This window comes from Argiope bruennichi, chromosome 6 (assembly GCF_947563725.1).
Source record: "Argiope bruennichi chromosome 6, qqArgBrue1.1, whole genome shotgun sequence".
Taxonomy (NCBI): domain Eukaryota; kingdom Metazoa; phylum Arthropoda; class Arachnida; order Araneae; family Araneidae; genus Argiope; species Argiope bruennichi.
The window spans coordinates 56,874,245-56,946,333 of NC_079156.1; the positions used below are offsets into that span (position 1 = coordinate 56,874,245).

The 72,089-nt window shown below is 28.6% G+C and overlaps 2 protein-coding genes across 2 annotated transcripts; one reads left to right on the plus strand and one right to left on the minus strand.

The window, feature by feature from the left end:
• Positions 1-12,494: 12,494 nt before the first annotated feature.
• On the plus strand, positions 12,495-19,199 carry LOC129972980 (endocuticle structural glycoprotein SgAbd-2-like). Its single transcript, XM_056087314.1, has 2 exons — positions 12,495-12,603; positions 15,549-19,199. Exons 1-2 carry the CDS (start codon positions 12,592-12,594, stop codon positions 16,188-16,190), a joined length of 654 nt encoding a protein of 217 aa, XP_055943289.1. The 5' UTR covers positions 12,495-12,591; the 3' UTR covers positions 16,191-19,199.
• A 29,989-nt stretch (positions 19,200-49,188) lies between these two features.
• On the minus strand, positions 49,189-53,227 carry LOC129971047 (adult-specific rigid cuticular protein 11.9-like). The gene is made up of 2 exons (XM_056084513.1): positions 53,125-53,227; positions 49,189-50,801 (listed from the first exon to the last, which is right to left on the minus strand). Exons 1-2 carry the CDS (start codon positions 53,134-53,136, stop codon positions 50,226-50,228), a joined length of 588 nt encoding a protein of 195 aa, XP_055940488.1. The 5' UTR covers positions 53,137-53,227; the 3' UTR covers positions 49,189-50,225.
• Between the last annotated feature and the right edge of the window lie 18,862 nt (positions 53,228-72,089).

The window sequence follows — 72,089 nt, forward strand, 5'->3', positions numbered from 1 at the left end:
GCACGTGACTTGAATGGCCAATCAAAAATTTTGCGTCCAGTTCTAACGTAACACAGTTGTTTAATGCATTTTGTAGCCGATATTTTGAACGAAAATGCATTTAGGTGAATTATTCGTGTGTTTTTTCCGTACAAGCATATTTTCTAACATAAAAAAAATATTTATTTACATAATTTGATAAAAATATCTGTCTTCTTTGAATTCAGAAGGCTGCATTTTACGCATTTTTTTTTCTAAATACAGTTTTATTATCTTTAAATACAATAATATTGATTTATTTATCACATTTTAAAGCTGAATTGGTTCATTGAAATACAATAATTTAAATAGATTCTTTTATTAATACGAATTGCTAAAATATTAAGATTTTCTATCTTTATTTGTGTAGTTTATAATGCAACATTTGCATTTTATACTATTTCATTATCATCACCTAATTAATTTTCAAATTTTGAATGAATATAGAAAACAAATTGTTGAAGTTTTTGTCTGAAATGGAGGCAAATAGTGAGATGCATTATTTTCAGTTACACAAACATTTAAATGCCTTTAAGTAAAAAAATATTATTCAAAAATGGTAAAAAAATTATTTAACTATTTAAAAAATTGGACGAAGGAATGTGTTTTAATACGATAATGCTTAGAGGTTAATAAACTGTAAACATCATAAAAATAGACTGTTTAAAATATTCTAAAGGACAGATCTTCAGATTTAGAACTCATAAATCAGGCACTCTATTACTTCATTTATAATTAGTACCCAGTAAGAAAGGGCTTTAGAAAATTTTGATCATATTTTTATTTGAAAGTTAATCAAAATTATGACATTTTTAACAGTTTCAATATTTTAAATGTTGAAATTCCATAATTAATATATATTAATTATGGAATTATAATTAATGTATATTAACAATGTTAGTTCCATTATTAATATACATTAATTATAGAATAATAATTTGTATATTGCATTTTCCTTTTCCATTTTATCGAAATGAACTCATCCAAATTTTATTTCTATAAAACGTTTACTTCAATTTGAAAAAAAAAAATCAAAATATTGTTAAATATATTTTACAGCAACATTGTACATTGCTTTAATTGTTGAATTTATTCTAACACGCATTGAGACACCAATAAATATTCTTTTTTCTGTGCATATTAAAACTATTACATAAGTAATAACACGTTTTTAAAACAAAATAAAAGTAGACGAATAAGGTTCAAAACATTATTATGTTAAGATGTTTCACATAAAAAATTTTGAAGTCTTTAAATTTTTTAAAAAAATATCATACTGCTTAAGATTTTGATAAAATTTTTACTCTAAATGACTTGTGCAAAAAGTAAAAAATAAATAAATAAACGAGACACTAAACCTACGGGGAAGGGGTAGTGAAAGCAGGTTTATAATAAAAAACAAAAATATTACATCGGTAATTGGGCTATGTACGAAAGAATTTAGAGGCATGAAGAAGGAATCAGAAAACATTAAATATGCTTCATCAAAAAGAATTTGATTTTGAGGATAAAGGTAATCGTAGTGACACGGAAAGTGTTATGTTTTTAACAATGGTGATCTCTAATCTGATGAATTAAATATATTTCGCGGTTGTCGCTTTAAGTACCAGATAAACACATAGACAGAGCAGTTCAGTTCCCTGCACAAAATATTTTATTAGTATTCTCTTCTCGCGAAAGTATGTAGTTTTCATGAAGTGTGTAGGACGATTTAATGACGAGCTTGCGGTTATCTTAGCTTCAAGATCAAAAGACCAAGGGTTTATTAAATATATTTTCATCATATTAACTTTATACCAATGAAAGTTTAACATACACCTATTGGCGAGGCCTGGAAGTTTGCTGAAGAGTATGCTGGCTTAAGTCTTGCTGTTGTCCATTTACATCAGTTCAAAATGACGAGATCAAACAAAAAATAGTTCTCCCCGCTTGAATGGTAATCAAACTAAAATAATCAATTATTGCCTGGGAAAGTGGAGGTGTTATTCAAAATGCTTCATGAAAAATTTCTAAATACTTTTATCATTAGTTTAGCAATTAAAAGATATTTTGCAGTGGATATTTGGTACGATAAAGCATATAATTTTGTATCGCATGGCAATAATATAATTAAATCTTGTTTTTGCATTTTACACAACTCGAAACTATAGGTGAAAACAATTGATTTGAAAATATATAAAAAATATCCATTTTGATTCGAATGCTAAATAATTTCCTTTTTCTATCTCTAAAAAATAATGCAACATTTTTGTATTTAGATGACATACCTGTACCAAGATTGCGACATGATCAACTAGCTGGTTTTATCAAGAAATCATATCGCTGCATAATTTTTATGGATGGAAATCTGCGCTATTAATGGTCATTTAACGTAGAAAACTCATGCTCCAGTAGTCATCATTTGGACGATTAATCACGAAGAAAATTTGAAATAAACGTCGGAAGCTTTAATTGCTCTTATTTGTCGTTGTCTCATCATTAATTTCATACCATAATCTTGTTTTATAATCTGGTTGAGAGAAAAATTATATATCTGGAAAAAATAATATTAAATACAGGAAACTGCAGAGATTTGAAAGAAGAAAAAAAATTGCGAGATTTTTTTTTGTCACCTGATTTTTTTCCAAAGATGTTACAAAGTTTAATATGATAATGTTTACAGATTCATATATTATCTACAAGTTGCATTCTGCATGAAGAACACATTCATTAAAAATGTTCTACAAGGCAGATGGGTATACTGCCGAATTTAGCACGTAGTTACTTCTTTGATGGAGAATGCTTAATAAGTAAGAACGTTTTAAAATTTTTATAAGATTTTTAACTACAAATTAATCAAAATTTTATTTAATAAGTTTGGAGTTCATTACACTTTTACGCCAAATTAAAATTTAAAAGTAATTTTTTCAGAGACAACAAATTTTTTTTCCATGCACATTTTTGATAGATTTTTAAAAAAGGTTTTAAAATAATCTTTATATTTCTATTACTTTATTAATTGTTTATACCCACTAGTTTTGTGACAATATTTGATATACTTTTTAAATGCGAGTTATTGCTTCTATCTAATTAAAGGTAAATTTTAACAATAAAATAATAATTGAGGAATCAAACCAAAAAGAATATCATGCTACGATGTTTAGGACTACAGAACTGAATCCCCATTAAATATTTTAAAGAATTAGCTACAACATAACCATTTATTTCCTGACTATATATTAGTTTTCACATAGATGCGAATCTATAATTAAATTCCTCTCAATATTTGAAGATTAAAAGATAAGGAATTGATAAGATAAAATTTTATAGACCTTATAATGAAGAACAAAGATTACTCTTTTCAAATTAAATTATAGATAGGGCAAGGTTAAAACAGAAATAAAAACCTGTATTTAAGGAGAGAAAGTAAAACATTCAAGGAGAATTGGTTTTCAATCGAGAGTAGGAGAAACATTTAATCTAATAACTTATAGTTATTATATTCATTGGCTAAATTGAAGTTTTAATGCTAGATAGATTAAAATTTTATTCAATTAAATTAGTTATAATAATGATTAATTTAATGGATGAAGCTAACATTTTAAAGTTATTTAATTTTTTTGCGTGGACGTAGAAGGTTCAGCAGGCAGATAAACGAAACCATTAAAAATGTCGATTTATTTTCAGATGATATATATCAAATGCGTTGTATTAATTTAATTTTGAGATCTAACGAGCATCTTGATAGTGAAAAAAGGAAATGCCTGTGGTGTTATGTCACAGAGCAAATCAAAATGAAATCAATATTCTAGACTTGCCATGTTACATTCTTCAGGTGATTTCAGCATTATGTGAGTTGATTTCATCTAAGGAGCTATGAGAATTATAAAAAATTATATTGTTCAGATAAGCATTTTTATTTGTTAAATAAAAATTCTTCACAAATTCTAGAAAACATCATATTACAAATAAAAAAAATCAACAAATAACTAATCAAACAAGTTTTATATCAAAATAAATATAATATCTATGATTATTACAGAATGAAGAACATTGTTTTTCCAGTCGATTGCCTAAATGACTCTTTATTGGTTAGTATATTATTTACTATTGCAAAAGTTGAACTTTCATTGTTCGTTTACAGAAAAAATATTAACATGATTCTACTGTTTTTTTAAATATTGTTTCATAACTAAAAAGATGTTTTATTCAAAATAAAAAGCTCCACTTCATTCGCATAAGGCAAATGTTTTGAGATATAGCTATCTTCAATTTTTATATTATTTTGTGTTTCAAAGCAGGAAAATGTTTTCTCGCATTCTTTAACTTCAGTAAGTTGTTTTTAAATAATTATACATACACAAAATAATTTACTTAATAATAATACTGAATAGTTAGAATAACACTATTAATATTCACAGCACTAAACGAAAATTATAGAAAAAGAGTGAAAGAAAATGTAATCAGATTATTAAACTAAAACTAATTCAATAATTCGCGTAATAGTAATGATAAATATTCATTTCGAATTTTTAGTTGTGTATTATCGAAATCGATGCTATTCATTGATATTAACAATCAAATGTAAAGTTTTTTTTAATGCACATATAACAAAGCAAATAGTTCGAAAGTAAAACTAAAAAGCTACCATTCATGTCAGGCATTTCTTCTCTTTCTAATATTTTTTATCATTTTTGAGTCATTCGTTTCTCCTTGTTTTGAAAGGTAAACTATCGAAGATATATCTTTTCTCTCAGTGCATATAAAAATTTGGATCTACAGTGCTTCAATCAGATATGTTAAAATTCTAAATATTCTGATATCGAAAAATCTGAATATTGGAATCCTGAGTAACCAAAACTCAAAATTAAATAATTATCAAAAATTATTCTCTGTGTAATCCTTCCTAAATTTACCATCGAAACTTTAAATATGTCTATTTTAATTCCTTCCATTCCGTACATTGAAAATCTGTTAATTAGAAATTTAAATAGACAAAATTTTTAATTGAATTCTTTAATTTTGCAATGAAAATTTAACATCAGTACAAATTTTAATTGATTTAACGGTTTTCTGATTTTATATTTAATGTTCATTGGTTTAACACAAGTCCAGCGTTTGCATGCCTTTGAAATCATATAAAAGAAGTTAAAGTTTGTTGATATCTTCAAGTATATATTACAGTTATTTTTTGTCGTTGAAGAACTTCTAAAATTTATATTAACACCTTGTCTATTGAAACTTGGGTTTGAAAACAATTTTTGACTAATTTTTTTCAGTCAAATTAACCATTAATGCACCCTTTGTGGAAAACAAACTTCAATATTTCCTATCTGAAAACTGAAAAAAATAAATAAATAACTACTTAAAATTCATCCAATCAGTGCTCAAAATAGAATACTTATTTTGAAATAATAATACTTTTACATATATCTTTTTGATGCACATTCCAGCCGTCCCGCTGTTTAATTTTAATGAAAGAAAATCGAGGTGATCAATCTAATTTGATCGATAATGTCACTCTAACATATAATGATACACTGGACGATTTGTCACCTACAAAATTATCACAGACGGTATGGGAGTGTCCATATTTAAAAGACTAATTAATCTATGAAATCTTTTTTGATACTCACTGAGTTATTTCTATTGCAGACATGACGTCTGACGCTGTTTCACTGCATTAACATACGCACCTATATAATCAACTGCGTCAGTTATTTATGTGGATGATAATGTTGAAGCTATATAAAATCTCACAAAAGAGGTGTTTAAGTTTGTAAGGAGTGTCGAGATCTATAAATATTTTAAAGTTTACTTGCTGTACGTTCTGTAAGTTAACAACTATGTACGCGGTAGTTATAATTACAGACATAAAATGCAACTAATGATTATGGACATTTTCCTTACTGGATTATAAAGACTCAAGTATAACAAATAAATATATTGTATCAGTTTAATGTTTATCGGAAAATAAAGAGTTAGCACATTTTTATTTATTTATTATTGTTACTTTTGTTACTTGGGTATAAATATATTTGAATATATTCTTTATTAGGACAAACGATAATTTTAATTTATGCTTTTTCTTTTTACATGTCCAACTATTTCCTCAACAAATAAAATGAAAAAATTATTTTTTTTTTACTTCCAGTAACCTTCTGTCCGTTTTATTTTTCGGATTACAACAAAAATATTTTTATCTAAGTGTCTGCTATCTTTAATAAAATACATAAAATCTGCCTCATTTATCGAATGCACTTTCCCCATAATAAGATTCTCAATACTTTTTGACATGCGATTTGTCTGGTGATAAATTTTGAGGAGAAAATATATATTTTATTTATATGCACTTTTCTTTTTATAGTAACGCTAACTGCTGAAAAAAGTGATTTTTAATTTTTTAATAGTAATCGGCGTTTACATACAAAACTGGTTAAATTTTCTGAAAAAACAAATTGTTTAAAAACCATGCTTGAATCATGATCATTGACAAATCCCATTAAAATGCTCAACATTTTATTGTATTTTTTTACTTTCAATGTTGCGACCATATTTTTCTGTTCCAAAGTACAAGAATATGATAATGAAATGAAGAAGAAAAAATCGATTAACTGAGATAAGTAACTAAATATTTATAAAATATACTTCGTGTTGTATACGTGTACACCTTATCATAAATTCAAGCTTAGTGTAGAATTTATTACGAAAACAATTATAAAGAAATCTGAAACTGACAAACGAGATTTTTAAAAAATGAGATTCATAATTTCAATTTAAATAAGCATTTAAATAAGTGTACATCAAATTTTAATAAACAGGACAATGCCATGACTGTAATCTCATTGGAAATTAATATAACTTTTATATTGAAAGCATACAAAATGACAGCAAATTAATTGAAGACTTTATATGAAAGAAAGTGTTTATTTCTAAAATATATACTTCAAAAAATAGTAAATTTAAAATTTAACTAATTTTTCCTTTAAGAAAAATTAGTTAAATATCTAGAATGAAATTTTATTTTCGAACAAAATTACTGCTATAAGAATATAATCTTTTTAACAGAAATTCACATTCGTTCGTCAGTAATATAAGTATATCTTCTAAACACTGATGGTTTTCAATTTGTAATTGTTTAAGTAAAATTTCGGGTTTCTGTTACCAAAATTTAGTTTCTAATTCAAAAATAGGAAATTAAGCTTTATGTACCTCAAATGCCTTAAAACACATACTTCAACAAGCAATTTAGACAAGAATCCTAGATAATATCTAAAATTTTGTCATATTTGTTTAATAGTATAATATTTATTCAAATGCGAAACAATTTTAAATCAAATTATTAAATTTCTTTTGTAAGAATATAGAATCTTTTAAGCCGGAATAATATAAAATGACATCATGTTATCCTTTTAAAAAGCATTATTAATTTATCGTAAATTCCTAAAATTGTATTAAAAAAATCGAGATACTTTCACTAACTTTGAAACAAATATGTAGTAACAGTAGTAAGAAAAAAAATAGTAAGAATTTTTTTGAATAAAGAATTACTCTGTGTGAACAGAATTAGCAATTTAACAGATTTCTATTTCAACAGCAGGTGAATAGTAAAATTCAAAATCTTTTGCATAAATTGCTACATTATTGAAAATTTTGAAAAATTTATTAAAATTTAATTTAAAAAAAAAGGGAAAAAATTACCGTAAAAAACTAGTTTTTTGAATTTTAAGATAGCATAAAAAGGTTTTTATGCAATAATATGTTCCAATGTTATTAAAGAAAAATTGTAATAAAAATATTAATATCCTCCCTTAGCGAGCACATATTAACCAAGATGCAGGTACTGATCTTCTTTAGTAATTGTAAATTTGTTCATTAGACAGTTTCGAACGATTTTTCATGAGGCAGCACACAATTTACAGATATTATGCCAACCTATAAACATTATTTATTATTGTTAATGAACCTTTGAGACACATAATCCAATCCCCCTAAGCAGATACAAAGTTTGATGTATTAATATTACTTCATTTCTGTTACAAATAGCTAAAATTAGACGCAATCAACACTTGAGTGTCGCCAAATGGATATTTTAATTGGAGAGCACTTCTTGAATTTAATTCAAGCCCACATAACAGATGCATTCTGAATAAAATAACAACAAGTAGGGAAGAATTTTTGCATCAGCGCGTGTGTTAAATCATTAATCAATCCCGCATTCATTAATCAGAAAAGTTAATGATGTATCGGCAGTTTTCAATTATTTCATACCAAAAATGAAAGCGTGGAATAACTTCGGGGGGGGGAGAATAATCCGTAGTTGACCACAAATAGACTTTGTGAATACTAATCATCCGATTATGCGACGAGAAAGATTAGCAAGCATTTTAAGATTTTTTTAAAGATATTATCAACTTTGCACTTTTTTAAGATTCCCAAGTTTGAACAAAGAGACTTGTATTTGCATCTTGAAAATCTTACGCAATATTACAAAAATTATTAGAATTCCAAGACATTTCAATATATGCATGAGTTATTATGTTAACGAGATAAATATGATTAAAAACTCTTTACAAACCAATTTCTTGGTTTGTAAAGAGCTGAATCTGGCTTTGTTTGCTGAATCTGGCATGTGGTATTTCTTGCATAATAAAAGCTCATTAAAAAGAGATTTTCAAAATCCTAATTACTTTTTTAATTAATCAAATATTTAACCCCTTAATAGTGAATTCGCCTAGCTTTGCTCGTGCTTCGCATTATTGTAATTTTATACTTATAATCTAAACTTAAATCATTCACAGATGTTTCATTATTATTTTTTGTATAATTCGATAAAAAATTACTAGAATGCCGTTAACATTTTTAGTGTTCCACGGGCGGTCAAAGTTACAACACATTTCAAGATCAGAAAATCTCATCTAATTAGAAAGTTGCAAAAATAGTGCCGGTAAGGAGTTGAATTATATCTTCAACAACTTCAGAACATACTATTGCACAAAAACTTTTTTACATCATTTTAAAATTTTAAAAAATTAACTTTTTCAATCATATTAATTTTATTTCCGTTATAAGTTTTTCTCTAAATTTAATAATTTTTTAAATATATTTTGAAATAAATTTTACAAACATGCTTTACATGGTTTTACACATTCAAGTACACCGCGGTAATATCAACTACACTTTTTTGCTGCTATCATTATTATAAATGTAAGAGAAAATGTTGAAAATTAATAAAAATGAACGAGTCAAACCAAAAACAGATGTTTCGATTAGCAGTACGAACTTCAGTTAATTTTTTTGAATAGCATAATTGCATTAAGGTAGCTAGCTATATTTCAACTGAATAAATTTCAAAATTAATTTATTCCATATTTTATAACAAAAGAGTTAGTTGACATATTAGTTCAATAAGAAGATGAAAATGTTTTTGAATCTGTATATTATTATATAATATTGTATATTATTTTTATTACTACAAGATGCGTCAGGAAATCCAAATTTGCAATACTTTCTTCATTCTTTGTTAATTGCATTGTTGAAATATTCTTAGTAAAAATATTTTTTTCATTTTATTACGTGAATGAATATGAAGTGTAAGTTGTTACTTTCATCAAAATTTTATATAAATTTCCAAGATATTCTTCTAGATATTTATAGATTTTGAACTTATTCGATATAAAGTCATAAAATTCTACACAAAAAATTCCAATATAACGGGTTAGCTGCAAATCGTTATGTTACCATTGTTATTACTTACAATGACTTAAAATAGTTTATTTTAATGAAATTAAGTAAAGAACTTTAAAGATTGTATTCTACAATTTTTATTGGTAAAGACGCTGTTAATTTGGAACCAATATAACGGTACCAATACCAATACTAACAAATCAAAACTTTCCTAATGAAAGCTAAAAGAAGGGTGCAATCCTACAACAATTTAGCCCGAAAGTTCAAAATATTGGATATTAGTCCATTGGATATTAGTCCAATACCAATACTAACAAATCAAAACTTTCCTAATGAAAGCTAAAAGAAGGGTGCAATCCTACAACAATTTAGCCCGAAAGTTCAAAATATTGGATATTAGTCCATTTTCTGCGAATCCTGTGATTTCTGCAAGCAAAAGTTGGTTTCATTATATTTCTGTCAACAAAGATAACCGTCTTCCCCAAGTATTTAAAATCGTATATGTTATCTTTCCTATGGTCACTTAGATGCATCTTAATTAATTTCTTTTACTAACAATGTCTGCTATAGAATTAATAATATATGGAATTAATGCTTTTTTTAACTTATGAATATGATACTGCTGCAATAAACTTATAAAAATGATTACTTATAAAAAGGAAATTATTAACTAGAAACGAGAATATATATATATATATATATATATAATTATATTTCTAATTTTGTACATTAATTTCAAATTAGAATGTTTATTTTTTTTTCTTCAAAAAGATGCTACAATTTCTAAGACAAAAGAAAATTTGAGAACTTTTTTCTTTAAGTAATTCTTTTTATTTTAAATAGAATATTATAACTAGTACAAAAATTCTTTTTTTTTCTTAACTAACACGTAAAATAAACATTTATGCCCCAAATTAATTAAGAATCATTTCTTTTAATGAATTTTAGGAAAACTTGCATGCCTAAGTAAATAATTATATGTTTGATCTATTACATTCATTCTTAATGATTTAATGATCAATGTATGCTTTTCATAGCTTAATTTCTTTTTATCATTGATTTCAAATGTCAGTCATAGATGGATTTTCCAGGCAGTAAGGGACACATATACGTAACTGTTTATTACGTAAAATTTTAGTAAGTCTATTATCTAACTTAAATGCGATAATGTTTTTTTTTAATTTCAAAATACTATGGAATGTTTTCATCATACATAAGCAATGCATTATTCTTTTCTTTATCTAAATCGCACTCCATTTTATATGATAAATATATTTAATATTTTATTAAGAGTACATTCAATAAGTGTTTATAAGTGTTTTATTTTACACCATGATACAGAAAATTTTAACGTATTTCAACGAATAAATAAATTTCAATTAAAATCACTGCAAGAGAAATCAGTCATTACTTTGTCCCGCTTTTTTCTAAAAAATCGAAACAGTTTAAAAGCATCAAGGGTTTATTTTTAAAACATATATATAAAAAATAATCTTTAAAACGTATTCTAATATTCTTCGTTGGAATAATTTTTTTTGATAAGCAGGTCAATGGAATGAAAAATAGAAACCTAAAAATTATGCGAATAAGCTTCAGTAAATTAATTTTCTTTTTGTTAAAAAAACAAAAGCTTACATTTTATAAAAGTCTTAAAATCTTTACAAACATTTTTGTTATAAGTGATAATTTAAGTAGTATTAAAAATCTTATTTGTTTCAGGTTTACAGCTTAAAAAAATGTTACAGTTTCTGTTATATAAAAAGTACCTGTTTGTATTTTATGAACTCTGATCTTTTCGATTATAAATTATTTAATTCTTCTTCCCAGGTATGAAACATAAAAATCTTAAACAGTGATTATTTCTCCTATATTTCATGAATTGTTTAAAATGTCGTTAAAAAAAATAAAAAATGCAGAAAGTAAAAATTTTATTTCTTGTATTAAAACAACATAGTAGGCATTGTATAAGAAAACGTAGATAAATGTTCATATATACCGTATTAACTTTATCTATTACCATATTAATTTTATTTTTTATTTGCTGTCATATTAATTTTTTCGCTTATAATTATTTTAATTTCTCTTGATAGCAAATAAAATCTCAGTAGTCCTAGTTGCTATCATCTCCATTGTGTAAAATTCACTTTCAAAGTGTTTCTATAATCTCAAACATCTCTACGTGAATCAATTCACTTACATAAAAAAAAAGAAGAAAAATATAGAACGTTTGCCTGGATGAACATTTGCTCCACCTTTTTCTCTCAAATCCTAACAAAGAAAATACCTCCACAGGTTATCAAATAACAAAAAAAGGTCACTTTTTTTTTGTCTCCACAAGGCTACGCATGACGGAAAGGTTAAAATTTATAACCCCCAAAAAAATCAAAACTGAAAAGTTAGGAAATCAATGAGAATACCGCATCTTCAAGTAAATAAACACAATGCTCTAGATACAACAGGCAACGTCCTGCATATGTTAATAATGTAGGAAGAAGTTGAGCTTTTGAAGGTCGAATCAGAACATGGAAGTGAATGTGGTAAACATAGCTTCCACCAGCTTGGGGGCATTGAGGCAAAGAAAAGGCTCAATGAAAAAGCTCCACCCCATTCTTTTTTGTGGAATGATCTCGCTTTCTACCTCCGATAATTCCTATTGGAAGAGGAGAAAGTGAGCAACCTTGGTCAGATTTAGGTTAATGACAAAAGAAAGATAATTATCAGAAATCCCTTGTTGGACATCAGGACGCGATGGTGACGTCACGGAATCGGAATTTTTACGAACGAAAAGACGGGATGACCCATGAGTATAAATAAGGAGAGTGGACCAACAGTTGTCACATTCGAAATTTCCTGCTTCCTCTTCAATACCCTTTCTGAGGCACCAGTTGAGGTTTTCAAAGTTCAACAATGATCAGCCAGGTAAGCAGGTGTTCGCTTTTTCTTATCATCTTTTATTTAGAAAACGATTTTCCAACCATCCTACTATTGTATACGGACGATAACGGGTTACATTTCGGCTATTGCCCAGAGAAAGTGAAAACGAGTCTTACTTTCTTAACTCTGATGTTAAAATTCTAAGTTAGGAATTATGAACATGATTCTTTGGTCAAATAATCTTTAAAATGTGTAAGAATAATTAGACTCTACATATGGATTAAATATTTATTAGAATTATCAGTTTCAACTAGAAATAGTCTTTTCTTTTTCAATCGAATAGTTTTTTAACTTGTAATAATAAATATACTAAGGAATTAATAAAAAGCATTTTTAAATAGTTTTGAAAAAAATTTCTTTTACAATTCATTTGTTTCCTATATTCAAAAAATTATACTATTTAGTTTCATTTTTTACACTCCTTTCATTAAGCAAGATTACATTTGTTGAGGCCATTATTTGAACTTCGCACAACAGGATGTTTGAAAGGTCTATTAAGAGATTCGTTTTATTTTCCAATATTCTTTGAAAACTATATTATGGGGTTTATTTTATGTGAATGAATTAGTTTTCCATCGCTTACATATATTTTATAAATTTCTTCTGTTTCGGAAATCAACCGAATCTCTTAAAATTTTCAATTACAAACAACTGTATTGTTATAAAATTTTATTTCAATTTAACATGAAATAATACTCAGTTTATGATAAACTTAATAGATCAATGAATAATATTAATAGTTTTATTAAAATTATTTTTAAATAAAAATATTAATACTTTCTGTCGGTAAACATAAATTTATAAGCAAAATATTTGCCAAACCAAATTCATATATGCTTCAAAATTTGTACCTTTAAAAATTAAGTCATAATTTTATGATAAATTTCACAAAGATATATTCTTTTTTTGTAAGGCATTTTTCTGAAAAATTGCTATGCTGTCGAATTATTTGAATATTAATTCTATAATGAACAATATGCTTTCCATTTTATTAGAAATGAATTGAAATTTCAATGCTTCATATCACGAATTTAAAAAAAATCGACCATTTATTACTTCAAATTTAATTTAAAGTAATAGTATTTGATAAATTGGAGTTTTATTGTAGCTTCTTCTTTAACTTGAATGTAGTCATAATTGATTAGATTCAAAAAGTGCATAGTAGCCGACTAATCAAAAAGTTCCGTGATGTAGTGATGCTTTCTCATTGTGTCTAGAAACCTTAAAAAGAATATTTTTATTGAAGGGATTTAAATTATAGGCGTGAAATCATTTATTTTTACAATTTATTATAAATTTGAAGACAGAAATTTTTTTTGTTTCCATTGCTATCTTACGACCAACTATTTCTCGAATGAAAACACAGAATTGGGGCAACTGCAGAATTTCCCCAAGAATAATGAAGCTCTCAAAATAATTGGATCTATTAGCGTCTACAAACAACACGATGAAACTTTTTCCTCTGTGGGCGAATATTAAAAACACACCAGAGGAAAAATAATAATAAAAAAGCAAATTGCGCTAAGTTTCCAATTCTGCCACCGCCCGCGGATTAAACCGAATTACCAATTTCTAGCCCCCTCAGCAGGCTAAAAAGCGAGGAGGCGACCTCCTTCGCTTCGAAAATACACACAAGGATGATAAATAACTATTTTTCCGAACATGTCTCTGTTCCCGAAAGGCAATTAAGAAGATCCCGAGCAGCCATAAATAATAATTGCGTAATTGCAGTTGCTTAATTGAAAATAATTGTGTGCGTCAAAAGGTCACTTTAAGGGCCCCTGGCTTCCTCCGTCAATTATTAATGATAAGCGGGATCAAAGTAAATATTAATTTTTCACCGTCTCCCTTCCAGGGACGGTGGCACCACACTTTTTAGAGTTTTCTTTAGAGTTTCCCAGCAGAGTTTCCATAATGAATATCTACAACACACTTCGGGGAAATTTAGGGATATAGAGGCATAGGATGGAGTTCTTACTACCCTTTATTTTGGGAATTAATTAGGGTATGCGCAATTCAAGGGTTGTTACTTTACTGGAACAGTATGGTTTTGTGTTAGTAAAGAACAGATGGAAGTAGATATGTTTTATATAAAAAAGCATAACTTGTAACCGATGTTTACTTTCCATTAAACTTGTTTCCAAACTCCTTTGGGGATTGCGGTATTTTGAAAGAATTACAGACGTTAGCTGATGCTCCTGGTATCCTTTATTTTGGATGTACAACATAATAATAGTTTATTGTAAGGGTCTAGTTTTGAAAAAATGATTCCAGTAAAAATAGCTAATTCATGACATTTTTATATAAAAATGCATAACTTGTAGCGAATGTTTACTTTCTGTTAAACTTGTTTCCAAACTTCTCTGAGGATTGTCGAATTTTGAGGGAATTTGGGACTTATAGATGTTAGCTGACGCTTATTCACTCCTTACTTTGGATGGTAAACGCAGTGATAGTTAATTTATAGTACCGCTCAGGTTTTGAAAAAAAATAGAGTGAAAATAGTTAACGCGCTGCTTGCAGTCTTTGTTTACTTTGTATTAAGCTATGTTTCAAAACACTCAGGATATTCGAATGTGATTTGGAAATTTCTTAGGAATTATCATTAAAATATGTAATCATAATCATAGCAAATAATGATCACAGTGAAATGAAATGGTATTTGCGAGGGTAAAAACTTCAGAGGAAAGCTTTTAAGGTTTATGTAAAGGCATTTCATTTCCTTTCCTTTCAACTTTCTTTTGCGTATAAAAGAGAATGCATAAATATATTCCAGTGTGAATTTTCTGTATAAAAAGTTTTTATACGTAGTCTATGAAACATAAATTTAAGGATAAGAATAATGCATATTTTCTATTAGAGCGAATAAATGTTTTCTATAATAATGTCTCATAAATTGCATCGAATTTTAATGAAATTTTATTTTCCAGGTACTTTTCCTTTGCCTTGTCGCCGGTTGTCTGGCCCAGTATCCTTACAACCAGAACCAGTACGCTCCCCAAAATTACCAACATCAACCTCAAAACAACCATGGTAATAACCAACCTGCTCCAGTCCACTACGTGAACATTGGCCAACAACTTGCAGGCGACTACAAATTCGGATACAACACTGGAAAAGACGGAGTCTTCAGAGAAGAAACCCGAAACCCTGACGGATCTGTATCAGGTGCATACGGCTACATCGATGCTTCTGGCAAACAGAAGGTTATCCGATACACAGCCGGCAAGGATGGATTCAAGGCCGAAGGTGATGACATCCCAAAGGCACCTCCAGCACCTCAACCTGCTGCTCCCCAGCCTGCTCCCTATCAGCCTCAGCCTGCTCCTTACCAGCCACAGCCTCAGTACCAACCACCAGCACCTCAATACCAACCCCAGCCTCAGCCCGCTTACAACAACTACGTCCAGCCCCAGCCAACCCAAAACTACAACCAGTATTCTCAGCCTCAGCAAAATGGAGCCTACAACCCTTTTGCATACCACACACCTACTCCAGGACAACCCAGCGCTCCAGTGAACCTCTTGTCCTATAACATCGGAGGTGCACCAAACCAGCATTACCAAGGTTGAGAATAAGAGAAATTCTCGATGTAAGGTCATTATCCTAGAACATTTCAATCACAATAAGTTCAAAAATGAGCATGAAAAATACATGCATTTATTGAACGTTGTTATTTATATTTACTTCAACAAAAAAAAAATCTATGCTGCTTTGGTCAAATGGATTTATATAGGTTGTTATATACATATACATAATGCAATAGCCTCTGCAGTATTAAGCCGCCAAATCTGCCTGCGTTAATCATAGTTTTGGGTAGGTGCCGCTGGACGCACTGTCAATGCCCTGGTAATAAATAGATTCTGCTATTCAGTTTACGCTGCGGTTTGCTTATATTTTATATGGCTCAGGTTAGGAAAATAATTGCCAAATATTGTGCCAAATCACGATATATAGCTTAATTTGCTATCTGTATTTTCTTACCAATTTCTGGTATCGCCCGCTGTTTATAAAAAAAAAATTCTTTCCGAGAATATATGTTTCCTTTTTTTTCATTATCAAAAACGTCTCAAATGATTTCTGATAATACAAATTCATACTGATCTCAGAAGGGATATTCTTTTCCCAATTCCACGTATGAACATTAATATCCAAATATTATTTTTCAGTTTAAATATAAATTTTTAATAGGCACTTACCGGTGAATCTGCTATTTTCTTATTTAGTATTCATCAGAATATAAGTATTTAAATAAGATATTACCTTCCGAAATTTTATATGCTATATATCATATGCACATGAAATATATTTATTGTTATTATTGAGAATAATTCTACGTTTAGTGAGCAGTATATTATTATTTTTTAATTCAAGGAAATGACGAATGTCTATACAAATGCATTGTATTAACTATGCAATCGTTAGTACAATGCTTTTGGCCTTGCATTTGTATATTGTTTAAAATTGATTTCTAAAACGCTTTAGCCCATCCTCGCATACTTGTGTTTTTGTCGCTCTTTCCCCCCTTTTATGATTTCAGTACAATTCGCAATGATTTATTTTATGTTCTTTATCTGTAGTGTCTGCATTATATCACATAAATGAGCTTTTAAGTATAAATACATTATTGTAAATTTAATGCTTATTCGATAAAAATTATTCCCGCAAAATATTCAAACAAATTTTTTTTTCTTCTCTCTTAATAAAGATAGATAAAATATTTCCCTAGCTAAATATATTCTAAAAACCTGAAATAGGTAGAAATAAAATCCATTTATAATTACTTAAAAAATACATTAGCTAATTCAAACACTTATTCAATATTTAGTTACGGTAATCATATTTTTTTCATTATTTCTCTTCAAAACGCAAATAAATGTTTAAGCAGAATGTTAAAAATAAATTTTTTTCCGAGGAAAATCATTCCAACGTAAGATATAAATCTTCTTGAAATGTATTTAATGTCACAAAAACTTGAATCATTTTATGTATTTACCGTTCTCTTCTCTTTCGCAAACATTCCATGTGCGGCTAAGCCTAATTTAATTCTATATTCTTCCGTTTTTCATCATAGATTATGCAGTTTCTTTGTATTTGCACGTTTTTCAATTTGCATGTTATTTGCTCAGTATAATTTTCCGCTCTGCTGAATGTATTTCTTTTTCAGTATGTTTGTTCTTTTTCTTTTCTTTTCTTTTTCTTATCATCTTACTAATTTAATTCTTGTGTTTTGAAATATAATGATCTCAAAACTTCACCTTTTCGTGAAAACTTCGCCATTTTCCGAACTTTTGCACTGCTTTTTCTTTATTATTATTTTTTCTTTGTTATTATTCTTCGTATTTGCTTTCCTTTTTAATGTTTGACTATTTTCTACAGCTTCCGGTAATTTAATATAGTTTCAACTCAGTTCTTTTTCCCTCTAGAGTTTCTTCTAGGGAAAATGAGGAGGGAATTTATAATTCGCAACCATTCCTAATACTTGTACACTACATTCAGAAATTTAATTTTGTGTGTTCAGTTTTTTTTTTTCTTTCCTATCTTCGACTTCATTCATTTAGATAGAGAATATTTTATCTATCTCTAGCAGAAATTCTGTTTAGTAAACAATTTTTTGCCTCCATTTAAAATTCTTTTCAATCTGCTTTTCAAATAGTGATGCTGATTATTTTTAAAAGAAAGATTCGCCTTCAGAAATCTTAATGCTTGTTTAAGCATATTTTCAATTAGAAAGTCCAATTAAGTAGGGACTGCGCCTTTAAAATCCTATTAGCATCTCAATATGCAGGGGAAATGCTTTAATTCAGCTTAGTAGTGGATATCTTATTTCTATACCACCCACATTTCAATGAAATTAACTTTAGATACATATATAAATATAATTTTATTATGTTTGTGCATCTAAATTAAAATGCTCGCTTTCTCTGTATTCGATCGTAAAATTTAATTCAAGGTTGTTGAAGTTTCATCGCTTAGTCGATGAAAATGAAATACTAAATGCTGCTTTTAAATTATCTTTATTGGTTGAAATAAGACGAGTAAAATTTTATTATGAATATTTATAATCATATAAAGAATGCATTATTTTCATTTTAGAAAAAATTAGTCATTTTATTTCTGCAAATTGCCGTATGTCTTTATATACTTCTAGACTTCTGCAGTCTTATTAAGCTTAAGTATCTTTTTTTTTCTTAAATAAAGCCTTCATATAAATACCCAATTTATTTAATTTTTAATATAGATGCATTTGTATTGCGAAATTTTAATTATTCTGAATTTTCTGAGAGAATAAATTTATTTTTCTTTATAAAGGAATCGAACTTTCATTTAAATTTTTTGGAACAAGATTATTTTTTATAGTATTTATTTTTACACAATCCTTCGATTAACCGTTATTTACAAAAATAATAAAATAATTTAAGGGAAAAAATGTAATATAAAAAAGAAGGAATTTTTAGAAAAAAATTGTAATGATTTCAGTGAAATAAGTTATAATGATTTTACAAAAATTCTTTTATAACATTTTAATCCTTTAAATGTGTTTTTTTTTTATTTTCTCAATATTAAATAATGATTGGGAATGTTAAATCAGCTCAGCTTAAAATATTTTATGTATTGCATGTCGTTTTGCTCCTATTTTGCTTTAAATATTTGTATTTTTCTGTCTTTATTGGTTACTTTAATTGCTATATAATTGATAAAATATTAACATGTATGTTTAAGCTCTTTTTGTTTGTTTAAACATTATTTCAAAAAAATCCCGGTTTAAAGTTCCTTTCGATTACGTAAAAGAATATTTTGCAAAGATAATGTTTTGCTAAAAATTTATTAAATGGCGTTATCTTATTATATCAGTAAAAAATGAAAATGTTTATTTTGCAGCTTTTAGCTACGATATTTTTTTTTCAAATTTGATTCTTTAGTTTTATTGAAAACTATTGATTCAAAAAATTGTTATTATATTGTTTATTTTGTTATGCGGAAAATTTGTATGTGTATGCTTGTTATTTTTATCCCAAAAACGAAATAAAATCAATGTTTGAAAACCAATTTTTTTTGAATTTATTTACTTTTCATTTCTTGCATATAAGTTGATTTATTTTATTCTTCCTTTGATACTGACTGCAACATGACTAAGTTAAGAGACTCTTAAGATGCTGATTGCTGTCAATTGTGGTTATATGATTATAAATTGAAAATATTATATTATTATAACTACAATTGACTCATTGTCCAATTTAGATCAATTTAAAATTATTTGAAACATTAAGATGAAATTTTAACTTAAATTGAATTGTTTTTTTTGACAATTATAAACAAATCGAATTATTACATCTTTGTTTTACTGTTAACGAAATTAGAAAAGATGTCAGAAAAGAAATCAGAAGCAATTCTAATGGTTTAAAATCGTCTTTCGTCTACTTATCATACGGAAGTTTTGCTATGAATTTCTCTGAATGCACTAGTGGTAATAACTAATCTACTGAATGTTTTGCAATAACGGCAAAAAGTCGCATTAAACAATCACCAAGAACTACAATACATAACTTAATGACATAAATGAATTACTACAATACACTTAATACTTAATTACATTGCTACAATGCACTTAATACTTAATTATATTACTACAAAACACTTAATACTTAATTACATTGCTACAATACACTTAATACTTAATTTCATTGCTACAATACACTTAATATTTAATTATATTACTACAATACACTTGATACTTAATTACATTGCTACAATAAACTTAATACTTAATTACATCACTACAATGCACTTAATACTTAATTACATTACTGCAATACATAACTAATTAACTTTTTAATTCTTATTCTGATTTTAAACAAAACATTTTAGTTTAACGAGAATTCTAGTATTGCTTTAGTTTGAAACGTTAATAGCACTCAGTTATTCTCAATGGACAAAACGATGTGCAAAAGAAACATGCATAACTTTATCTATCTACCAAACAATAATGTTTAAACGTAGTTAAACACATTAACTAACAATATCATGTGTTGTTTTATTAAACAAGACAAGTTTGGAAAAAAAAAGGAATTTTATGCAAAATTCATTTAACGAGTAATTTAAAGTAATGGCTCATTGTCTTTGTCTGTATTGTTATTTTTCTACTTTGTCTCGAAATTCCAGCTTTTACTTCTGATGCACATGCACAACCTCTCTTACTATTGGATAAGAACTCTTTTCTTAAAATATTCATCGCGCTTTGGCAGAACACATACGATTATAACTTAAAGCATGCTATGAAATTACCGGTCAGTGGTATATTTATCTATTTGTTTTTGTGAGAATTATATTAGAAAAAAAATTCAGAAATCGCATGTTGCAAGGTCTGCAATTTATGAAATGTTGGTAGATTTATTTATATAACAGATCCCTCCTATATAGTAGATGTGGTGTTTATGCATTGATACTATTAATTCGAAAGATTTGATTCGTCAAATTTTGCTATTTATACTATCGCACAGAATACATTATTCACCGACTTTAGTTTGTGTTGAAAAATTATTTAATAAGATGAATCTTCCCACTTACAAAGCTGGTTACTGTTATTTCGGAATAGGATATGTAGAATGTGCTGTAAGAGTGTAGATTGTTAGTGCTGAAAATTTTGTAATAAAGGTCAAAGCACAATCATTTCATTAAATGAAACCAATGGAAATAAATACTATCAATCGCTGAGCAATAATTTATTCTGATTTTCTAATGTAAATCAAAATTTAAAGCAGAATTACTGTTTTAAAAATCTACAAAAAACCATATCAGTTAATAAAGAAATTCTCGGGAAAATTTAACAAACTTCAAATTCAAAGTGTACTAACAGTAGATGATTTGTTTAGTAACATTCTTTACAAGTCTTTTACAAAAGAGGCAAAAAACTAAAGCAGAGTAAGTAAAAGAAATTTCAGTTAAAGATAGAAGTAACAGATTAATCTAGGACAAGTTTTACTGAACAATGAAAATAAATAATATTCTCCCGATAAAGAATTTTTTTAATCACAGACTAATTTTTGAACTCTTTTAAAGTTTCGCTTTTCTTAAAAATATTAGTTTTTCATACAAAATATGAAATTTTACACTTGCTTTATCAAGTTTGTTATTTTGTTAGAGACATTTTCACCGATTTCACATTGTGTATTTAATTTTACTATTTATGTTATATTGCTTTTTTAAAAGTATCTGCTAAGCAATCGCTTTACGGTTTTATAACTTGATTTATCAAACGAAGTTGGGCTTGCTCACATGCTTTGCAATTTTTAACCATAGATATGGCCCAGCATAGTGAAATTAAGCACTTATACTATTAATAATATAATTATAAAACAAACCTTTAAAATTTTTTCTAATAATTAATTAATTAATTTTTGCATTATAAATATTTAAAAAAATTATTAATATTTTTCAGACCTAATCTTTTTATTGCAGAATTTTATAATGGAAATAATTTTTTGAAACAGAAAAAAAATAACTATTTATTTTAAATATTTCCAATTTAGGATTTTTAATTTAAAGAAACATTTAATGCAAATTAGACTTAATCTCAAAATAGAACTTTAAATTCTGATCTGACGTTTTTATTTTATTGCACTTCACTGGATTATATTCTATGTATTTATTATATAGGCAGCAATTTAGGGAAAATAGAAATAAATTAAATAAAAAAACTATTTTTAAAGAATTTTATCAGTAACTAAAAATAATTTATTTTAATATTATTATTTTCTTCATGAAATCACTTTTTAAATTCAATAATAGATGGCACTACTAGTGTGGAATAAAAAATTAATTAATATATTATTATTTAATGATGTTTTGAAAATATTAAAATATTACATTAGTGTGGAGGTCGTAAAGTCCGCAAAATTTGAGAGTACAGCATATTGTGAAGCGAGCGAAAGGACGATAACAAAATTATTTATTTACAAACATGAAACAGATCAAGTTAAATAAAAAACGAGTAAAATATATCTTATTCTTCTAAGTTTTTAACCGGGATTTAACATTTTCCTTAGAATAATTTTAATTTAAATGAACTCTAAATACGCTCATATGACAGTTACCTTGGAAGATAAAAAAATAAACATCACAATTTTATTTTTCTACCCCAAAATTGAAAAATATGAGCTTCCAGACATCATCAAGATAGAGCAAAATCACGATGGCTTCCATAATTCACGGTTGAAGTCACTCTTAAAAATATCTTCACTCTTCCGCTTTTAATGATCAAAACGTCAAGGAAACGAATCTGCATTCTTTATAAATTAATTCCACAGATAGCAGGCCAAAAAAAAAAGACCCCCCTCTTCCTGTGACACTTCCATCCAGTGCCTCGGAAAAATTCAATGATCCGTTGTCCTTTATCCTTCTCCTTAAATCTCCTCCTCCAGGAAAGAATGTCCCTGGCATTTAATTTGGGCAGAAGGGGACACACGAGCAGAGATGATGCAACAAGATAATTGCATTCTATTTGAAACTTTAAACTCAATTATGGTTCTGGAGATTACGTGAATTGCTTGACGTTGATTTATTGGGACGCCAAGATGTTGCGCCAAGATAGCGTCAAGATAGTGGCGTCCAACGGAACGGCGGAGGTTTCCTTTTTAAAAGTGGACGGAAGAGTAACTTCGAAGGAGGCATCTTTTGTTTGCGTACTTAATTTTGGAGGAAGTCGACCCCCCCCCCTTCTCCATCTTCTTACTTCACCCCTCACCCTACCCACGGCGTCTTATCGAATCGATTTTTCTTCGTAGTGCATTAAACTTTCGCATGAAGACGCTTCGTTGTTATTCCAGTACTTTTGGTAAATTGAAGAAAGAATGAATAGTTAGTTGCATGTAGTGTAGAGTAAAGCTTCTTTTTTTCCTTCTTGCAGTTAGAGCTAAACGCAAGGAAATTGTTTGCTGAATTTCTTAAAGCAGTGTAGTAAGGAAATGATTTATTTGAAATTTTATAGTATGCATTATTTGAGATCCATCAGCAACATTGCATCATTGTCGAATTTCTGGATTAAATACATAAATATGGTACATTATTGCGGCAAAAATTTACTATGCATTTTGGATACACTCCCTTACACTTGTCTGAACTACAGTGTCTGTATCACATACCAAATTTCACTCATCTATCCCATTTTTGTCATATTCACAATTGTATGAAAAAAATGCAAGTATTCTGCTCTTTGGTGGATCTAGTAAAAAAAAGGGTATTTTATCTGAAATTTCAATTAAAGATCATTTGCAAGAATTAAATCATCTAGTTTAATGATTCTTTAAATTATTGCATTCTCGTATATTTGAATAAAAAGACCGATAGACAGCCCACTATTTTGAAGAATCCTCGGGGGGGGGGGCACCTCGTAATTGAGGATGAGAAGCTTCCGGCAGGGTGTTGGTTTTCTCCACCCCTGTGAGTACACGAAAAGGTGGGGACCTGGCTCCTCTCATCTATGACGGGACGTACATCCTTATGGAAGGGCTGTATCGGGGCCGGTGATGGACCATAGAATTCAATCACAATTCCTGTTGTACAGTTGTGTTGCTGTTACAGCGGTCCAGTCATTCATGTTTTTATCAGTGTGCCTTCAGGCAGGTCGGAGAGTCAGTCTATGATTTTTAATGAATCTGAATCAAAATTTGATAAAACTGCCAAATCTTGATGATAAAGGACATGCACTAAATTTCATTCATCAATTCGTTATGTCTTGAAATTATTGCATTCAAATCTACATGGACGGATATACAGACCAAATATTTGCTTACTTTTGGGCAATTGTGACCAAAATGTTAACGATTTTGCCTTTAATATCAGATATCGATTTTATTGTCACCTATCTCGAATGAATATGCAATTTTCATATACACAGACGAATATAATTTGAAAAATTGCTTTTTCTGACTATGAGAAATTCAGAATAAGAGTTTTAGCGAATTCATCAGTCCATTTTTTTTATGATTAAAATACTTATTTTTTGTAAACGACAATATTAAAAAAAATTTCATCGCGAATGGATCTCTAAAATTAGAAAGTAAATCACTATCAAAAGTTCATCATAATCCTGTTTGTTACATAATAGCTTCAGAACACCGATAATTCCAGCACTTACATAATAGCAATGTTATCAATAATCCTGAATCAATGTTTGCTCCTCAAAAACGCTGTGTGCTCAACAGAAGATGGCAGAAATTAATAACTAGTAATTAGAATGTTATACTGAAAGTCGTTAAAACCGCTTCTTACCTTGGCTTAGTTTCCAAAGATTAATCGTGCCTACAAAAAGATTTGAGATAAGATAATGATAATATCCATGGCAAATTATTTCCATCGCCCTTTTTCGATTAATGCTTGGAAAGACTGTTATCACATAACAGTTTACCATGTGATGAATTTCAATGGGAAGTTACAATTAATTATATGCATCAAGTAAGATTTATATCCAGTTTAACGCGATTAATTGTGTCTACTGTTTCCCGTGGACAGGGATGTTTTGTCTATTCGACAATGAGTCGGTTTGTTCTTTTATATGAAATAGTTTCAGGGCGTTTTCTGTAAGAAAACTTCATTAGTTCCGGGTATAAAGAAATATAAGCTCGAAGAAAATGTGTTTGAATGTGATTATAGATGATAAAAATCTCCAATTTCGTTTATGTAATTAAACAAGATTATTATAAAAATAATAATGCAGAAGAATACAAAAGTTAGACTGGATTCTGAAAGAAAATAAAAATACATATGAAATTAAAACACATTTTTAAATAGAATGCTTTCAATGCTCAGAAAATAGAATTCAACACCAACTAATTCCATTTTGAATCGATTGGATGCTGAAATATGACTAACTCTTTTGAAATGAATATCGACAATAACTCAAATTCCATACAAAGGAATCAGGAACACATATATTTCAAAAATTCTGACAGAACTCTTCATTTATTCGTTTGGAACATCTATTTAAAAGATAATTTAACTTTATTAGAAACTAGCCACCTTTGATGACCAACTTGTTCGTCCACATTAATGACTTTTTTAGGCTGCAAGGCCATGGATAAAATAATAGAGAAACACTAGGGCTATTTTGGGACGGACCTCGTGATTTTGAACTGCGGTCAGATAACGAGGACGACACCGGAGCTGGCACCCGCCTCTCCACACCACGCCACACCAGCGAGAGGACGTTTGGCCCGGAAGGTTTTAACGTGTACTAGACCCGCTACAAGACGGTTCTTCGGTGGAATCGGGTCACGAATCTACGGTTCCGAGACCTTACCACCAGACCACCGCGGCCCTTACTATTTACTGTAAGTGTAAATTTTAAAAAAAAATGTATATGCTACAGAATAAAGGCGGAATAAAAATCCTACATGTCTAGAAAAGCAATTTTTAAATTTTAATTTTAACATTGGAAAAAGCACGCTGCTGAATGCTATGATGAAAAAATTTGAATTTCATCGTGACATTGGAGTCATAGTTACAGATACTCTTGGGCGCCATTTTTTATATTTCGTTTAAATAGAGCAATATTAAAAGAAAAAAGTCACAAGATGGGTTTCCTACTTTGCTTAAAGGCAAACCCATGTTTTGCAAGCAGCATAAATCAGTAAATTTTTTCATGTTATTAAAAAGTTAAGTTTTTTTAATTTAAAATCATTTTTGAGAAATTATAGTTTTGGGAATTCATCATTTTCCATATCATATCCTAACAATTACTCGCTCAACGACGCCTAATCCTATTTTCGCGTTGGATTAAACTTCAAGTTTGATGCTTATTTCTTGATTTCTTTTACATCTTCTTTCTTCTGACTGAACAGCTCTGGTGATCCTCCAGAGCACTGATAATTATATTCCATTAATTACCAAAGTGTTATAAAACGTTCAATAAAACAGTCTAAATTATTTGTATATCGATTCTTATTTTTTTTTTCACTGTTGCCATTTGACAGTAAGTGATTTTTGTGTATGTACGTTAACGTTTTATACAAATCAATATAAGAATATTTATATTTGTATCGGTATACGAATACTCCATTCAGTCAGAGGAAAGAAGATATAAAAAAAATCAAGAAATAAACATCAAACCGAAGCTTTAATCCAGCGCAAAAATAGGCTTAACCGTCACTGAATGGGTAACCGCTATGATTTGGTATGGAAATTGATGACCACATTTCTCAAAACTATTATTTTCCAAAAATGATTGTAATCTAAACAAAAAAATTTTGATAATTTGAAGTTGAATTTTACTGACTTATGTTGCTTGCAAAACAAGGCATTGGCAGTATTCCTTTAAACAAAGTAGGATATATTATCCTGAAATTTTCTGGAAGTATACTGTTTCAATGTTTTATTGAGAAAAAAAATCTGCAGCAGAAAGAAATCATTTACTTTTAGACATTTAACCTAATACCCCTTCTAATACAATTTGTAAAGATTTTTTTTAATCAAAATTTCGATTAAAAAATGTGACACAATTGTATGAAAAACCACCAAAATCTGTCCAGATAAAGAATTTTAAGACTTAAAGTAGCACAATCAAAATCAAATTTTGAAAAAAAGAAATTGAACGAATACGCTCAGGATATACTGAAAGACTATAGAAATAGTCATATTTTTAGATATGACAATGACCATCCACATATTGCAAGAACAATCAAGAAAACTCTTCTAAAAGAACCTTGTTGGGTCAAAAGACCAAATTCATTATTCCAATTTTTCTAAACATTCAATTTTTTTGGAGAGATATTCAATTCTTCAGAGGATTTCAAATAAGGCTTAAAGATTAAATTATTAAAAAAATATTCATCTTTGTGGTTTGATTTTTAACTCGATAGTTTCAGAAAAATCAACTAACTAACAATGTATTAAACAAACAACAACAAAATTAAAAACGCAACAGGAAACTAATTTTGATAAAACAGGAAACTAATTTTGATTGAAAATGGAACCAAAAATTCATTGAATGGGAACTTATTTTACGAATAACAATTATATGCACAAGTTTCTGTTTTTATAGGCATTCACAATTAGATGCCATTTGCTTTTATCATCATTGACGAAATTATAATCAATAGTCATCTGTTTCTATAAGTATTGAAAAATTACAATTAAATTCTATTACATCTATTTTTATCTGTATTTATAAAATTATGATCGCAAACTTAGCCAATGTATTAGTACAAACTGCTCCTGTCCTTGATATTTTTTTGGTGACACATTAGTTCTCTAGCACTTAAGACTCAACTAAATATCAAACAAAGAGTAAAATTATGATTAAATTCCATTTACTTTGACCAGTATTATCAAATTTAATGTTATCTGCGCCATCTGCTGACTGAAATTTAACAACTTCCTTCACGAAATCTCTGTTGTACGAAAGACAAAAAAAAAATCTTGAAAAATGCACTGAAAAATACATTTTTATTTTGAGATCAAACAGATATCATATATAGTCAAAATTAATTGAATCATATTAAAATACACAGAATTTTAATAAGTAATTATTAATAATAACTGATTAAAATTTCGCAATTTTATTTTAGACAATTTAGAAAATTATTTTGAAAACCATTACGCGAATTGCACAAGATTAGCTCTTAGCTGAACTTAATCGTTTAGAAACAAATGGATAGAAGTCATTAATGATATCAAATTAGCACAATATTTGAAATTGTTATGAATGAATTCAAAAGTTATTAAATTTAGTTAAAAATATATGTACATTAACAATATAATTATGTTATCATTAACCGATGGCTGTTTATGAGTTGCTCACTTATTAGCTTGAATTATTTCCTTGTATCATTCAATATATTGTACATTTTTATTTTATAGAAAATCACTGTATTTAAAATTAATGAAGATAAATCTTTAAAAAGTTATGCTCTTTGAATTGATTCCAGTACTGCAGTTTCAGTACGCAGAATCCCATTTCTAAACTATTATCATTTTGTTACGATGTCTATTTCTGATTAATATGATTATATATCACTTAAAATTATAACATTTATTTAAAAATTAAATTAGATATTAAATTGTGATTTTGAGTATGCGACTTAATATTGAATCTATGAAGATACCTTTCACAAGCGAAATTGAGTAATCATTTTTTTATTTGTTTCTGAATGTTTGTAGTACAGATTTTTCCGGAATTCTTGATTAAGAAACATTGAAGAAATATTCTGTTATATATGTGATAAAATGAATAATTATTTACAAGAAAAATTCTGATAGAGGAGGCTGTCAAGTTATTAGCCAAAGTAATTAGTTTTTAGTAAGTAGTCAAGTTGAAGCAAGTAATAACTTCAATGTTCAAGTTTCAATATATAAGCTGTGGCTTCATATAATTTTGAGCTAAATTTTAAAAAAATATTTAGTGAAAAATTTTGGTTGCAGATCTTTAATTGTAGTGTGATTTCCTGAAAATCAAAACTGGACAATCTAAAACAACGACTTTTATGTCCATTATTTTTCTTTTGAACACGATATAGATCAATATATCTATTTCAAACTAGGAATAATCTATTTTTGTGTACAACATTCTTCGCCTTTAAAGAATTCATAATTTTCTATATTAAAACTAGCTCTTCCTATTCAAAGATACCCTAAGAATATAATTACAATTTTTTTTCCTCCAAAGTTTCCCTCTCCCATATCTAAATGAAGTATCTTTACAACAGAATAAAAGGAAGGATTTCACACCTTTTTCATTAAACCGGCTGCGTCCATCGGGCAGTACACGTCCCTGCGACACACCCTCAGGATCCACCGGTTGTACCTCGTAATTACCAGTTGGGGCTCGCACGAGGCGTCACCTTTTTCGAATCGACCTCAAGGAGATGCTACGTTGTCACACACAGAAGCGACGGCAATTAATTTGGGGCATTTGCTTTATCTTCTGCGGGTCTTCGTCTTTAACGGCCGAAAGCTGTGGTTAAGTTTGGGCGGGTGGGACTCTGGTGTATTCATTGAAGAAACGTTCTGTGCCTTATTTAGTGGGGAAAGTTACTTTCTGGTGTGGTGGAGGTGTTCAAAATTGTCTATTGTGTATTTGAAAATGTCATTCGAAAAAAATCCCTCTTATGATATTGCTTACAACTGCTATTCCTTTAAATCATAAAAACCAATTCATTTTGCTTATAATTTCTTATAACATATTATTTTGATAATGCAATTCATAAATAGCGGCAAATTTTCTTTAATAGGATATTCTAATAAACATTTCCACCTTAACATGATGAAAAAAAGAATTTTGGAAATAATAAAGTTTTTAAGCAGCATCTTATACAATTAAAGAATTCTAACATTGAGGCCACAACTGAACAATTAAAATTGCATAATCGATAATGGAAAAAATTCTTGTAATATGATTTCTTTACAAAATTATAGATAATTATTTAATTCTATGGCGATTCCATACAAAAAAAAGCAGAAATAGAACGACAATTTACTGCAGAATGGTGTTATACAAAACAGAATGGGGTAAGTGTTTTCCATTAAAGAAGAGGCTTTTAATTCCGGTGAATTTTAAGGGCTTAAAGAAAGCCTAAATAAGAGAAGGAACAATTAATTTGAATCAATAAAATGCGTCACTTTCAAAAGTCATAGAAAAACTTATTCATGCAAATAATATAAACTTATTCATACATTTTCAAATATTGTATTTTGTTCATTAAAAATATACAAAAATAAAGAAGTTCATGAAAATACAGATCGTATTTTTTTGGCATGACCTTCTAAATATAATGTCTGTTTTTTAAAATTTTCTACAAAATTATATTGATTGCTGAGCAGTAATATATCCCTTCAGTAATGACTTACTGGATCAAATGTATGAACAAAGAATTATTTAATCATGTTTATTTATTAAATTTTGAGTAATCTTAACATGCACAAATATTTTGAATTCTAACCTTTGAAACTAGTATTGTCATATTCTGAAGAGATTTAACCGTTACCCCGTGGCCTAACGGATACACCTTTGGAGACAAATCGACCGCTCATCGGCTCTATCCATAACCGAAGGCATATGGTTGTTTGCATTATATATCTCTTATTTCCAATGTTGAAGATTAGATTATGTGAATTATTGTAACATGAATATTTCGGTCTTAAGCTGTATATAAGGAATCGCTTTCATACTATTAGCAGTCCAGTTAGATGAACTTACGTATACCGCTCGTATCTGATAAATAAAAGCTCCATCTGTTTAGCTTGACAAGGCATAATTGTGCGTGAGAGTCGTTTTATCATATTTTTCTATTAGTAATCATACTTCAATACTAAATTCATATTTTATTTTGAAATAATTAAAAAAATATTTTCTATATAGAATAATTTTATTGTAATTTTTCGTTTATTTGCTTATTTTTTAAATAAAATAAGTACATGATGAAATAATTTTGATAGTTACTATCTGAAGGAAATTAAAAAAAAAAATTATGTCTAAAAAATAGGCAGATGTTAAAAATAATTTCTAAATATTACACTTTAAAACAATTTTCAAATAAACCCTTCATAGTAAACAACTAATAGACAAGATATTTCCTGTGAACATAAAAAAAATAACGTACTATATATTTTGTGAAAGAGAAAAACTTTAAAAGAGCGTTTAAAGCATTTAGCATTTTTACAATATAAAGAAAAAAATGTTATTAAAACATTTGAAAAGAGAGAGAACATTTTTCAAGATATAAATAGTACAAAGTAAAAAATAAAATTAAACAAATAAATTCCATATTTTCCAAAACATTTTATTCCTTTACAAAAACCAAAATAACGAATTAAGTTTTTAAATTTCAAAAAAAAAAATGTAGTTTAATTTGTAATAAAATATTTCAAAACTATTCTTTATTTTACTTAAGCAATTTGAAATCATTTTTATGAATTGAAAGAATGAAAATGATAAAAAAAGTAATATTTTCTTTTTAATTAAATTTTATTCTTATCATAAAATTTTAATTAAACAGAATCTTTTATATTGCATCATTCTTCATTTGACTCGAAAATCTATTTTATTAAACAGTTGATCATTAACCAATGGAAATTCTAAATACCTTTTTAGTATAAATAATGTTTCAAACTAATTAAAAGTTCCAATGGAGAAAGAATCATCACTTTTTCAGACTCTAATAGTAAAAAATTTTAATCTTTAGTTTAACAAAATCATTTGAAACATTCTAATCAGAACTCTTTCATATTTCTACTGGAAAAACATTTAATGCACACTATAACTTAATATATGCAATTAATTTAATTTTCTTTTTTTATAGTAGATTTGAAATGTTTTGTTAAGTATTAAATACATTTTTATATTACTTAACATTAAATATTGAAATAAGCAAACAATAATGGTAATTGCGAAAGCAATATTGAAAGTCATACTTATCTTACATTTTCCAAATTACGCTGATTTGAAACAACAATGTTTATATATTTCTCACCACGAGAATCAAATAAATCAGCAAAAATGAATCAACTCACATAAAACTTTTCACTTGAATGAAAAACAAATTGGTATATAACACATTACATTCATAACAGCTAATTCCAAATTCACAACAGTAAAATAAAAAAAAGAATAATAACTCACTGTTGCCAAATCTAAGCTATTAAAACAATTCAATTGGAAAGAATTAAAAATAAAACTTAGAGCGTATTACAACAAAGGAAAAACAATAAATACAAAATAATCGTTTTCAATAAAAATCGTTTGCAATAACTTGTATTACATGATTCTCTAGAAATAGCATAATATTTTTCATTTGACATGCATAATAGAAGGCTCTTGAAATTAGCTAAAAGTATAAATAAAAATTAACTATTTAAATAACTACGTATATAATTATATATTTATTTGTAAATTAGTAAGTGAATTTTAAAACATTTCATTCTTTACATAATAGGCAAATTTAGCTAATATTTCATATTAGGAAACGTGATCTTTTAATGACATTATGATTATACATTGTAAGGAATTCTATCATCCAGACTTATACAGAAATTATTTTGAAGCAGATATATTAAGACTGTATATAATACGAAATTCTTAAAATTATGTTAATTACACAATTTACTTTGTATCATTCATTTTTAAGTCATTACTTCTGAAACGATATTAAATAAATATTCTAGAAATTTCATTTACCTCCATTTAATTCTATTTACCATTTGCTTATTTCAATTAATATTGGAAGATTGATATCTCGGGAATATTTTCAAGACACATAATGTATTTTATTCTTTTTACTGCATTCATTAATTGCCATTTCAAAGTTAATAAAAATGAACAATTAGACAAATAAATGAAAATTTCATTATCTACAACCTCAAATATTCTGTTTTAATGAATCAAGGGTTTCTGAGTATTTCATATTCATCACATGATTAAATTAAAATTAATATTTTTTAAATTCCTTTTGCACATAAAATAAGGATTTTAGCATTTATATAAAATGCCAAAATCTTCAATAAAGAGGTAATTTTGCTGATTAACATTGATTTGATATGCTCTTATATCAAAAATAAATAATAGAATGATCAATCGCGTCTAGGTGATAAAGTCACGACTTCGGAGACCAGATTTCCCTGTAGAACCACAATGTGTACCCAAAACCCGATTTCAACATTGTCTCGTGCACATTAAATGTATCAATGTCAAAAATCCTTTCGTTGGTGTGGAATGGAAATTTGGAGAAGGAATTGTTGTGTCCGCTGTTCAAGATTATGAGATTTACTTCAAAATTATGAGGACCGTTACCTAGTGCTACTTCAAATCGGGGAGTAAATATAACTTTACAAAATTAAGAAATCAATGAAATCGTGAATTTTAAATTAGAAAATTACTACAAAGGAGCTATGCCCCCTCTCAACATGCCCTAAATATCCAGGATGAATTGAAAAATCAGGCCATGTGCGTGTGTGTGTGTGTGTAAGCATTATTTTGTTTGAAGCAGAATGCAGTTTTGAAGACAGAACGACTCATTGAAGTTTTAAAGTTCGCTTTATTTTTTCTCTATCCATCCCGGGAAGCCATAATTATTTTCAAGAAGGCGCGGATAAGGCACGTCCGCTCACAAAAACAGATTAGTCAAGAAGTGGTGTAAAAAGAGGGAGAAACAAATTATCCCTGCCTTATATGCTGTGATATTTTAATAGGGATTTCCATGGCATGTCAATCAAAAAGCAAGGGAAACACAGGGATCCTTTAGAAGAATTTGTAAAGTCAGCGGTATTTTGCCCCTTCACCCAGAGCGTGTGAAAGTGTCGGCGTTTAGCCTATTTAGCAATTTTATAAAGCTTCCCTTGAATTAATTAAGTAGAGAAAGTGGAATTGGATCAGGAAATAAGGGAATGAATTTACTATCTAAATTAACATAAAGTTTTGGGAATTAATTTGGATTAAATTAAGATTTTAAAATTATATATATATATATATATATATATATATATATATATATATATATATATATATATATATATATATATATATAGAGAGAGAGAGAGAGAGAGAGAGAGAGAGAGAGAGGTATTGCAATTTTATCCATTTGTATCTTTAAGCGTCATTCTACTTCACACCATGTAAGATTTTAGAATTTTGAAATTATTTCTTATATTTTTAAAAATAAAATAAAAAGAATTGCTTTTCATTTCTTAAGAGCTGTAAAACAATAACTTAAATAACTCAATGCAAGCTATCTCAAAGCATTATTAAAGAGAAAAAAAGTGCTAAAGGAATACTTATAAATATTAAACGACGACACCCATCCCAAATTTGCATTGAATGGCATTATCAATTTTTTAAGCAACTGACAGCATTATGCATTTAATCAGTTGTTGATATTTAGCTGTGACAACCTGGCCATTTCCATGTTTCATAAATTAGCGGTTGGCAATATGTAATCATTCCATAATATTTTACACATTTCAGACCATAATTACACATTTTACAAGTTATGATATATCTCATTCAATAACAAACAAAACTTCATTTTATTAATATGAAGCCTAATGAAAGAAAATCAAGACAAGAATTTGAATGACGTGTGGTTAAGTACACATTTGTAAAAGAAATCCATTAATCGCAAAGATGAATATTTTTATTCACATGGAAACTATATTTCACAATGTAACTCCTAATTAGATATTTGATTAATTTTTCGGCTGAAACTTATTCATTTAATATTTTCAATGCATTTCAGTTAAGAATATCACAATTTAAAATATGCTTTTAATCTTAATTATGGCTTTTAATTTGACAAACAATTACTTATCAACTAATCAACATAATCAATTATTTTCTAAACTTCGAATTGACTTAGGCACCGCATGAAATATGTGCTATAAGTATATGTTTCAAAACTTTAAATCCCACACACTTTGAAACACAACAAGCCCTACGCCGAGAGCTTCAATACAGTTAGCTCTAATGTGGCATTTCGCATTCCGATTGTGGCCAACGATTGATACCAGATGGCTATCGCAGTTTATTCAGACATTGCACTTTCCAGAGATAAGATCTGCACGTTCTCGTGTACATGGAGAATGCTGATAAATTATGGAGTGATCATAGCAGGGTGCCGACATTGCACAAGATATCACCCAAGCCGTATACTCGTCATTAATACTAATGCGCAGAACCCTTGCCTAATTTGCAGCTGACTTCGGCAACTGCTAACAACCATAAATATGGCGCTAACTCGTTTTACATGATTTTGTACGTTTATGTAAGTGTTTACATGTCTGTCAGAACATAATTTTTAAAAGAATTGCTAGAGTCGTCTAATAAGGGTAAATTTGTTGGGTGGAGAGCCTTCCAAATGCAGTAATGTATATTTGATGATGGAATGATCTAATTTAGAGCTATAAAAACTCCCATCATAAAAAGAGATAATGATTTAACAAAACAGCGTAATTTATAATAGAAAGGATGATGGTCTAAGTAATTAATAATACTTTAGATATGTCATTATTCTTTTTCTTGGCCATAATTTATTTTTTTACATGGTAAAGTTATTTATGCATTATTTATGCTAATTTAAATTATTTACTAGGAATGCAAATTCATGTTTTGTTCATGTAAATAGTCATAAAACTGATGTATAGTTTCTTAGTCAAAGATTCAATTTCAATACGCATAATTTTACGTATTGGTTTCTGGTGTTTTTATTTAAGAGCTTACACACTTGAAACTTCGAAAATCGTTCAAAATATCGAATATTTTTTTATTGCTTAATAATGTTCTCTGATCCTTTAGCTTTCAAACGATACCAAGATGTTGTCAATATTCGAAAAATTTCTCGAGTTATAATTATTTTTCTTGAGGTGTTTTCATTAAAAACTCTAGTTACGGTTTTTTAAAACTCCTTTTATGAAGAATGATATTTTTCCACTATGTTGCTTCATTCAAACAATCATAACTCAATAAGAAATTAACCAAATACAATTATTTATATATCAAAATAATCAGTATGAAATAGCGGATGTTTTGGGCCTCAATCAAAGTTTTATTTATGGAAATACATTTTTAATAGCTATTTAAAAGTTAAAATTACTGAAAAAATCTTTTTTTTCTATTTATCGTTGATGAAAAAATTGTTTTAAAAAAAACTATATATTTTTATAACTTGATTGAGGCAGACAACATGTAAGATAACATGTTTCAAAAAATAGGCTAATTAACTCATTAAATATTATTTAATTAATTGATAATTAGTGTAATATGGTTTTTTCTCACAGAAATGAATTTAAACATATATTAATGACCTACTGTATAAAAACTGGATTTTTAAAGTTAAAATTTTAAAAAAATCTTCTAGTGTGTACGTACACCTTACAGTGTTTAGATGTAGTTGGCAGCTTAAGAAAAAAAATGCCTCAGTGTATCCATAAGTCTCATAACCAGAAGTTATATTCTTATATGATTAAGTTATCTGTGCATTGCTTAAGCTAATGTTCAGATAATTGTTTATTTTAAATTTGTTGTTAATTAAATATATACAATTGTTAAATTAAATTGTTTTAAATAAGTTGCTTATGCTAAATTTAAATTGTTTATACTTATTGCTTAAACTAATGCACAAATAATTTACACTTTATTGTTATTATCATTTCACATTGCAGGCATTATTTCCATACATATCACATCATTACAAACTATTTACACATTATTACAATCACTGCAAAGTATTTATACCCATTTATATGCATTACACATCATAGCAAACTGTTAAACACTGTTTACATTATTTCAAATTATTTACATACATTATATACTCACTATTTTCATTTTATGAATTATTATTAATTATATATTGGGTATAAACAGACGAATTCATGCAAACTCATCTTTATAATCTTTGCATGATTGAAATTCTATGCAAACATATCTTTCATCTGATATAAAATGAATTTAACGCTTCTATGACAGACTCCAATGTTCGTTTGAGTTTATCTGCTTTGAAGTTTTGGCATGTTGCCATTATTTAGATCTTCAAACATGTTTGGAAGTAATTAGTATCCCCGCCCATTTTGAATGGTCCAAATGTATTCGTAACATGTACAGATATCATAACCATAATTTATATTCTTATAAGATAAAAAGTATTTATGTATACATTTTGTTAATGAAAATTATTTGTTGGCGATAATACTATATGCTTTATGCACATATATTGTTATCAATCAGATATTTAAAATTGAATCGAACAAAGTCTGCTTGTTCGATTCAATTTTAAGTACTCATTTGAAATGTTGAAATTAGTTGTTCTTACGTACATTCTTGAAAGGTGTTTTGAAGTAATTAGTATCTCCTTTTATAAGGACCTTTTGGATTTTGAAGGTTTTATGTATGAAACCTAGATCAAGAGAACCATCAAGTTGTCATGGAACATAAGTTGTTATAATAGAACATAAGTACCATTTCTAATAGACTTGAAATAAAATTCAACCCAAAAATTCAATGAAACTTTTATTCAACAATAAAATTAAATGGAGAATAAATTAATTAGAAGATACAACTAATCATCTTATGGACATATATAGTTATAAATTTGACACTTGATTAATATTTCAAATTGAATCATTCGACTCAAATTTAAAGACACCCAATGAAATCCTTAATTCTTTAATTTATACCAGAGGCAGAAATACATGATGTAGTAAAGGACATTAAAAGCTTAAAACTGAAACATATTTGAATTTATTTTGTATTAATATGAATTTTGAAAGACATATATGAAGACATATTTTGAAATATATTCAATATATGCTTCATATATATCTAAATATATCAGTCTTCACATATATCCAAAATGTATATGAAAATATATTTTGGATATGAAGTTGGTAATTACACTGATAATATCCATCAATAATTTTAAAAAATTGCCAGGAAATGGAATCTATGATTATTTGATGGTCATCAAAATCAAATTCGTCTATGTAGATTAATAATTGCAAAATATAATTTAATATTCGAGCATAGAAATGAATCAGTAATGAAGAACAACCAGTCATGAAATTCAGCGAATAGTTAACAGTTTCTGTTAGTTTCCTGACAGAAATACTTCCTGTTAGGAAAAGTATTGCTTCTGATTATATTCAGAATATTCAGTTCATGTAGACATTTTCATAGAATTAATATCATGATTTAAACGAATTTGGAACTACATGATGAAACCTCTTACTATAGATTAAGATATAAACACAAAATTAAAATATAAAAAAAAATGGCTAACTGAAAAAAATGTCCTTTTCAAAAATATGCCTACAACAGCACCACACACTAATCAAATCTCTTATGCAAGAGAAGAAATTATCAATCTTCTGGAAATTGATAGTATTGATATCAATGAGTTGCTGGACTCAAGTGACAAAATCGCTGAAAATCGACGAGTTTATAGAGCTGAATGAGGAAACAGCAATTCACGATTATAAAAGTCGCAACTTCAGGACCATATTCAACCAGAGAAACAAATGACATCTGCGCATGTCGGAACTTCTTGGCTCAATTCAAAAATGCTGAGAAATTTCGGGGACAATAGACTCTAATGAGGAAGGTATGGTAGTCGCAAGACAATGAAAATTATTAATCTTTTTGAAATTGATGATAGATGTCAATATGTTGCTGGACTTGCATAACAAAATATTTGATACTCGATGAAATTTATAGAGATATATGAGCAAAGTTGAAACTTTAAGTCCAAATCCATCAAAAGAAAGAAAAAACGACATTTGCGAGCTTAAAAGAAGTTCTTGATATAGTTGAAATAAAATTAGAAATTTTAGAGACAATAGGCTTTTAACGAGGAAAATATTTATAGCTGCTGGGGAAGGAATAAAAAAAATGTATTGCCCTTCTATGATCTTTGAATAGTCAAATGAGTTTGTTAGATCTTAAAAAGTATCGACATCAATATAATTCTGTTTTAAATGCTCTTATTTTATCAATGTTGATTATTATTTTATTCAGATTTTTTTAACTTTATTATGTACTTTATTATTTATTTCTTCTTTGTCATATACATTCCTTTCAACCAGTCATTTTCTTATACATTGCTAATATTGGCAATATATGAATTCGCGTATATTCAATATACAAAGGTAAATATGATTTGTAGATCTCTTTTGGTAGCATAATAAATTCACCTACCATCACACTTTTATGCTTTCATTCGATTAAAATTTTGATATGACTCTATTCTGTAGAGCTTTAGTTATAAATTTCCAGCAAAATCAATTTTTATAAATTTATGTTATGGTACAAATAAAAATGACTAATGATTTTCCTACATGTTATAACAAGTACTGATGTTTTCATTCATTTAAACTATAAAAAAGTATTATTCATATTTAGCATTACCTCTTTTACTCATTTGTTGATAAATTGTTGAACATCTGCCGTATATTGTGATGATGGAAAGCAGAAAACGATATTTTGCTTTGCAACAGGGAAATACATAATCGTTTGGTGATGATTTATGCCATCTTGGTAAGAAAAATAGTTTCTAACTTCCTGTTATCCTGAATCGTGTGTTCTAAAGTTTTTTTAAAAATATATATCTTTTTTTCATTTAAATTGCAAAATAAATGTATTTCAACATAAAACACAACTTGATGTTGTACCTATATTATCAGTATACATTTTTTACATTTTTCAATTATGTACAGCAAATATGCTTATATAGATTGATTTTTTGCATTTATGTAAAGATTTTATAAGCGTTTTCATAGAAAGCTTATATTAATGGTAATCAACGAAACACTATAAAAATTTAGATATTCCTTAAAAGAATCTGAAATATGAAAATTTTTTGAGTTATATGAGAATTAATACAAATGTTATTCATGCAAAGGAATAAAAAGAAAATCATTAAAATGTTTTACTTGAAAGACATAAAATCTAACAGAAATATAAATTTTATCAAAAAATAATAAAGGAGTATTTATCATTTTATACTTCGTCAAAAAAAATACCTAAACATTCTACAGAATACCAGATTTCAAAGTTCATCGGTAAAATTAATATATTACAAACTCGATGTATATCAGTTAGATCGGAATTCTACATGCAGTCAGGTAAAACCTATAGAGCATACTATAACACTAAGCATGTTAAATATGATTCAGGTAAAAATAAGAAATAAAAATTAAAGGAAAAAAAAGCAAAGATCATGACCTACTATAATAAAATTTAAAGGGTGAGTGGTATCAATAATCTTGACGCAACCCAAGGTCAAAGGTGGCAAAAAAAATATATATATCTTTTTGATCCCCTGGTGACTATCTCAGAGACTGATCATTGGGTACTTTTTATAATGATTGAAAGGCGTTTTCTTTAAACAGGAATGATTCCGGAAGTTCCGATATATGATTCATTTTTATTGTATTCGCTTTGCCCTCATTTTATCTGCGATAAAAATCTAATATGTTGCAATCATGAGAAGCGAAGAGTTACCACATTAAAAAGAATTCAGCACGGGATGGGAATTTCGCAATTGGGCAGAAGAAACAAGACGAAATCTAGAATTGCATTCCTCGTCCTACAAACAAATTATAGGCAGACATCAAGTCTGGGTGAAACTAGTGAAAATATTCGGTCTACAACATTCTTCAACAATATTGCGATTTTCGTTTTATTTCCTATTGACCTCTTAGTTCCAAGGTTTGACACAGATCAGAATTTATGTGGAATCAGGTATAATTAGGAGAAAATAATTATATACTAAAGACTAAAACTTTAAACGTAAGATCTGTACTAATGTCATAAAAATATTTCATCATCTGTATTTGTTTTATCGGATTTTATGCCCGATGCCTAATAGTTTTTATAACTTTAAAATAAGGGGGACACAATGCCTAATAGTTTTTATAACTTTAAAATAAGGGGACACAATATAACCAAAAGAATATATTATAATATCTATTGTATAAACGCACAGAGTCAAGATATTCTTAATCAGTTTTTTTTTTTTTTTTTACTTATAGTTATATTAGCGTCCTGTTTGAAAGCAACACTAGGGCTATTTTTTGGGACTGACCTCGTAATTTTGAACGGCGATAAGATGTTCAGGACAACACCTGAAGTGGCACCCCACTATCCAAACTTCCACACCACACCAGCGAGAGAACGTTTGGCCCCGACGGATTTAACGTTCTCCAGACCCACTTACACGACGGTACTTCGGTGGAAATTGGTCTCGAACCTGAAGCCTTACCACCAGGCCACCGCGGCCCATGTTTTTGTTCAAAAGACAAAGACAGTATTTTCATATAATTATAAAAAACCACAAATATATCTCTGAATAAGTTATAATGTCTCTTTATTATAAATGAAACGATATCTAAATATAATGCGCCACGCTGAAACGCCATTTGAGACATTTTTCTGTTTTGTTCAAAATAAATTGGGTTTCTTGTGTGGAAGACCGATTGAAAATTTCCTGTTAAACTCTATTTTGCTTTGATAAGGCAAAAGAAATTATAACTCGAGATTTATTTTGAGAATTGATTTTCTGAATTCACGAAGAAAGACATTTGACAGAAAAAGAATAAAAATGAAAGTTCGTCTTCCTCCTCATATTCGGCCAAGGATCAGCAGACGAATACTCTTTGCAATTTTGTAGAGTCAGTTTAGATTAAATAGCACATATTAAGATTTCTTTATTTAGCTTGGTGTTTTTATTCAGCGATTGCTTTCTCGTGCATATGAAAAATAAAACGAATAAACAGTTGACACATTGACGAATTTTGCTCAAAATGTGATAAATATCAATAATATTGGTGATACACTCATATGTCCAATTTCATCCATCGAGTTAATTTCATTTCTAAGCTATTATATTCATTCATAGACAAACATATTTGTAATATTGGCTTTTTGGCTCTGGAAAGTCTAAAACATGGAAATTTATGGAAATAATTTTTATATGACAAAACAAGTGACCCGCTTTACTGAGATAATTATAAGACAAGCATGCATATTTCTGCAATAGTAATTTATTTAAGAGAAAATACCACTGAACATTCTACATTTGCAGTCTGATGCTCGTTCAATAACTATTTATACTATTTTTCAGAGGTCCTCAATCTGTGATGCATGCACTCCTGGGGGGGGGGTGAGGTGCACGATTGTAATAATGCTTATGAGAAGCATAAAGCATAACGAATAAAAGTAGAAAAAATATGTCGGGATAGCCTGGTTGGTAGAGCGTTGGATTCGCGTCCCTTAGGTTGCGAACTCCGCCGGCCCAAGATTCCCCGCTTGTTTGGGGGCTGACGAGCGTATAAATCTGTCGTGGTCACAAAGTCCTCCACGTCGAGAGTAATACCACTGGGGGTACTGGATCAGGGGTGATCGTTCGGTTCTATGTCACTTGCGCTCGGTAAATTACCCCCTTTCCGCTCAAGTGTCAAGAAAGACTACCACATTATAAACTTTATCTTTGCATGTAAGATTTGGCGATTTTACAATGTACGCCAAACTGTACGGTCAACTGACCCATCAACCACCCCCAATAAAACGATTAACCAATAAAACTTTCCCTTACTCTCTGAAGAGGTCACTGTCTTTGTACATCACGAGAGGGGTTTGGTGGGGTTAATGAGTCACCCAAACTTGTTTGGAAAAAATACTTTTTGAGTTGGATATTTTAGATTTTCTCTGCTTGCTCAGAAAATCATACTGAGGCCCGCGTGAATGTTAGAAGGGCTCTTAGAACATAGAACTCATCACTGATTAATTATTGAAGCACTTCGATTTTGGGACATTTATTTGTTCTCTATAATTCTGTTAATTAACATTACCGAATTCTGTAATTTAGAAGGAGTAATTCAATGTTTATAGTATTTCGTTTGACACGATTTTATTTTTTATCAATAATTGCTTTTATTAATTTTTCAATCCAGGAGAATCGGCCAACATCTATGTGCCTATGAAATTGTAAGACCTCGGATTCATCCCAAAAGAATGGCTCAATCCTTTCTCTCAATAGTTTTAGTACTAACAGCGAATTTTAATAAAATGTCCCTAATTTTTTTTCGAATTTTATAAGTAAATTATTTATTTAAAAAATATTAAATAGGTTTAATTGAGAAAGAAACGAACAAAATTAAATTGAATTTTTGTATATTTCGTTATTTTGTATTAAAGTTTTGGAATATTTCAGACTGAATATTCATCTAGGAATTGTTATAATTTTTACTTATACATAAAAAAATAATATGAAAATAATAAAAAGGTGAATTAAAAAAATGAATATAATTTCTAAATAATTCTTTTTTTAATATGCATTCACAATATGCATAGTATGGTCACTTACATTAACAAAAATAAATAAAGAAATAAAAAAAATAAACTAACTGCAAACATTTATCTCTCAGACATTCAGCATAGTCAAGACTGTTCCGCATTTCTGAAAGCTTAACGGCATTTTTTGTTCATTTGTAAGTAATCAAAATTAAAAAAAAAAAAAAGTTTTGAGAGATTCCTTGAATAACTTGGTAGTAATGTTGCTTTTTTCAAAATAGAAATTATGATTACTCCTATATAACCATGAATTGAAGAAAAATAGTTGCAAAATATATTGTTACACAAATGCTAATACACATTAAAAAGCATTTTTTAAAAAAGTTTTTATGAAAGCAATGGCCAACTTAGTTTTATAATTCAGATTTATGGTTGCTAAAGTTTACTTAACTTGTCATTGATCGCTTACTCACAAGAGCATATTTAACTTCAAATTCTATTGGACATGTAACATTTACATGTTCTTAAAACCGTATACTATTCCGCTTTTTGCGCAAGGCATCTTTTTTAATTTTCAGTAATCTCAACAAAAAATGGGAACTTGAAAAACGAAAGTGTTTAAATTTCAACTAATACGAAAACTTTCTCAATCAGCATTGTTTATGAGCATTACAGATAATATACTTATCTAATATTAATTCATTTCACTGACATTGACCCTTATACATACAATAATTTGTTACATTAAGGAGTAACAAGATTTAAAAATGGATACACTTTCTAAAAATTACAACGCTATAACTTCCGAAAATATTAAAACACAAAATTGATTTTTGCATCAAGATAAAGCTAAAAAAATTATCTTTTTAATGATACCAATGCTTTAATTTACAAATTAAGTTTCGATTTTTAACGTGTTTTTAAAGAAACATTTTAACCATATTTTTCAACAATGTACTTCGCACAAAATAAAAATAAAATTTAATCTGCATGAGCACGTCAATGGGAAAAAATTAGCTGTTATCCACCTGTTGCCATCACATTGAAAGAAGTTCAAATTAAAAACATAAATCAAATATTATTGTAAATTAAATATATAAAAGTGTAAATTTCAGCTAGTCTGTATGAAGCGAACAAATTTGAAATATATTTTCTAAAAAGTAAATGGAGGAAAAGATTTCTATGAACTTTTACAATATCTATATTATTAATTAAATCAAACAATTAAATTTAAGGTAAACAGGGTTTATATATCTATTGGATAGTCACTGTAATCAGCGCCCATCAGTTAATTTTAATCAGGGGCACGCATCTACTAACAAAATGGTCTAAATGAACTAAACAATTACAATTTATGTTATTGGAGTCAATAAAAGCTCCGATGAATTAAGAATTTTAAATTTTTTCATAGGTCCTTTCAATTACCCTTTGTAATCCGTTTACATGTTTATTCTTTTACATTAACCTTTGAATCTTATTTAACAAATTGTTTTGAGACATGAATATATTTACACTTAGCACTTAGATCTCTCCTCTCAGGAACCATTCAAGGCAGTGCATCATTTTGGCGTTTTATTTAATTATTTTATTAAATTTTGAGTGATAAAAATATGTAGATTAATTTCTGGGAAAATTCATATATATTAATTTTTCGGAGCAATGAACAAGGCTCTTATTAATAATAATAAGATAAATGTATGTACAAGATCTCATAAATGAAAGATCAAATAAAATTTTTACAAAAATTATCGCCATTCCATTATTACCAATAAGCCCGACCGGAAATGCAGCTATGGAAAACTAAAAACCGTCACACGCGCCAAGTTTTCTTGCCAAAGGTCCAAATCCCAGTAAACCTATGACAGCAACAGGGGTAGGGAATGATTTACCGAGCGCAAAAGTTCCGATTCCGATCGTTCTCTGATTCAGGTCTAAATTACGATCTGTGGATGAGTGAATGAAGTCCGCCCCGTAAAAAGGGTTGTGACGTGTGTGTAGCTAAGTCGTTCTCTTGGCCCTAGATGGTGTTACAATCAAAACAATAGACGCTCCCCCACCGGCTTAAAATCGCTGTTTTCGTAACAGCGGGCTTGTCCATGGCAAGTGCCATAAGAAACAACAACAACAAACAGAAAAAATATTATAAATTTGTTCCCCATGTTTATGTAAGAAAAATTACACAGATGAATTTTTCCAAGAAAAATAATAGTTAGAAAAATTGAACAGTATAAAATATACATATATATTCTAATATTTCTATATAAAGTGCAATGGAAATATTAAAAGGGGGTTTATATTTATTTAATCTATTTAAAGAATGTATTAACCCTTTCTAGGGCCGTGGGAAGTATGCTTCCCACCAAATTTATCAATCTTTGTATGAAATTATGTAGGTTGGCGTAAGTTCTGACAAATTTTTTTAGTAAGTCAGAAACTTAGATGCTTCAGTTCTTTATCTCAGACAAAATGATGTCTCTTGATTTGTTACTTAATTATTAATTAATCAAATTAAATTTATCTAATAAGCTAAATGAATCCCTTTTCTTATTCTAATTCCAAGCCTAAAAATATTTTAACATAATATGACTAGAAATAAATGGCCCTTTAAAGGGTTAATAAAGGTACATATTGTAAATTATAAAAAGAACTAAAATCCGTTTCACTTTTCTCCTCAGTAATTGTGTTGTTTTAAAAAATTATTAGTGAAGATTAAATCGAAATTGCTTCTTTTCATTTCATAAAACATTACTTTCTGTTACAGCCTCTGATAATCGTCCTGTTGTTTTAACGTGGTTTCAAAAAAATTATATAATATCCATTTTAGCAAGTGCACACCTTGCAGTAATCCCATTAGTCCCTACTCCGTTGTAAGTTTATAACTTTTTTATGTTTCCTTAATTTTTATTTGCCATAGCATAACTAACTTACAAATAACTGTCCATAAATATATTTCTATGAACAAAATTATTAATCATAAATTATAAAAGTACTTATTCTACCCTGCAAGATATTTTTCTAAATCAGGGAACAATATATTTATTCCTTTCCATTGCTATATATTTTAAAGAACATATTAGCCCATTAAACTAAAATATTTTTACTCCAAAATCCTATAGACGTGTTTATAGTTAATTAACAACTTTGCCATCATAACATATAAATTCAAGAAGAAAAGCAGAAGTGGAAAAAATGCATTCTTTTTCATTATTATTACATTTCAAGATCAGCCCAGGATAAGCCACCCCTACACGGCTGGTCCAAAATTCTCCATCGAAGTAATTAGAAACTTGGCCATTACCTTCATCTTCATAACGTGCAACACATAAACCAACGCTGAAACTAAACTCCGGGCCACACGGATGAGATTTACAAAGACTGCACCCCCCACCCCATATCTTTCCTCTCAAAGAAGATAAAAAATAAACAATAACGTAACAAAGCACCTCCATAAAATCACTCTTTCTTAGCCAACGCAAGCTTGCATTAAACAAAACTCCAACCAATTAGCCTGCGAGAGTTATCAAAGCACGAGCGCGTATACCTAATGATAATGAATAAAGTTTTTGAAAGAACAATGAAGTTGAAAAAAAGGAAGGTTTGTACCACGATTAAGCCATGCGTAAATTATTACCCCTAAGGCCTGATAGATTAAGGTAATTATAAACGAGTATTAAAAGTTCCTGCCTTTACTATTTTATCGAGGTTATTTGAGTTATTAGACGAACGTGGCGATGTACAGAATTTTTATTCAGTCCATTTTTTTCCCTTCCTCCATCAGTTTATATTGGTTTTAAAGAATTGATAAAGCTCGAACAAAATGTGGTTTCCTAGTTTGGCGAAGCTGGATAATAATAAGGAGCGTGTTTAAATATGGTATTTTTTTATTATTAATTTTTATTTTTCTAGGTTGTAAAGCATGGTGTGTGTTTGTGGTGATGGCGAAAGTTATTTTATGGGCTGTATTATCTAGAAATAAAAATATGACACTAGGGTAAATATGTTCCTAGCGGAATTTTGTTGCTGGTTATTTTAACTTTTATTATCGGTTTTTGAAGATAAAGGTTTTTATTTTATTAAATAATCTGAAATAGAAGCAATGCATTAAAAGATTTAAGGATGTTTTCTTTCTTTCTTCTGTGTGTGCGCTTGCATAGTATTTTAACTATGCATATGTTACCAGTACTAAACTTCAAAAAATATATTTATTGTGTTTTATCGTTAATATATTACTACTATTATGTCTCGTATGGAAATAAATTTTGACTGAGAAATACTATGTTTTATATGTACAAAAAATATATGTTAACATAATGTTTTAGATTTATTTAATAAATGAAGACTCCCAGAATTCCCATAAACAGATTTCGTTTAAAATTATACATATATATGCAGTTAAAATAATAATAAATACTTAGTACTTAAAATCTGTAAGTTTGGTATAAAGAAAATTCAAAAATATTTTTTGTAAATTCCTTCATAAATCGTTTGATTTCTTTCGAACTAAATATAATTTTAAAAAAAATTCTATTATAAAAACAACTTATTTCTATAATATATATGCTAATTTCGCCGTTTTATGTGTTGATATACAGTAATTAATTGTAAAAAATATTTTGGTAATAGAGGTTTTATTTAAATTTCAAAAATTGAAATGCCTTGATATAGGTCTAAATATTTTTTTCATGTTATCTTTAAATTTTGAAGAACACTTTTCTTCTTGAATTGCTAAGACATCTTATTTTAAAAGCATTTGATAAGCATTTTCTTAGTAAAAAAATACTATATGAAATATGTATATTATAATTTTTATTATTTAGAATTCTATACGTGATTTACATCTCACAGAATAGAACATAATTACATTAATAGCAGTGGAGTGTAATGTAGTAGGCCTCCAAGTGGTGCACCCTGATTAACACTAAATCTGCTACGGCTTTGCCTCCTTCCTTGTGTCTCTAACATTTTACTGAGAATTTTTGCAAGATGTGTAAAGCTTAGGCTTTGTGATTCTCCCTTATGCCCTCTGTACGGCCAACATCAAATTTTTGATGCTATTTACTCGTACGCTGCATTTGTATTTCTAAATTGTAAAGTTCAGAAATATTGGAAGGCTAGACATCTAATGGCGTTAAAGCCAATCTTCTGGGCATTTGTAATAAATAAACATTAATATCTGTAAATTTTGTTTAAATTTGGAAGCATTTTCTCATTTAGATTTTTTATTAATTAAATATGAAATAAAACGAGAAATTTTATTAAAAAATAAAAAAAAATATTCTAATCTTTTTTTTAATTTACTTAATATAGTGCAAACATCAAGTGGATAACATTTAAATAAAAATTCTGTTAAAAGAATATAATTATTCATTCTTGCGAATATATTAACCCTTGCTAGGGACGTGGGAAGTATGCTTCCCACCAAATTTATCAATATTTGTGTGAAATTATGTAGGTTGGCGTAAATTCTGACAAATATTTTTAGAAAGACAGAAACTTAGATGCTTCAGTTCTTTATCTCACACAAAATGATGTGTCTTGATTTGTTACTTAATTATTAATTAACCAAATTAATTAATGAATCAAATTAAATTTATCTAATAAGCTAAATGAATCGCTTTTCTTATTCTAATTTCAAGCCTAAAAATATTTTAACATAATATGACTAGAAAAAAAAATGGCCCCTTAAAAGGTTAATATTAAATATACTTCGTCTAATGAAGCTTAATCACTGAAACTTAAAGTTATTCTTATTATTTTATAAAATTCAGGAAAATGAATTGAGCAATGAATAAAAAACACTCAAATAAAACAAGAATTTTTATAAAGAACATCACAAGGTAGTCGTATCACATGAACTAATAATTACAATTACTAATAGTTACAATTGTTAATTTATCACAGAATAGGTTTACCATTCAATATTTCTTGCAAAGTAGTTTTTATGCCAGATTTACTGAAGAATTCCTTTTTTTTTCCTAAAATCACTCAATTTAGAAGTTTTAAATATCGATATTAACAAAATATTCTAAGATCCTTTTTTTTGGCACAGCACTTTAAAACATAATCGATTTTGTCTAAACTCACAACATTTGCTCTTTTTTTTTTAAATCGAGAACTAAATGACAAAGGGATCCAATTTTTTTCTGACAAATATTACAAAGAACTTGAAAGTATATTGGAATAGCTTTTTATAGTTGACAATTATCTAGAAAAGTTTATAAATAAAGAAAGCACGAATAAAATTTCAACGTGCAATAGTAAGAAAGAAAGAAAAAAGAAAGGAAGGACTATAACGATAGAGTTGGGTTTTGCTGTTTAAACACATGATAGCCTCATTGCTTTAACTGGTTTGTATTAATCCAGCTCTTTTAAAATATTTGGTATAGTATAGGAATGCAAGTATCGGCACATCAATCGTCAACTCTCATATAGCTTGAAAATATATTTATAAGATTTCAAAAGGCACAGGGTACTGTCCAAATTTTACTCAATACACTCATATTCGTAATATTATAATCAAAGACTAGATAACTGATTAAGAATTGCTGTATTTCCTAATTAAAACTTATTAGAGATACAAATTTGGGGTGATTTTAAATTTTAAGTCATTGCTTTTGACTCTGATACTTGTTGAAATAGTAGATTGTAGATACTTGTTGAAATAGTAGAAATAGTAGATTGATTAATAGCTTTGATACTTTTAAAAGTTTGCCCTGAAACTACAATAAATAGTCACACAAGAAAAATAATTTAAATAGGAAAGGTCTTAAAATTTCAGAGAGTACTCCTGGGTCTTTTATAATTCAAAAGTTCAAAGTTTGCAGTTGATTGATGGCTTCGATTAATGGTATCCTTGTTGGGGACCATAATTCTGGGGAGCACCATAAGCTCCACCATAACCACCTGGAGCAGCTTGAGCAGGGGCTGCTTGTGCTGGTGCAGGGGCTGCTGGGGCCTTGGGGATACCGTCACCTTCAACCTGGTATCCATTCTTACCAGCAGTGTACTTGATCACCCTCTGTTTTCCGGTCTCATCAACGTAACCATAAGCTCCTTGGACGGTTCCGTCAGGCAATCTGGTTTCTTCTCTGAAGCTCTGGCCGTCACCCTTACCGGTATCATAACCAAACTTGTAGTCACCGGCGAGTTCCTTGCCAATGTTCACGTAGTGAACTGCAGCTGGGTTGAAGACCTTTGGGCGTTGCTGGGGCTCAGGAGAGTAAGCCTGTGGTGGAGCTTGATACTGCTGCTGGGGCTGTGGTTGGTATGATTGAGGTTGGGGCTGATAGGCTGGAGCCTGTTGGTAACCCTGCTGTGGAGCCTGGTATGCTTGTGGAGCTGGTTGTTGGTAACCTTGCTGGTATCCTTGATGTGGATATTGGGCGCTGGCGATGGCCAGCAGGGCAGAAAAAGCAATCTGATGGAAAAGAATTGTTATTATTTTTATATAAATTTTATTATATAAACTAATCAGTGCAGTTTTATTTAGAAATTTGGTGATGAGTTAAATTAGAAAAAGAATATAACATAATGCTAAGTTCCCGGAAGCTTATATACCAATTTTTATAATGTAATAGGTCTGTTTCTTATAATTTTTCTTTCAAGAAATCGTATATTGATTAAAATAATATTTGAATACTCTAATAAAATGTATAAAGACAAAAAAATATTGCAGAGCTGCCTCAACTGGAATAGCCACAAAAAATTAGCATTTAATTAAGGCTGAATTTGATCCTGTTGTTCGTGAAAGTTATTTATGCGGAAACAATTTTGAAGGAAATGGAGAAAGATCAGAGTGTAATACAATGAATTAAGTATTCATATAAACAACCTTGACAAAGCTCGTTGATCTTGATTGGGTTCGGCAACAGGTTTCAGCTCATTTTGTTTCCTTAATAATAAATGTTTGAATATTTAAAAAGACAATCTTAAATAACAAATGTGTGATATTAAAATCTTTAGAAAAAACATTTTATTCTAACTTTTTATGCAATCCCATTATTAATTAAAGTACTTTCTTTTATTCTTCCAGTTTCAATATATTAATTTTAATTTAAAAATATTTTTATGAATTATTTTAATTTAAGATCAATTTTATGAACTATAGTGGAAATAATGAACGACCATAAGAAATTCCCTAACTTCTTTACTAATCAATTAATTAAGTCAATATTTCTCTTTAGTTAATTTAATCTAATTTATGAAAGAAAAATTAGTTCAAAATCACATATTGAAGTATTTATTAACTAAGTATTCTTTAAATTATTTTTTTTTTATTTAAAATATACTTCTAGAGCCCCTACTAGAAATTTAAAGTCTATTTTCAAATGAAAAGAAATTTAAATGTTATCACACTCAGTATATTCCTATTATGGTCGATTTTTTTTTTTTTACTTTCAAAATGAATGAAATTTTAAGAACATTTTTATATATTTAAAGATAAATGAACAGAAAAGTATAAAGTTTCAGTTGAAAAAAATTTAAATTAGATCTTCTATAAAAATGGTTTATTAAAGCAATATCTTAAAAATAAAAAATGCTCTTATGACGTATTTATTTTGAAACTTCATAACATAAATCTTTAAGATTCTAATATACTTAATAAGTCATTTCATTAAGGAAATGAGGAAGATTCTAGTAAACAAGAAAAACTCTTAAACTTTCGAATTTAAGAAAAAATTATTCTATTTGTCTTAGCAGTTTATTGTCTTTGATAAAATGTTTTATCCTTTTCTGATATCTGCTTAAAATAATACAAAAAATATTATTTGTTATGAATAAATTACAAGATGTTATTAACTTAAATGCTAATATGAAGAATAATTTACTATTCATTTCACTAGACAATAAAATTCTTAACAAAATTAACAAAAAATATGCTTAACTACCTAATATATCACTGAATTTATTTGATTATAGTCTATTCGGAATTATACATATCGAAAATTGAACTACAGCATATTTAAATCAACTTCAAAAGCAATCACAAAAAGTACAAGAGTTAATATCAATTAATCGTCTGACCTATTGAAAAATTGAGATCTCGATTTCAACATTAATCCATATATTTTGGGATCTATGTCATTGTGGATTTGTATGTTAAAACACAAATTGCCTTTAAATTTCATCCTATTTCCTTACTAAGATGCATATTGTAAAATAATTCAATTTAAAAATTTTGAAATCAATTAAAAATGAATTGTTTAAAAAAAAACGAGCTTATTATGTGAAATAGTCATCTTTAAATATCTTGATATTCAATTCTTAAAATGCATTTTATCTTTAAAAATCCAATACATTTAAAATTGAATTTATTTCTACTTTTAAAGTACAAAATGTGAAAAATAACTATTTAAAATTCACCATCGTTTACGACTGCTTACGAAATCTTAGATACTGTTAAATATATTTCTTCCAAAGAAATCCAATAAGATCTCTGTAAACTAGACATCAAATCCATCATTTGCCTTTCTTAATTCAACTATAATCAAAAATTCCACTCATGTCACAGACTGATTTTTTTCGAAAGTCCTTGCGAAACGCCTACGAACACTTACTTATTCCATCATACATCCGATAAGCTAAACCAAGTCGAACGAGTTATTGACAGAATCTTGATCTAGGTCAAAATTTTTCCAAGTCTGACTATCTAACCAAAGTTGGCAAAAATTATCCTAAATCTTAAACAAACAACTCAAACTGTCTCTTATTATTATTATTAAAAAGCACCAAATACTTACAAAGGCTATCATGTTGGTAGAAAAGGGGGAGAAGTTAAACCCAAGTGTACCGAAAGGATAGTGAGAACAGATTATCTTTGCCGCCCTATATATACCTCTAAAAGTAAACACGAAAAATAGCGCTTTGTATGTTTTCATCATATTTTTTATTTCTTTTTTTATTATTTCCAGTCGAATACCTCGCATTGCTTGTCGTCTTTGGAGCGCAGGAAGTGAATGTGAACCTGGATTACAAGTATTGAGAAAGGTAAGGTCAAGGATGGAAAAGTGGTTTAAGTCAGTTGACGACCTTACAGCATTTGAGGCTCGAGTGTCCTTTTTCCCGAGTGTCGCCAGGTGGTACGCGAGTCATGTCCTTACGGATACGTCACCTTTCATTCATATTATAATTTTTTAATTGAAATAAGTATATAGCATGTATATATATATTTAGGAGGGTTTGTTTTTTTCTTCTAAGATGGGTTGTTTTTGTATCTCTCATTTACTGATTCATTGTTATGGTGACCTCAGAATGGCCAATCTATGCAGATGCTTTATTGAATGTCATTTATCATTCTTCAAGTAGTTTCATTTGGCGGTCATTATATCAATTAGATCCTTTTATTGAGTATTACAAGATGTTTATTGAAACAAAAATTATTTTCCCTATTAACACTCGATATTGTCGGATATATCCATTATGTTGTTCAATTTTCTGAATTCTATGCAGTTTAGTGAAGATATCATAGCAATATTCTTAAACACTTTGTATTAATAGAATTATTCTGTTTTTCCCCCTAATTCACTATTTCTAAAGGATACCAATGATAAATATTTTTAATTGTCACTATAGAATAATATCAGGCAATTCTGTAATTATTGGCATTGCCTTAAACGGAGCCGTGTGCATGAGTTTTGAATACTATATGTATTATCATCAGAACATTTTAATTGAATTCTTGCATGCAGTTTGTTTCGAACAATGTGTTCTGATCTAAGCAGGACCTCGTACATGAGGTATGGTGGAACATAAATTGTGTGGCCTGTTGTCAGATATTTTTTAATTATTCTGAACGTAAACAATTAAGAAAATTCATTCAAATGAAGGTTTATTTTAAAAGCATAAAGTGGTAATTTATGGAGGTGATAATGGAGATTCTCTAAAGATAGTACCAATATTATCTGTAGATAGTACCAATATTATTTGTAGATAGTATCTGTAGATAGTAAAATCTGTAGATAGTACCAATATTATCTGTAGATAGTACCAATATTATCTGTAGATAGTACAATCTGTAGATAGTACCAATATTATCTGTAGATAGTACAATCTGTAGATAGTACCAATATTATCTGTAGATAGTACAATCTGTAGATAGTACCAATATTATCTGTAGATAGTACCAATATTAAATATTTGAATTATTTCAATTATAAAACATTTTAATTTAGGATCTATATATGCTTAGACGCATATTCGCTTTTATGAAGTTAGGTTACTATGCATTTTTTATCGTTTGGAAATTCTCTATTATTAAATTTTTCTTATAACTATACATTGTATATTACGAATTAATCTCGTAAAATTACATATAAAAAATTAAATATATATTTTATTTTTCCATGCAGTTATGATTAAACTGATTAACTTATTAATGATTAAACTGATTTTTTTTATTTTCTGTACACCTTTTTCAATTATTAATATAACTGGCTTTTGATTTATCCTGAAATATTAAGCGTTAGCTTTACCAGAATTCAAGCAAAATTGATAAAAATAAGAAAAAAATTAAATAATTAGCTTCATATTAAGAGCATCGGAAGTATGGGTAATAAATAAATCCATGTAACACTCAATCTAAATAATTTATCAGATAATTTATGGTTTAATAATAACTATACAGCTTGATTAATTATCATTAAGCATAATATAACAATACAATTCCATAAATCAAAATACGTTAATGGCACAGAAACTGTCATTAACATAACTTGATTCATTGCGTACTGAATTCGAATTTTTTATCAGCTGATAAATGTGTCCATTAGTTGTTGTATTAGGATCTATAAATCTGAATAGGATTGCTAGTTATTCTACTTATTTGAAATCATTTATATTATTTGTTTATTTGAAGTTATTTACAAAAAAGTTTTACCAAATCCTTTTAAAGAGAAAGTATAATGATTTATATCAAGGATTTCTTAAGTTACCAAGGAATGGAATGATGATAGTAGGAATCGAATATGAAATCATAATTGAAAACAGAAATAGTAATAAAAAATGTATATAATTTGATTAAAATTCTAACAATCACTTCAAAATGAAGAGGAGCAGACTTCCTATATCACATTACCATTAAAGAATACGTCAAGTAATTAAAAATAGCTCAAAATAATTATTCTAAAAATAAAACCGCTATTTCGCAACGTGTAAAGAAGAATTAATTAGGAACAGCCCATTATGTGATTGATCGGCTCATCATTTTATGAACAGGCATATTTGAAACAAAATGATCACTTAATTTTCAAGATAAATTTTAATAGGCCATTTAAGATAAGTCTATATCCATATCAATATCAAATTACTTTCCAATAGGTAATATGATAGAAGCTAATTTTGATATCCACTTAAATGCAGCCATATTTCCTTGGGAATTTAAAATTCGGGTTAGTTTTAAAGCGGAATACAATACTTCTTCATGCGTGAGAAGATGATATTCTATGGGGAATGATATTCGAGTATTAAGATATTATCTTATCATCAGCCTAGGATAAGAATTTTTAGTTTCCAATGTTTGCTTTCACCAGTTATGCTGTTAATTATCCTTAATTTCCCATTTCTCTGATATTGATGTTATGTTCTAAGCATAAATAAAAATGCTTCCAAATTAACTATGAAGTCTAACATCCCACTCCTGTTGCCATTATGTGATTGATCCCTTTATTACTATCTTTAGTTTTATAATTAAATATTCGAGCTGTTCCAAGGAGCTAATTTTTAAAAAAGAAAATGCGCCATTTTGTTTTTTAAATTATATTTCACAATGGCTTTAGCTATTTCAAGATAAAATATTTTATCTAACAAAAACATGGCAGAATTTAAAGGTTTGATATTGATTGATAGATGGATTTCGATTAAATGCAAATTTCACGTCTTTGTAGATCAGTGCCCGAATATAGGTTTCAGCTTATTAAGATTAACAAAAGCTCAAATATGGAAATCAAATTCATAAACAAAACATCTTTCTTCCAAAATTTATACTAACACATAAAAAAAACGAAAACAGCCATTAGAAACTTCAATTTTTATTAACTTATGAAAATTTGAAATGTTATTGTTCAAATAACAATAACAAATGAAAATAGCTAATTCATGCTTGGAATTAAAGAGCAGTAAGTAACTTGAAAAACCTTTTTACTCCGAATTCTAACGTAATAAAGCAATAATATTGCTTAACAGTTGCTTTGAGAAACTTAACAGTATGGAGTTGCAGCAAATTTTGTGTGAAATCTTTCCAAAAATTAAATTCCTCATATCCTCAATTATGGACTTTATTATTTCGGATAGGGTAGTGAAAAATAGAGAGTAAAAAAATAAAGAGTAAATAAAGAGAATAATAAAGAGTAAAAAACAGTGTTTTATGATATTAGTGAATCAGTGCAATTTTAAGTCAATATGAATCATGTGAAAGAAAAGATTCTTGACGCATTTTGAGAAATTATATCCTACAAAATTATATCATGGATCATATTAATTTATTAATACGAAGAGATTGATTTCCATTTTATGAAGAGTATTTCATAAAAAGAGGGGCTGATAATAATATAAAAAAAATATGTAAAAGCTTAAACAAATTTTCAATTAGGCAACAGCCTTGAGTTGCAGGTGTTTCGATTTAAAATGTTATTAGACTTATTATATAAACTTGAGAAATATGATTTCTAAAATATTTGGACTTCAATGCATGTCTTAATTAAATTATTAAAACTACAAATGAATAAATTAAAAAACGTTTATTTTCTTATTTGTAATATCTTGGAATAGCATTTCTTTGATTCGCTACGATTATATTCCACTTGACAAGTCCTATTTAGATCATTTAAATATTACATTTGCTAGAAGGTTATTATTTCTTTAAATCTATTATAATAATTAAATACTTCTTTTGTAATTGAGGAAATCATTAACTAACTATTATGGGTGTTTTTTTAAAAATTAATTACTTTCATAATTTTTTCTGTGACTTATATATTAAAACATAAATGGATTTGTATATATACATTTTTTAAAAAAATGCAGCAATGAAAAAATAAGTCTTAAATAAATCATAAAAATGCTGATTAACTTAAGAATGGCATGAAATTTGAGACTAAATTCATCAATTATTTAAAAAAAAAAACCTCATTATGTAAATTTTCCAAATTCACAAAAAGACCAAATTCTCCACTACAAAGCATAAAAAGAATTTAAAATAAAAAGTTTAAAAAACTTTTGAAAAAACTTTTCAGCTTTATTCTGGTGAAACATAACAAAATTCCCGTTCTTCTTAAATAAGTAGAAGTGAATCTCAAGAACTCGGCACGTTAAAAATCCTACCCTTCCTATAATCCGTTTCAGAAGAGTGAGACTAAACAATTCGCTGCATAAGGATTTTAGTAATTTCGGGCCGGCGTCCTGGCATAGGGGTAGCGCGTCTTCCCCGTGATCTGGGCGTCCCGGGTTCGAGTCCCGGTTTGGGCATGGTTGTTCTTCCTGTTCTATCTGTGAGATGAGTGAATGTGCCCTCCTGTAAAAAGGGGTTGTGCAAGCGAATGAGTGATGCGTGAGTGGCAAAGTCGTACTCTTGGCCCTAGTTGGCGCTGCTATAAAAAATAAGAGACGTTCCCCCTCAGGCTTAAATCGCTGTCTTCGTAACAGTGGGCTTGTCAGTGGCAAGTGCCATAAGAAACAAACAAAACAAACAAACAAGTAATTTCGGTACGACGTAAACAAAAGGGTTTTGAATTATATTCTGCAATAATCATTATATAAAACATAATTCACTATATTTAGTAATATTTTGCGCTATGAACTTAAATTTTGCAATTAAAATATGTTTTTATACTAAACTTCTATCAATCCGGTACATGGTAATTCTTCTAGTCTAATACTTGACGAATTAATGAGAGTCTTCTGTAGACTTAAAAATAGCTTCGAAATTAATTAGTTACTAACAATTTTAAAAATTCATTGCAGAGTACATGTATGAAATGCGAAAAAATGGTTGCAAATATTTATAGAATAGGATTCTCTGTCGCACAATATTTTTGCAACGACAAGCAGCTTGGACTACCAATAAGGTTGTTAGTGATGAAATTATAAATAAATCTGCTACATTTCGAGATATTTCTCAAATCAATATTGCCATCAATTCAGATTTTAAGGAATACCCAAAGGTTCTCATATTTTCTACTGCCAGACGACTTGAGGTAACACTGGGCCACTTTTCTTCGCAGCCGATTTGCAAAATCAAGGAAGGCTGGCGGGTGGTTCCGAATTCGAAGGACAAATGAACGTATCGTCCACGTCAGAGGCGGACAGCTTTCTTTTCATACAAATAATGCAAAACTTCACGGTCTCAGTCTCGTTCGAGTGACCTTTCTGTTCGGAAACCATTATTCGAGACGACACGCAACGCCTTCGGTGGAGCGCCTTCCCTTTGCAATTTGTGTATATACACTGCTAATGAGTTTCGAATGTCGATTCGCACCTCTGTTGCTGCAGCTTCGGGGTTTAATTTATTCATGGGAAAACGGAAAGTGTGGAAGAAACGGAATGGGGATTTTTGCCCATTGTCGCTTTCTTTAATTAATGGACATTGTTCTTTTTTTTTGGGGGGGGGGTATCATGAAGTGGCGTGATGGCTTGACGAAAGTTTTATTTGATGGCAGTGTATTCCACAGATGATTGGGGAATTACCAGCAAAAATACATGAAGTATTTCTTTGGAAGTGTTATCGATATTTTATTAATAAACTATCTACACAAAACATATTTGATAATGTTTTAATGTCGTAATGAAATTGCATGTCCCTGTAACTATAATATTTAAGGACATTACTTTTTCTTGTACGAAACATGCAACGAGGATGTATTGCACTAATTAAAAAAAATCAAATTCCAGATTTTGGCGAGATTTAAGTATCAGATTTCTCAGAGTCCGAAAAATAAATTTTTGGAACTATGTTTGTTTGTGAGCATGATAATAAAAAATTGCTTTGAGCGGGAGATGGATAAAATTTGATATTAGCATTTACATCAGACTTGACGATTTCTTTCAAATGGTAAGCGAAATCCATCCGTACTGGTGAAGTGTGTCTGTTCAGGTGTCAGAGCACAAGTGAGCACAACTATAAAACATAAAAGTTAGACAGATAAAATTTAGTAAACAGTGTTAACATTTAAAGTAAAGAATTATGAAAATTTCTGATGGCAAAACCTTTTTTTATTGGAATATAATCATTACAATAAAAATTCTTTTATAATAACAATAATAACAATCTTCATTTTTAAAAAATATGTAATTGGAGTTGGATAAGTGCCTATAACATTAAAATTTCGGCTCTAGAGGAAGACCAATAAAAAACTGGAAACAACTATTTATATATAAAAAAGTGATTTTTTATAAAGCATCTTAAATATTCCACATATATTCAAATTGTCACGATAAATGATGACAGGCCTTATATATTTACTAAGTTATTATTATATTTTTAATCACAATATAATTAAATAACAGAGGAACTCCTGCATGTTGTGTTGTAAAATTAACTTCTTCTGTACGCTTGACCTATTTTTATAGTGTGTTGCCTATAAATATCTTATACGTATATGTCATTTGCTTGATATTATTATTCTTTTCTTTATTCTGTTCTCTCTATTTTCATTAATTTTTCTAGAAAATGATTTTGGCAAAATAATTTTTGAAATTTTTTATAGTTTATAATTTTGTATTGTTGAAATTTTTGCATAAAAACCATTGATTGTAAAAACTTGTTAGCATTCGTAAGAGTATTTACTCTGTTGCTCGTATTTGTCATAAATTTTGATTCGTCAGAATAAACAGTTTATGTGTGTTGCCCTGATATCGCACTAATGCTTTTTCAGCAAACACTATTGAAAATAAACGTGAAATAGAAGAGAAGATCTATAGTAAAAATTAGAACAGCTGATGATGTTGAACCCTATATGCCTGGTAATAAAATACATGCCTTTTTTTCCATCTCCTATTATACCATCTTAAAGTCCTTTAACGAAAAAAAAAAGAAACGTTTAAGCAAAAAATACACTTTTAATGAGACAAAGTAAAGATCATTCTTTTTTTTATTTTATAAATATGTTGTCAATCTATAAATTCCATAAGGTAACAATTCATCTAGAAATTTATTGATTTTATATAATTTCATTCCAGCCTGATAGGTTTAACATTTGACTTGATTTGCGACGTAAAATTGCAATTCGACAATATGGAATATAATTATTCAGTACAGCATCGTTTTCGCACGCGCATAAACTGTAAGAACATGATTCAAATATCCATACACATATTATTAAAGAGCTATGTTTTGTGCTGTACTGAGTGCTCCTAGGTTAAAATATCATGACAATGTTTTTGAAAACTGAAAATAATTTTTACTTATTAAACAAAAACATTTTATTAAAAATTAATTCGAATTTAGTGTTCACATTTCAGAAACTAAACAAAACTTTTAAATTTTATTGCATAATGCTGTGAAGTAATAAATAGACTTCCCTGCTGTGTCTAGAACAAATATTGAAAGATTTATCTTCAAGTCCACCTGAGATAGATTTATTATCAATAAGCTCAGTTGTAAGTAGAAATGATAACCTCTTAAGCAATCCTGTAAGAATAACAAAGAATTCAATTTTGTTCGTTATTATAAGCTTAATAAACGAACAAGGCTAGGCTTTTTTTTAAAAAAAAGCAATTACCTGTCTTCATCAATTCAAAGCCAAACTCTTAAATTTCCACAAGGCTTTTTAATTCTTGCCAAATTCCTTTTCCTTTACACTCCTTAATAAACAAAACCAAAACAGAAAAAGCCAAAATATGTCCTTTCAGAAAAAAAAAACGATGATGTCGACACCAAACATTAAAGAGGGCAAACCTTTTACCCAATCCTTTATCTTACCGGTAACATTAAAAAATCTGAGAAAAGGGATAGCTTACAAAGTCTGCAGCAACTTCAGAGAGTGCACTAAAAAAAATCTTATTAGCCACTAACAAGATGTCCTGAGCATCCATTTCCTCTGATGCAACCCATTGGTATTCTACGCACAATCTCACCCACTGATACTGGGTGCCAAAAACCATTAGTCCAATCAGCGCTATTAACCCTTTAATTGTGAAACACCTTGGTGTGTTATTTTTAAGATGCATTTTATGGCAATCAAAAGGGTTTCTACAGCTGTCCCATCCTTGTTACTTTATGTATTGGCGGTTGCACAGATAATCATTCTCCCTATCTTCACTTGCCACCATGTCGTGATTCATTAGATTCATGCCTCCAAAGTGTAATGGAAGCGCCAAGTAGTTGGGATTATGCGATTTTTTTCTTTTTGGCGAGATTTTTTTCTACTGCCATTTCGATTCATTAGGGTGCACATTTTTATAGGTGACATTAATGGATTGTGCGCTGTTTGGCTTGATTGATGAATGTGAAAGATCTAGGTCTCATGTTATTCGGTTCGCCCAACACATTTTTTATATATCAATGATTGAAGACATTCGGAGGGGAAAGCTGGGATTGTGTGGGGAAGATGGCTGTGGAATTTTAAGATCTGGTTACCAATCTTTTATAGCCGAATGTGATTGTTAAGAATAAAACTGACCAAAAAAATTCTGTTATAGAATAAGTAACTTTGAGTGTAGAAATTATCAAGGGAATTTTATTTCCTTGTTATGAAATTCTGACAATGATTGCGGATGATATTTTAGGTCATAAAAAGTATTTATTGCCAACCCTGCTTTCATAATTCTTTTACTAGTACCACTTTTGAAGGCTTATCATTAAATCTAATTTACTGTAAGTAAGTCTAAATATTATACAAATTATTGTCCTAATCCATATTTTACAGACAAAATGGAGTGGCTAGTTATTATTTCAATAACAGATATAAATTCACATTTTTAGAATAATAATATAACTTTCAGTATGACTATTAAATATATAACTTTCACTATGACTATAACTTTCAGTATTTCAGTATGACCCAAATATTTTTAAGTATTTTTAGTGTTTTTAAGTATTTTGTTTAGTATTTTTAAGGCTATCATATTGTTGTAAATTAAGATTCCAAGATTAAAAATCTTTCAACATGTTCTACAAAGAATATTGTTGGATATAGGTTTAATAAATTTGGCAAATAGCTCCTTTTTGAAAATAAATGCTCATAAAGAAAGTTTTTCAGAATTTTAATTAGATTTTCAATTATAAATTAATCAATATTTTATTATTTTTTTCTCAATAACTTTTGATATTTGTTAGTATAAAATCCATTTTTTAAATCGCTTTGAAATTAAAAATATTAACTTCAATATGACATCGCTTTTAATCTGTGCTATTTTTTCCTCTAATTTTAATAAAGTTTTCAAAATACTTTTAAGTTCACTTTGTAAAACTACTATATTTTAAGGTAACACCTTTCACAGTTTATACATTCACATTTGCAGCGATGTTGGACATAATTTCTGTGCGTAGTCATATTGATTCATAGTTAAGAATAAATTCTAAAAATAAAACAAAAATAAGGGAACCAATCCTTAAACGTTATCATAATGTGAAATTCTCTACAGATCTGAACTGCCATCATAATTTTTTAAAAGGCAGTGTTTATAATTATATATGCATCTAGTATACTTTATATGGAAAATTCATGCATGGAATATAATTTATGATATAAAACAAATTAAAGACCTAAACATAAAAGCGAAACGTTTTTAACACTCGTTACCAATGTTGCTTTGTATCTAAAAGATGGAAAGTTTTCACACACGTACTGCAATGGATAACTTTTATTAAGATTTCAGCTGGCCAGGTGATATTAAAGTTTTTATGAGTATAATAAACAACTGCATACCCAAATTCTATGTGCATTAACATGAATTCAAAAAAAGATTGTTTCATTAACTTGAATAACATACATCATCGTTTTTTACATACAGAAATGGGAATTGACCGTCAAAATGCGCAGAATAGCTTTCATATATCTCAATTTCATTTAAATCAATATCTCTGCATATGAACATAGTCAACAGTTTGTCATATTAAAGGAGAGATCGCTACAGTTAATAATATGACAGCTTTACTGTGTGTGCTTTCTAACATCACATTGCATAATGTTTAATACGGTGCTATGATGTCACGTCCTTTTCATTCCCTTTATACTCTCAAAGAATTCCAAAATTAAAATGAAAAATTTATTAAGAAATTATTAAATTATTAAAAAAATTATTCATTAAAATTAAAATGAAAAATGCAATGTAATAAGTTTATTTTCTCTAATATTTTTATCACATATTGCACTTAGTTCACAGCGTAGTGGAAGGAATCCAATATGCATTTGGATTTATTCCACAATTTTCAACCGAAGTCCAAAATTAAATTTTGATTTATCTTGTATGTTAAGACGTTCACATGCTCACGGAGAAACATTGAATAAATAAACAATCTGCCCTTTGAAGGATTTAGTCTAAAATTAAAAATATGGATCTACAATTTAGAATATAAAGGAAGAAAGATTAAAATTAAAAAGTTAAAATTCACCTACCTATCTTGTGTTTTGTGAGTTATTGGGATCACATACCAATAAACTCGCATCATTCCAGGTTTGGTTTTTCAGACATTTTAAGAGATATAAAATAGAGATTTGCCAGATTTTTGGGATCTATTTTTTTATTATTACACCATTTACGCTTTTTTATATACTTGGTGTCCTAGAAAATAAATATTTGTTACTTAACTCTTTGATGAAGATTTATATTAAGAAAGAAAAAGTAATGTATTTTAATATAAAATTCTGAATAATATATAATGAAAAAAAGATGTTTAATTTAAAGTGATGTTTAGTATTAAAAAAAAGAAATAGTTCTATCTACAAGTATTTTATTCTTTTTTAAACTTATGAAACTTTCAAATCCGAAAAGCACAAAACATATACGTCTCTCTGTCTATGAGCATGGTAATTCAAAAGGCTTTGAGTTAGACGGATAAAATTTATTATATATGTGGTAAATTAACTTCACGAGAGGGCGCTCTGCGTTCTTCCGGTGATAGCCAGCAGTCGGAGGGCAGAGTTCAGAGTTCACTAGACGAGGGGAGAGAACGGACGTCCGTCGAGAAGGGTGCGACCGGAAACCGAGAAGCCGTGATACTCTGAGAAAGGGCCGAAACTGGAATTTTTGCGTTGAAGGATTCCTCTGCAAATGCCAGTGCACCACGCGTAGGTGGGAAAGATCCTTTGAACGACATCAACTGTCCATCTTCATGTAATATAAATTCCTTCTTCATCATTGAATTCCATTTGTAAAAACCATCCGAATCATCATTTGTTAATCAAGAAATAAAAGATTAAGCTAATTCAAGTGGACTGATGCATTAAGACCCATCACACCCACATATATACACTAGAACTGTATATGCATATCAAATTTTGGAAGGCATCCATTCAGAGGAATTCTATTTGTTCGGCTCTCCGAATATAAATTAACACAATAAGCATAAAAAGAAGAGAGCTAGAAGCATAAAATTTGGTATGGAGATTTAACATCAAAAGTGTAGATATCTGTGAAATTTGGAATCAAATCCATCGAAGGTTTGACTGTATGTCGGTACATTCACAAGTGTAAACGCAATAACTCGGAAACGCAGAGATTAAAATAAGTGAAATTCGGTATGCTATCTTATAGCTATGATTTTAATTTTAGGTTAAATTTTTGTTTGATTTAGTGGAGAAAATGATGACCCAAATACATAATTTATTTTGTGTATTAACAGCATGCCAGCGATTAACCGCCAAATATTGCACCCTAGATTCATGCCAGAAATCAATATTCATAACTTTTATTCTTCAATGATATACAGTTAATACATTTTTTTTCAATAAAATTAAGGGTACAAATCTCGTGCTTGGAATTAAAAGTCTGAGTGCTCATATGATTCTCAGCCTTCTTTAAATTCCGCAGTTTTATGCGAGTGGCAGGTGGTTAACAGCTATTTTTTTAGAATATGAGAGAAAGTTTTAAGAATACCTGCCAGTTTCTCTAATTTTATGGTTGGAGAATCAATCTGAAAAAGATTCCCGATCATTTTAAATCAACTTTTACAGTTTTATAATTTTAAAAATCGTCTTTACAATTTTTTGGCAAAATTACAAGTGTAATCAATGTTTAAACATAAATCTTAATTCCATCGCTATTACTGCACAAATGCAATTTTGAAATGAATAAGATGCAATATTTGGAATAAAAGTCAATATTCATACAATTATAGGCACTGTCAATGAACTAATATTAAGATTTCGGCTTTAGGACCCTGAAATTCGACACCCGATGCCACCAAATATTCATTGTGAAAATAGACTTTTTGGGCATTAAAATTGACCTAGATTATAAAGCGTTATTCCGATAATGTAGAGAGGAAGTTTGAAGAGAGATGGTGTAGGCATAGATGTCGCCATTATCAGTTGAACATTGTTAAAAGCTTCAAAATCCGTTCCAAAACCGCAATTACATTTTCTTCAAAACGGAAAGTCTTGATTCATTCATTTAGATACAACTTCAAGGGAAACGAAAAGATTTTTTTTTCACTAAAAGACTGTAAATGCAACTTAAATGTACCGTCAAATATCCAGATATATAACCATTTCACTGGCTGAAATCGACCAAATATCCAGCACAACAGCATGAACTTTTGACTAATTGCCAACTCGGAACAGAAAACATCGGTACACCCATTACGGGCATCTAATTTTTCAATCTGGGAGACAGTATTCTTCCTTCCATTACCCTAAAAAAAAAACTACTTCCATGTTCCCATTTCGAAGCAAAACCAAACGATCACAAACGAACCACACCTTCCCAATCATTCCCTGTCCTTATCCATCAAAAGCCCTGATCTAAGAGTGGATGTCAGAGGCTCAATTTCTTGGTAAGATGGATCAGTTTGCCAGCGAGGGAGGATGTGTAATTGGACTAGCCTGATACGACCAACTCAGGAACTTTGTCTCATCGCTGGCAATATAAACACTCGTTTATCTTTTCTGATCGGTGGATGAATATTTATAGCCTGCACTGGAAGCAGGCAGTGAATGGGGGAGCTATTGAATTGAGTATCGAGGAGAAGATAGCTTTCGACCAATGAGCCTCAAATGATGTATCACGGCTTTTAAGAGAAGATTCTTTATTCTTGTGCGCTATGATGATATAAAGCAAATGCCTTGTTTGCCTTTTGTCGAACTGGAGATATATAAATGAGTTATCTTGGGTAGTATTTAATATAGAAGAGGGGTTTGCACAGAGAAAGGCGATGATTGTTTTCGCTCCATGGCATGGCTCTTCTGTCTATTTATGAACTAGTAACACAACTAAACTTTATAATATATTTCCCACATAAAGGATTTGATGGGAGTATATATATATATATTTAACGGTATTTTTAAGCAGATAAATTCCCCAGAATTGCATTGTAAGCTATTTCATTTAGGCATCAAAAGAACATGACTACGCCTTCTGTATAGCATAGAGATCGAAACAAAAAAAAAAAAAAAAAATAAGAGAAATGAATCAACATAATTTAGAACTGAATTTATATAAATGCAATAGCAAACATAAGAAATTCCGCAATGATTAGAGATTATTTCTTGGTTCACTGTAATGATAAATTTAAAGCCCATGTTTGATTTTTAATGATTAGAGATGACATTAAATGATCGGAAATTATTTCTTGCTTCCCTATAAAGATGAATTTACAACCCATGTTTGTTCGGTTTTTAAATAAAGCTAATATCTCAATCACAGATGTGATATATTCTAGCAAAATATTTTTTGCTGTTAAAATATTTTTTGGGTTTTAATTGATTTCATACTTTTACTTTTCAAGTTTTAATATTTAAAACCCTTCTTCTTTAATTCATATTAGAACAGGATTCTACAAATCCCATATAAAAAATTATGAATTTCATCAAAGGATGGTAAATGCATCCCTATCTAATATCTAAATTTGGAATTTTTTTTAAAAAAAATTGTAGAATTTTCAGATAAAGTAAGTAACAGAATTATTAAAAAATTAAGATTACAAAAAAGAAGCCATAATAATGTTGAATAAAGTGTAAACCATGTCAAATTTCCAAAAAAATGATGCCTTATAATAGCTGTATAAAGAAAGTTTGACCATAAAATTTGTATTTTTTACTACGCAGAAAGATATTTTACATTAGAATTAATATTCGTTGTAAAATGCCTTTATAAAAATATCATCATTAATTAGAGATACATGATATTAAAGTAATTTCTTAATGTATGTAGACTAATCTCCTTTACATTTTCGTAACTGGCACTTTGCTTTTGTAAAATATGGATAATGATATGTGGTGAATAGTTTATAAGCCAGTTAACAGCTACGCTACCCGAGCAATTGCTTTTGTAGCGTGGTCATGGTACTGGACTGCGAACCACAAGGTCCCAGGTTCTATCCTCGTTCATATCAATCCGCTAGATTGGTGACCTCGGACGATGAACCTTCGACCTTCGTACAGCTGATGTGGCGCCATCTACCAGCAACCAAAGTCGTCAGACTCACTTGACACAGCAACAGCAACCACTCACTCACACACGCTCGCCATAACGCTTGGCGCTACTTAAATGGGTACAGGCGTATTGGAATCAATAGCTAATAATACATCACCACTCAACAGCCATATCGTTCGTCTCACCTCCGACTCAGTGGAGGGAGAGTCTGTGGTGAATAGCTTATAAGGCAGTTAACAGCTACACTACCCGAGCAATTGCTTTTGTATCCTGGTCATGTTACTGGATTGCGAACCACAAGGTCCCAGGTTTTATCCTCGCTCATATCTATCCGCTACAGATATTACAATGCATTTTTATTAGTTTAATAATCGTGGTATACAATAATTACTTTTAAATACTTTTTGAACACATTTCAAGATTGTTGTTTCTTTTTATAACAAAAGATATTGTAACTATTTTTCATATGTACTTAAATAAAAAAAATATTATTCATACATTCGTTTAACATGATAATATTCATAGATTTATGTAGTATATGCAAATAGAGTCATGCGTCTTATGTGATAGTACTTGAAAATCGTCCAAAATGCTCTATAGGCCAGACCAGTGGACCTAAACTATGAAATATGATTTATTTCCATTTCTTGAGAAGTTGGTGCCCATAACAATTGCAAGTTTTCAAAATTATAATGAGAATTGTAATTAAAAATTAATCACAATGTTTCACCTTTTTCCTCGATATCATTTGAGCGTATTATTGTGTGGCGGATTGGTATGAGCGAGGATAGAACATGGGACCTTGTGATTCGCAGTCCAGTAACATGACCACGATACAAAAGCAATAGCTTGAGTAGCGCAGCTGTTAACTGGCTTATAAGCTATTCACCACAAATGCATAAAGTTCATTTTTACATTTCTTTAAGACTCAAAAATTAATCTATTCAATGATACTATTTTTATTTCCATATACAATTCTATCCTCTAATTTTGATTATTTTTTCACAATTCTTTAAATATATATTTCAACAATACTTTTCATTTAGATCCTATATTTAAATTCACGCGCTGAGCTGAGATGTTAAATACAATTTTATGCGTACGTTTATGGGTGATATATAAATTAAAAACATATTTTAAAAATTAATAAAGTTTGACGATACATGCATTGAATATTATTATGCTTCGATGTTTAACACTAGAGGTTCGATTATTGTTAACATTTTTCTCTTTGTTTTTACTTTTATATTAAAATTCTTCACGCTTTCTTGCTGATTTTGATTAAATTAATGTCATAATTATTTATCTTATACCTTTACATCACTTGTTATGCATGTTATCGCATGCTTACAACCTTATATACAAGAACAATGCTGCACCTCCAACAAATCATCCCTAATTCAGTTTTTTTTTTGTGGTGTTTATATCTAATAAATCTACAGTCTTTGCTTTTTTTTTTTTTTTGCTTTAGAATATTAATTATTTTTAAAACGATAATTAAAAATATTCTTCGGTATTAATTAATTTTAATTTTTAATTCCTTGAATCAATTTGCACGTATTAAAATGAAAGATTCTAAAACATGATGTATTCATAAAACCATATTCTGAATATTTATTATGAAACTAATATTCACCTTATAGGTGAAAAGAATCTAGTAACAGGTTTTTTTCAATTTATTAGCGGTTAAGACATGTTGTAAAGACATATAATTAATGTTAAACATTTTTGTCACCCAAGAGTCTATCATTCACCATGTACCGTGCAAACTATTATTAGTATAATAAGTTTACTTAAGTCGACAGATAAAAATTTTTTTGCCTAACATTTTATAGCCGGAAAGTTTATGATATTAATTATGTTGATTATTATAAAATGTTCATGTCTTAACTATTAAATATAATCAGGTGATTAGATTGATGACGGTATCAAAAAGGTTGTTTTTTTCCATGTAAATTCGTTGACAGGTTTTTTAGATGTAAATTCGTTCGTCATTTGAGCACTCAATGCAATAAAAGTGTATCATGAATAGGTGCTTTCTAAATTTAAAGCATGTTCATCTTGATATTGAAAATTGAGGGTATGTCGCTAATATATTTTTATCTCTCTGTCTTCCCTTTGCATTCTTTTAGAAAACCTTTTGCGCCTTTTGCACTAAAAGCAAAGCAAACGCATTTTACTATATTTAATGTGTTTTAAACTTGAAACAAAAAAGTGAAAAAACAACGATTAGCTAGACTCTTTCTGTATATTCTTTACCTTACTTTCCTTTTTTTTTGTCTCAGTCATATTATTAAATTACGAGATCAGTGGATTATATCAATGGATTAATCCATCATTTTTTTTTTTATAATTTAATTTTTTAAAATTTTATTTGGAGTATTAACTAATTCTGATCATTTTAGACCATACATATACATAAGTATATTTTAATTCATTTACAAAATATAATCAAGGATAATGAAGAATTTACAAAATATAATCAAGGATAGTGAAGAATTTACAAAATATAATCAAGGATAGTGAAGAATTTACAAAATATAATCAAGGATAATGAAGAATTTACAAAATATAATCAAGGATAAGGAAGAATTTACAAAATATAATCAAGGATAGTGAAGAATTTACAAAATATAATCAAGGATAATGAAGAATTTACAAAATATAATCAAGGATAGTGAAGAATTTACAAAATATAATCAAGGATAATGAAGAATTTACAAAATATAATCAAGGATAGTGAAGAATTTACAAAATATAATCAAGGATAGTGAAGAATTTACAAAATATAATCAAGGATAATGAAGAATTTACAAAATATAATCATGGATATAGCCACCATTCTTATAAAAATTTGACGAATGATATTTTATTTTAAATGCTAATATCTCAGGTTTACTTATTCTAAATTTGCATTCAACATTTTCACGTGCATGTTCTATTATATTATGTATCACGTAAGAATAAAATCGAGCAATCATACACAATGAATGATTGCTCGATTTTATTCTTACGTGAATCGTTGAAAATCAAAACATTATGCTAATAGTCTCCTTTGAGTACAAGTGATTTGACAGAAATATTGGTTCTGTTCAATTTCAATTAAATCTTTTGTACATTATTTAAAATTCATCGCCTCTTTATTTTTCCAACGAATTGTGATACACATTAAGTTGTGTTACTTTAATTGCCTTTCACCTGTTCTCTTAATTTTGTGCATGAATCCTCCTAATGGAGTCAGATTCATTGATATCATAGTTCTATTTAAAAAATTATTGTCCGGCTCTCTATTCTCGCCATCTTTCTAATTACTGTATTCAGATTTTCCCTTAAAATTCCGCATGTAAATTCCATAAATAAAAAGCAAAATCTTTTTTTCTTTAACTTTCAACACTGGAAGTAAGTCAAGTGTTTAAACATTCGATAAAATAATGAAGACGAGTGGACAAGTCACATTTAACTATGTTAAAAAAAATTTAAAAAAAAAACTTTTGAATCTTTTAACCATTTGTTCCTTTTTCTTTCTTTTTCTTTTTTAAAAATATTTTTATTGAATTAGTTAAAAATTCTTTTACTGATTTTTGTGTGGATAATCTTATTTGTTCAAATAAGAATTTCGAAAATTAAAAAGTATTTATTCGTAAATTAAAAAGTTTTCATTTCTGATTACTTTTTAGAAGATTAAATATTTTTACTAACTTCATTAAATGCTGAATAATGTCAGTATATTTCGTATTAATATTGAAAACATGCAAATTTATTTGTTTTTCCTCAAAAGGTCATCACATATTTCTTTATAAAAAAAAACTCCTGAAATATTCAAATAAAATGGCAACTCACTTTCTTTATTTAGATTTTTTTAAATTTTTATTAAAATGTTTCTGTTTGGCAATTTTAAATATAAGAAAAAAGTTCCTTATTGCAACATTTAATTTAAAAAAACTTGCCACAATTAATTACTATAGAATTTACTTATTTCCTTTCTAAATTGTTTTAAATATTCTTTTTAACCTCTTTGAACTAAAAGTTATTTCCACATCGTTATAGTTTTTAAATAATGAAAAGTATTATTTGCAATACAGTTAACTTCCTAAAATGGGAAAAATCGTAAATTCAATTGATAAAAAATTGATTATTAATTCAATTGATTATTAAAAGAATGATAATTATTTTTAAAGAA